Raw genomic sequence first — 52,685 nt, 5'->3', positions numbered from 1 at the left:
AACACCAAAGATAACAAGGTAATCCAGCAATCAGTGTTTACAGTCAACACCAAAAATAACAAGGTAATCCAGCAATCAGTATTAACAGTCAACATCAAAGGTAACAAGGTAATCCAGCAATCGGGGTTTACAGTCAACAACAAAGATAACAAGGTTATCCAGCAGTCAGTGTTTACAGTCAACAACAAAGCTAACAAGGTAATCCAGCGATCAGTGTTTACATTCATCAACAAATACGACATGACATTCCAGCACAAAGTGTTTACATTCAACAACAAATACGACAAGACATTCCAGCACACAGTATTTACAGTCAACAACAAATACGAAAAGACATTCAAGCACACAGTATTTACAGTCAACAACAAAGATAACAAGGTAATCCATTAATCAGTATTTACAGTCAACAACAAAGATAATAAGGTAATCCAGCAATCAGTGTTTACAGTCAACAACAAATACGATAAGACATTCCAGAACACAGTGTTTACATTCAACACCAAAGACGACACGACATTCCAGCACAAAGTGATTACATTCGACACCAAAGACGACAAGACATTCCAGCACAAAGTGTTTACATTCAACACCAAAGATGACAAGACATTCCAGCACACAGTATTTACAGTCCATGAAAAATACAATCAGACAATCCAGCAATCAGTGTTTTCATCCAACACCAAAGATGACAAGACAATCCAGCACAAAGTGTTTACAGTCAACAACACAGAGGACCAGACATTCCAGCACAAAGTGTTTAAATCCAACACCAAAGACGACAAGACAATCCAGCACAAAGTGTTTATAGTCAATAACAAAGACGACCAGACAATCCAGCACATTGTGTTTACAGTCAAACACATGGAAGACAGGAGAATCCTGCAGACATCGTTTACAATAAGTTAAATACCCTTCACGTAAAGCTATGGTCCACTGGTGTTACACTAGGTAGTCACTCTGATATTGAAATGGACTGTTCATGGTTACCTTTTTCGATTTCTGTGTTGTTTACCGGATCGTCCAGGTGGCATTGCTACCAGCTCGACTGATAAATCTCTGCAATAGATCAAACAACAGAACGTCTTATAACTGTAAACATGATATAATCCTACATATAATTGACAAGTTTTTGTTTGTAAACACTATGAAATATATTGATCTACGTGAACACACAGGTTATTAAACTCCAGTCGCTGTTTGTAACATGAACAGGCTAGTTACGCAATCCTTTGTTTTACCATTTCAGTTTACATATTTATAACAAGCCACTTCTTGCAGGAAGAAACAAGATACATCTTCAGAATACTCACAGCTTGCACTCGTCTGGGCGAGTGATAATAGACTTTGTGCCTGCTACCTCAGTGACCGGGAGTTCATCGCATACTACTTTCTGTCCCTGTGTCCTTGATGCTCGCTGTCTGTCCTGTTTTGATTGTCTATGCCTCCTGAATCTCACGGATGTGGTTTCTCCTCTAAAGCATTTAAAACATAAACACACAGATCTTGTCAAACGAGCACAAATGACCGAATTTGAGAGTATGCATATCAATGTGATACATTTCTAATTAAGAATGTTCCCTCCCACAGTTATCTCATTTATGACGTCAAATAAGGTGTTGTTGTCAAGACATTTATGTGATTATGTAAACACACTGACGTAGCATGGACATAGAAAGTACGAGTTATAGAGGATATTTAGCGGTCTCCCATTGAATACAAAATACGCTTCAGGAATATGTGAATGCCTATATACGATATATGTATATCCATACATTTTGTAAACACTAATGAAGTATATTTTGTTTTCAATTGTACAACCATTCATATTTCTGTTTTATACATTATAGAAGTACTTATGACGACAAAATGTCGTTGAATTAGAAAATTAGAGAATTTATAGAATTGACAACAAAGTAAATTGTTTTTTTACTTTACCTACTTAAAACGATTTGTTAGTAAATATATATAATAGGCTTCATCTGAATCTAAACAGGAAAAAAAACTTCGGTTATGAGTGCAGTGAATAGAAAAGTCCGTTCTGATTGGAGAACAACAAATGTCGTCACAGTGTTACTGATATCACGTTACATATATGTCATAATGTGAAAAAAATATCAGTTTTATCACGTTGATCAAATCAATTATCTCCCAATAAAGTGTAATAAAAGATATAAAGTGCAATTTAAGATGACTTGTGAATAGATACATAAAAGCAAAATTAACAACAATAACATGTTAGATTATTATGTATATGAACACTACATTTTCAGAGGAGGTATACGTTCAAAATGTCAACATAAAAGAAATTTGTATAGGGAGCAATGAAACTAGGAAATACTAGAAATGTGACGATCTTTTATCTCCATTTCAATCCAATTTTTGACGTTGTCCGCTAGACATATATTTAGCGATCCTGATACTCTTCATAATTGTTTGTTACAATTTCTATAAAAAAAAATAGTTCGAAAAACTTTACCAGCCTTACTAATATTGACGTTTTCTTCTATATAATTTCGATTGTCTAAAAGATTGCTCACAAATATCATTTTAAATCACGAAGCGAGATGATAATTGATTGTCTACTTTATTCGGGATTGATATCTTTCATTTATTTTCAATATCATCTTAGGATGAATTAATCATCGTCAGTCGATTTAACACGAAACTGTTATAAATATTACGATGAATTAAGTTAGTGGTAGTACTATCACCTATGAATTAAGTCAGTGGTAGTACTTACACCTATGAATTAAGTCAGTGGTAGTACTATCACCTATGTATTAAGTTAGTGGTAGTACTATCATCTATGTATTAAGTCAGTGGTAGTACTTACACCTATATATTAAGTCAGTGGTAGTACTATTACCTATGTATTAAGTCAATGGTAGTACTAACACCTATGAATTAAGTCAGTGGTAGTTTTCACATATATGTATTAAGTCAGTGATAGTACTTACACCTATGTATTAAGTCAGTGATAGTACTATCACCTATGTATTAAGTCAGTGGTAGTACTATCACCTATGTATTAAGTCAATGGTAGTACTAACACCTATGAATTAAGTCAGTGGTAGTACTATCACCTATGTATTAAGTCAATGGTAGTACTTACACCTATGAATTAAGTCAGTGGTAGTACTATCACCTATGTATTAAGTCAGTGGTAGTACTATCATCTATGTATTAAGTCAGTGGTAGTACTTACACCTATGTATTAAGTCAGTGGTAGTACTATCACCTATGTATTAAGTCAGTGGTAGAACTTACACCTATGCATTAAGTCAGTGGTAGTACTATCACCTATGTATTAAGTCAGTGGTAGTACTATCACCTATGTATTAAGTCAGTGGTAGTACTTAAACCTATGTATTAAGTCAGTGGTAGTACTATCACCTATGTATTAAGTCAGTGGTAGTACTATCACCTATGTATTAAGTCAATGGTAGTACTAACACCTATGAATTAAGTCAGTGGTAGTACTTTCACCTATGAATTAAGTCAGTGGTAGTACTTACACCTATGAATTAAGTAAGTGGTATTACTATCACCTATGTATTAAGTCAGTGATAGTACTTACATCTATGTATTAAGTCAATGGTAGTACTTACAGCTATGTATTAAGTCAATGGTAGTACTTATATCTATGAATTAAGTCAGTGATAGTACTTATATCTATGAATTAAGTCAGTGGTAGTATTATCACCTATGAATTAAGTCAGTGGTAGTACTATCACCTATGTATTAAGTCAGTGATAGTACTTACATCTATGAATTAAGTCAATGGTAGTACTTACAGCTATGTATTAAGTCAATGGTAGTACTTACATCTATGTATTAGTAAGTGGTATTACTATCACCTATGTAATTAAGTCAGTGGTAGTACTTTCATCTATGTATTAAGTCAGTGATAGTACTTACACCTATGTATTAAGTCAGTTATAGTACTTACATCTATGTATTAAGTCAATGGTAGTACTTACATCTATGTATTAAGTCAGTGATAGTACTTATATCTATGTATTAAGTCAATGGTAGTACTTACAACTATGTATTACGTCAGTGATAGTACTTATATCTTTTTATTAAGTCAGTGATAGTACTTACATCTATTATTAAGTCAGTGGTAGTACTTACATCTATGCATTAAGTCAGTGGTAGTACTAACACCTATGAATTGAGTCAATGGTAGTACTTACATCTATGAATTGAGTCAATGGTAGTACTGACATCTATGTATTAAGTCAGTGATAGTACTTACACCTATGAATTAAGTAAGTGGTATTACTATCACCTATGTATTAAGTCAGTGATAGTACTTATATCTTTGTATTAAGTCAGTGATCGTACTTACATCAAAGTATTAAGTCAGTGGTAGTACGTACATCTATGTATTAAGTCAGTGGTAGTACTAACACCTATGTATTAAGTAAAAGGTATTACTATCACCTATGTATTAAGTCAGTGATAGTACCTACATCTTTGTATTAAGTCAGTGATCGTACTTACAAAAATGTATTAAGTCAGTGGTAGTACGTACATCTATGTATTAAGTCAGTGGTAGTACTAACACCTATGTATTAAGTCAGTGGTAGTTCTAACACCTATTATTAAGTCAGTGATAGTACTTACACTTATGAATTAAGTAAGTGGTATTACTATCATCTATGTATTAAGTCAGTGATAGTACTTACACCTATGAATTAAGTAAGTGGTATTACTATCACCTATTTATTAAGTCAGTGATAGTACTTATATCTTTGTATTAAGTCAGTGATACTACTGACATCTATGTATTAAGTCAGTGGTAGTACTTACACCTAAGAATTAAGTAAGTGGTATTACTATCACCTATGTATTAAGTCAGTGATAGTACTTATATCTATGTCTTAAATCAGTGGTAGTACTTACATCTATGAATTAAGTCAGTCGTCGTACTTTCATATATGTATTAAGTCAGTGGTAGTACTTACACTTATGAATTAAGTCAATGGTAGTACTTACATCTATGTATTAAGTCAGTGATAGTACTTACATCTATGTATTAAGTCAGTGGTAGTACTTACACCTATGAATTGAGTCAATGGTAGTGCTTACATCTATGACTTAAGTCAATGGTAGTTTTCACATATATGTATTAAGTCAGTGATAGTACTTACACCTATGTATTAAGTCAGTGATAGTACTTATATCTATGTATTAAGTCAGTGATAGTACTTACACCTATATATTAAGTCAGTGATAGTACTTACATCTTTGTATTAAGTCAGTGATCGTACTTACAAAAATGTATTAAGTCAGTGGTAGTACGTACATCTATGTATTACTTCAGTGATAGTACTAACACCTATGTATTAAGTCAGTGATAGTACTTACACCTATGTATTCAGTCAGTGGCAGAACTGACATCTACACATTAAATTAGTGGTAATAACCTATGAATTGTAAGTAAGTAGTTGTGTTTTCAACAATGAATTAAGTCAGAGTAATAAAGTCAGTATAATAACAAAAATAAGTCATTTGTAATTGAGATACGATTTGAAATTTCTATTTGGTATAATACCAAATGTACCTTCAAATTGAATGTTAAAACATCAGATATAGTATTAAACAATGACATCAATTAAGAGCCGGAATCAATGATTAATTACCTTGTTTGTTTATCTCTTCGTAATCGGACCTCCCTGAAAATAGGAAATGTATTATTAGTTAACCATGATTTAGAAAGCGTTCAGACTCGTGTTTAAGAACGGTTTACAGCGCATGCGTTTATACTAAGCAGGTGCTTAAAATACAGGAGACATACTATATAATCTTCGCTTTCTTACATTTCACATCTGTCCTCTTGGTAAAGTAGTATCAACCTGTCTCTCCTGTATAAAGAACGATACTCTGGGCATCTTTTTTCCACAGCTGGGGGTATGGGAATTTGTGCGCCCTTTGGTCCTAATCCCGTATCAAGAGGTGTTTTGACTGGATCCTTGGGTCCTAGTCTCGTATCAGGAGGGTTTGTGACTGGATCATTGGGTTCTAATCCCGTATCAAGAGGTTTTTTGACTTGATTCTTGGGTCCTAATCCCGTATCAAGAGGTTTTGTGACTGGATCCTTGGGTCCTAATCCCGTATCAAGAGGTTTTGTAACTGGATCCTCCGGTCCTAATCCCGTATCAAGAGGTTTTGTGACTGGATCCTTCGGTGCTATTGCCGTATCAAGTGGTTTTTTGACTGGATCCTTAGGTCCGATTACAGGATCTTCAGGTCCAGGTTTATTCACTGCTGGAATGCGATACTTAAATTTTGATAGGTCATTTTGTGAGATGGCTGATAGGACTAAGGGTGCAACAGGTGGTGGAGGTGGTGGTGGGGGTGGAGGGGCTGGAGGGGGAACAGCTGGTGGATTTACAGGGCCAAAACGTTGATTTACTTCGGATAATGGCTGTTTTACAGAACGGGTTAATGAATCGCTCTCTGGGATGCGTTGCTTGTCTCCCGAAAGAGTAGGCCGTGCTTGTTGTTGTTGAAACAGAGGTCTCGTTGTAAAAAATGGATCTGTGTTATGAAGTTGCTGGGTGAAAACGGTATAGCCACCTACAAAAGAGGGAAAATATAGCTTGCTTAATACAAATCCCAGTCGACATAAAACACAATTCGTTAAATTTCTTGGTCATAGGTTCGACATAAATTGTTTTCTTATAAGCGAGAACTCACAATAAGTGTTCTTGTGGTGAACAAGCTTTCTGATATACTGTAAACACGTGCAATAAACGAAAAGATGGCTGGCCAGTAAGTATCAACACCTGTAAGCCGGTTGATAGGTAAACGTAAACCTACCATAGATACTATGTTCATTGTACATGTAACACCTTACTTAAGACGAAAATGTTTATATTCTTATTCAGATAAACAACATTTGTTCGTAGAAAGCAATTTAAATGCATTGCACAAAAGTATATACCTATGTACTTTACGTATAAATGATAGAAAGTCATAACTCACTCACCTATTGCCCATAAACACATACAGATGACAATATCCATTCCTTAAGATAGATTTCAAAACTCTATCCTCCTATCTTATACCATAGACACAGGGCGTGTAAATGATCCCGAAACGTATTCATGTAGTTTTCATATGCCAAATAGTGTCACGAGTTCACAAACAAATCAACGCTGGCGACAGTTAAGACAGGACATGTTTAGAGAAGGAACAGTGCCAGCTTAACTACGTCCAGGCGTACAAAATACAGTGAAATTATTTCTTATAATTCATGTTATGGGAAAACGAAAAAAGAATAAAGAAGCAAATTAACACTATTTCCACACAAAAAAACGCGATTACCAGTGATTAAATAAGAAAACGGGCAGCATACTGATTTAATAATTGACTTTTTTCTGTCGCTAAGCAAACACTAATTTAAAAAAAAAAATGTGGCGCTGTTAAATTATTCATAAGTATGTCAAACCACCGTTCTACGTCATGTGTTAAACGTAAATTGTTCTTCAATCACAACCCGTCGTCTCGCGTCACGATCTAGGGATTGCAACATTAATTAATAGCACTAATAATAACCGTTTTGGTGGTCAGAGGTTTCCATGATGGAATTTCCAGATTCATTTACATATGGTACAAGAGTTAATCATATTATGCTACCTGCACCTACCCTTTGTAATATCAGTCTAGACAATTTTGATTTCCAACTGTTTGCACCTAGCATCACCTATAAGGATAGAACAGTTGTATGATGCTGTGTAATTCAGTTGTGACATGCTGTATCTATTACAAACTTTTAAAGGTTCAATGACCTGTGTCTGTGCTTCGTTCATTCTCAAAAACAGCTCTCTTCAATTCTGTAATTAATTGTCGTTCTAATGAGAAAAGTTACACTGTATCCAATCTAATATCAACGGTGTCTGTAAACCTGTTCACCGACAGTTAGTTATATACATTCATTAACATAGTATAGAAACGTGAATTAGCTTTTTATTACTTGTAACATCATGTAAAACATTGTACGGCATCTGTGTAAAATAAATGAATGTTTTTTTATACTCAAATTAATATCATGTTCACGTTTTGTCCTATGTATAATTTAATGCATAGATACAAGTGTGTTGTATATTATTTTGTTTCCTAACTTCCGGAACAGCTTGCTACAGTATGCGTCTGTAAACTAATAACCTGTGTTTGTCGCAATATATACACTATATATTGTTTCTGTTTTCATAATTTGCCATGGTAACCAATTTGACAGGTCCGTCGTTCTCGCACGTGGCGTATGATTGTTGACAAATGCTTATTTCAGGATTGTACATTTCTCCAACTTATTCGCAAAATGATGATATTTATTCATACGAGCCGTGAGGGCAAACACTTACGACCACAGTATAAACACAAAGAGTTGTACCACAAAGCAAAATTTGTTACAGTATCAGTTATAAAATTAAGTAAATGTGGCACATTGTGTTTGTCATACGTTTATCTTGGCTAATTGTCTATTTTTCAGGCGTTGTCATTCTAATACAATATTATAATGTGTCGCAATGGGCGGATTGGTCGAGTGGTTAACACTCCGGCCTTCCACGTAGGCGGACAACGTTCGATCCCGGAAGTCGTCGCACGCATGGAATATTCATAGAAAGTGTTTTAGCTAGATAGGGCGCTATATCAAATATTGTATATTATTACTAGTACTTATACTGGTATATACAGAAAACTGTAAAGTACTTGGTTAATTTCTGCTATCGTTCATTTATCTCAGGTTCACCCATTATGATCTAGCGACAGATGTATCTATATTGTAAAACATTCACGCATAATGTTGAGGTTTTACAAATATTTTTAACCATGAATTTTATTTACACTTTTTGAATTCGATGGAAAGAGCTTAAATATGACAATTTTGTACATATGTATTAGAAAATATACTAGAATAATAATAGATAAATATGTTATTACACATTTTAAAATTAGTTAGAATAAGAACGCTAAAAAGTACAGAGCATAAGCGTATCGGGGGCTAAATGTTGGTTTCTTTATGAGAGTTTATTTAGTGTTGTAACACAAATCGCAAATATGTAAAAGTACAGTTAGCAACTGTCATTGTTTATTGCTCCTGGGACCATCCTGTTGTTCATGATGAAATATGGATAACAAAGCTTACTGTATCGGGCGTAGCTGCTAACCTGCTGCTTTTACTAAGCAGATATGCCTTGTATCAGGCGCTCGTTACTAGTCTTACACTATGGTTTGTATGTGGTATATGTTTGTGACGTCCATGTAAGTTATACCTCTTAGATCGTGTTATCAGTGTGACATGTGAACACCTTATAAGACATGTCATGTCCATCCATTGGAATTGATTTAAAACGCCATTAATTAATTAGCAGGTGACATTTTTTTAAATAATGGATAAGAATGCACGCTTTGATTTTTCTCTTTACTCTGAATTATTCAATCTGGACATCGACTGAAACTATTCCATGTATATGTAGATAACCAATCACCATTATAACATATCTAATATCGAACATGGTTCCAGTTGTGTTGTAAGTTAGTACGCCTATTCATTAGTATTCACATTTCGTGTTGACATACTGAGTGCAATGACGTGGTCATCATACACGCGCAAGGGGCGATCATCTTAAAGAAAAAAATAAAATTTAAAAACAACTTTAATTTCAATATAAACTCCGATGTTTGGTCATTTTAATCTGTATTATTAAATGCATACTTTCAGACGTTCACAAGTTACATAAACACTGTATGTCATAGTATATAAACACTGTATGTCATAATATATAAACACTGTATGGCAGAGTATATAAACACTGTATGGCAGAGTATATAAACACTGTAAGTCATAGTATATAAACACTGGATGTCATAGTATATAAAGACTGTATGTCATAGTATATAAACCCCGTATGTCATAGTATATAAGCACTGTATGTCATAGTATATAACACTGTATGTCATAGTATATAAGCACTGTATGTCATAGTATATAAAGACTGTATGTCATAGTATTTAAACACTGTATGTCATAGTATATAAACACTGTATGTCATAGTATATAAACACTGTATGTCAAACTTAATAAACATTTTATATGACTGTTTATAAAAATTGAGTATCACATCTTATAAATACTTCATATCACATTTTATGAGCATTACATATAAAACTGTATTAACATTGTATATTACTCTTATACAAAATTGAATATCACATCTTATAAATACTGATTATGACATATTAAACTTTATAAACATTTTATATTACACAATAGAATAGTACATTGCACTACATTTAATCCTTAATAACCTTGTACATTATACTGTACATGTGTAACAATGTTTTTAATCTTCGCCGTAATTAATCAACCTTTTTGAAATGTAAATATTAAATTGAAATTAAAATTAAAGTATATAACATATACTGGTAATTAGTTTTGGCGACATTTATTCACCTGTTACATCTTAGATAGTTAAATAAATTTAAAGCGTGGGATTTTGTATTGCTTATTAAAGTTATTCTTATTTTGAAGTTCAAGAAACGCGAATCATACACATGTACTGTTAAGAGAGAAATTAAATGCTTAACTGAAAAGCTCTCTCACGATTTCCGTGTTTCAATTGTCATTTCATTGTACAGTTAATTGATGTGTTATCCTAATATCACAAGAACAAACATAATGATGGCTGACAAGGAAAACACCGGTACGGTTAATACAATACTTGATATAAAAAGGCTTTGGTTCCTTTCCTTTAAATTATTACCGATTAAAAAAAGAAACAAAAACAACAACATTCAAACAGGGGAAAAAACGAGGAAAAAAAGTGTTTGATTAATATTGTATGTTTAAATATAAGTTCACTAAAATTGAATATGTTTAGAAAAAAGTATATAGTAAATATGTATTTATTAAAACAGTCACTCTGTAAGATCTGGAATGTGTTTGTACAACGACACTTGGGTTTATCGCTCATGTCAATGCCACTTAGGTGGTTTATCGCTCATGTCAATGCCACTTAGGTGGTTTATCGCTCATGTCAATGCCACTTAGGTGGTTTATCGCTCATGTCAATGCCACTTAGGTGGTTTATCGCTCATGTCAATGCCACTTAGGTGGTTTATCGCTCATGTCAATGCCACTTAGGTGGTTTATCGCTCATGTCAATGCCACTTAGGTGGTTTATCGCTCATGTCAATGCCACTTAGGTGGTTTATCGCTCATGTCAATGCCACTTAGGTGGTTTATCGCTCATGTCAATGCCACTTAGGTGGTTTATCGCTCATGTCAATGCCACTTAGGTGGTTTATCGCTCATGTCAATGCCACTTAGGTGGTTTATCGCTCATGTCAATGCCACTTAGGTGGTTTATCGCTCATGTCAGTGCCACTTATATATACTTAGTTGGTTTAGAATATACATACGAATTAACACTGGCGTGAAGAGTTATCCAGTGCAGAAAGTGTATGTAGTTATAGACCACACCAAGTCTTATCTCCTGGAAATGAAGGGGAATTATTTCCAGCATAATGAGGGAAATACTAATAAGCCCTGTTACGTAACTTCGGCAAGTCCTGCTATATTGTACCTCATAACACCTTAATGCAACTTTTCGTCAAACCGCTGGCTTACTATTACTTAGATATCGTTAATATTTGCGTGAGATTTTATTTCACTGATTTTATGGAATCCATTTGTTTATGGAATTTCATAATCAGTAATTTCCGATGAAAATGTATGCATTAACTATGAAAAGCAATATGTCATCGATGCTTCGATTCCATGGTTTATTATATATAAACGCTCATCATCTTTCACATACTGTTCATCAAATAGTCAACAATTCGTCAATTATTATGTTGATATTTCCATGATTAAATTGAAAAATCCAATATTTTGACAAACAATATCAATAAATACAAACCCAAGAACATAGCGATTCTTTTGTTTCTAATTACGAAATTCAAAGACAACAAACAGATAATATAGAAACTTACTTATGCTAAATTGTAAATCTCCATCTATAAGAAAATTGTTCTGAGAGAAAGATTTCTGTATCTTAATGGTGAAAATATACCAGTTTGGTGATTATTATTTATTACACGGCTTTGCCATTACAGATGGAACTTTTGTATTTTAGTATACTTTACATATACAACTTTATATGTGAGGTAGAAGAAAAAATCACGAATAAAGATTGGTTTTAAAGCGTACCCTGTCCGGGCCGTGATATATGTGTCACCGTCTTCTCCAACAGGGGGTTTCGAATTTGCGATGGTTTACAACCAAACACTTTCCATATGGTCATAGTGACACATGGTGTATTGATGGTAAAGGTACCTATATAACGGAAAGGGTTGGTACTGCTAGTGTATTGATGGTATAGGTACCTATATAACGGAAAGGGTTGGTACTGCTAGTGTATTGATGGTATAGGTACCTATATAACGGAAAGGGTTGGTACTGCGAGGTGTTACAAGCATCATGTATTGATGATATAGGTACCTATATAACGGAAAGGGTTGGTACTGCGAAGTGTTACAAGCATCATGCGTTCTTATAAGGGTATTTAACGGATGGGTGTAATTAATCAGTTAATAAATAATGAATAAAGTTTTAAAGTGATTCAGACAACAGTTTTGGTGATCAAACACAAACGTTAAAAATTAGCAAAAGAAAATACAACAGTGAGCTACTTACATGTTTTCTGAATCCTTAAATCATTTAGGACACTTGCCAATCTAATTATATAAACATTGCAAAACTCTAGCAGACGACCAGTATTAGTAAATACCTGCAATGGGAAAGTTCTTGTATATTTACAAGAAAGAACAATAATATATGTAAATGCCCTATTTATAATGAAGCATGCGGCTTTTCAGAAATTAGGACGACTTTTAATATAATGATATAGATTAGAAAATTACATATCCTGTACGGAGAACAGACAAGAATTTTGAAAATACTGTATACCGGGAAACGTTCGCCCCGTTAAACGTTCGCCCTTCACCGAGTCCTTATCCGCCCAGTGTTAAAATCGCCCGACATCGCCAACAGTGGAAATTTCCGTTACGGCCTCTCTGACGAACACTTATCATTCATGTAAATATTTGTGAATAATGATGTCTTTTTGAAATATTAAATAATTAAAAAATAAAACAAGTTGTATATCCATTATTATGAAACATAATGTTGCATCACACTCGATATTTCTTCAGTGCGTTCACATTGAAACCAATTAAAATTGTCTCGCGTGAATCATGCTGATGGCACAGTCATACAATAATAAATGTTTTGTCACAACATAATGATCTATCGTTGACATATGCCGTAGTTTAGGGGATGTACTGGCAGGTAAAAGCTGAAACAGTCCTGAAACATTTTACAAATTCGTCGTTCTAGAGCTTTCAAACAAAACTTAACTGGTTGTTTGATCACCAAGTTCATCAGATTTCCTACCGAATATATCATTTGTTTAGACTCTGTTGAGCTTGTCGTTCCTTTATTGTGTGAGAAGGAAGAAGTTGCCACTAATAAACAGTATGCGTCATCTCCGTTATTGACTTGCTTTGAGACCTGTATAAACTGTTTATGAAACCGATATAATACAATTATGACGATAAAAGCGTACCCTTGTTGATATACTCTCACGATCACTTTGTAAACAGAACCTGTATATTTTCTACGCTGTGGAATACTTATCCTAATTAATGTCATTTATATATACGAGGTGACACATGATTTCATAATCGCTGTGAGACAAATATGCATTAATTATACGCTAATGATTGCCGAGGACTTACCTGGATGACATTGCTAACCCTTACACGTTACCTGACGCTAATGATTGCCGAGGACTTACCTGGATGGCATTGTTAACCCCTACACGTTACCTGACGCTAATGATTGCCGAGGATTTACCTGTATGGCATTGTTAACCCCTACACGTTACCTGACGCTAATGATTGCCGAGGACTTACATGTATGGCATTGTTAAGCCCTACACGTTACCTGACGCTAATGATTGCCGAGGACTTACCTGGATGGCATTGTTAACCCCTACACGTTACCTGACGCTAATGATTGCCGAGGACTTACCTGGATGGCATTGTTAACCCCTACACGTTACCTGACGCTAATGATTGCCGAGGACTTACCTGGATGGCATTGTTAACCCCTACACGTTACCTGACGCTAATGATTGCCGAGGACTTACCTGGATGGCATTGTTAACCCCTACACGTTACCTGACGCTAATGATTGCCGAGGACTTACCTGGATGGCATTGTTAACCCCTACACGTTACCTGACGCTAATGATTGCCGAGGACTTACCTGGATGGCATTGTTAACCCCTACACGTTACCTGACGCTAATGATTGCCGAGGACTTACCTGGATGGCATTGTTAACCCCTACACGTTACCTGACGCTAATGATTGCCGAGGACTTACCTGGATGGCATTGTTAACCCCTACACGTTACCTGACGCTAATGATTGCCGAGGACTTACCTGGATGGCATTGTTAACCCCTACACGTTACCTGACGCTAATGATTGCCGAGGACTTACCTGGATGGCATTGTTAACCCCTACACGTTACCTGACGCTAATGATTGCCGAGGACTTACCTGGATGGCATTGTTAACCCCTACACGTTACCTGACGCTAATGATTGCCGAGGACTTACCTGGATGGCATTGTTAACCCCTACACGTTACCTGACGCTAATGATTGCCGAGGACTTACCTGGATGGCATTGTTAACCCCTACACGTTACCTGACGCTAATGATTGCCGAGGACTTACCTGGATGGCATTGTTAACCCCTACACGTTACCTGACGCTAATGATTGCCGAGGACTTACCTGGATGGCATTGTTAACCCCTACACGTTACCTGACGCTAATGATTGCCGAGGACTTACCTGGATGGCATTGTTAACCCCTACACGTTACCTGACGCTAATGATTGCCGAGGACTTACCTGGATGGCATTGTTAACCCCTACACGTTACCTGACGCTAATGATTGCCGAGGACTTACCTGGATGGCATTGTTAACCCCTACACGTTACCTGACGCTAATGATTGCCGAGGACTTACCTGGATGGCATTGTTAACCCCTACACGTTACCTGACGCTAATGATTGCCGAGGACTTACCTGGATGGCATTGTTAACCCCTACACGTTACCTGACGCTAATGATTGCCGAGGACTTACCTGGATGGCATTGTTAACCCCTACACGTTACCTGACGCTAATGATTGCCGAGGACTTACCTGGATGGCATTGTTAACCCCTACACGTTACCTGACGCTAATGATTGCCGAGGACTTACCTGGATGGCATTGTTAACCCCTACACGTTACCTGACGCTAATGATTGCCGAGGACTTACCTGGATGGCATTGTTAACCCCTACACGTTACCTGACGCTAATGATTGCCGAGGACTTACCTGGATGGCATTGTTAACCCCTACACGTTACCTGACGCTAATGATTGCCGAGGACTTACCTGGATGGCATTGTTAACCCCTACACGTTACCTGACGCTAATGATTGCCGAGGACTTACCTGGATGGCATTGTTAACCCCTACACGTTACCTGACGCTAATGATTGCCGAGGACTTACCTGGATGGCATTGTTAACCCCTACACGTTACCTGACGCTAATGATTGCCGAGGACTTACCTGGATGGCATTGTTAACCCCTACACGTTACCTGACGCTAATGATTGCCGAGGACTTACCTGGATGGCATTGTTAACCCCTACACGTTACCTGACGCTAATGATTGCCGAGGACTTACCTGGATGGCATTGTTAACCCCTACACGTTACCTGACGCTAATGATTGCCGAGGACTTACCTGGATGGCATTGTTAACCCCTACACGTTACCTGACGCTAATGATTGCCGAGGACTTACCTGGATGGCATTGTTAACCCCTACACGTTACCTGACGCTAATGATTGCCGAGGACTTACCTGGATGGCATTGTTAACCCCTACACGTTACCTGTTGCTAATGATTGCCGAGAACTTACCTGGATGGCATTTTTAACCCCTACACGTTACCTGACGCTAATGATTGCCGAGGACTTACCTGGATGGCATTGTTAAGCCCTACACGTTAACTGACGCTAATGATTGCCGAAGACTTACCTGGATGGCATTGTTAACCCACATACATTACCTGACGCTAATGATTGCCAAGGACTTACCTGACGCCAATGATTGCCGAGGACTTACCTGGATGGCATTGTTAACCCATATGCATTACCTGCCGCTAATGATTGCCAAGGACTTACCTGACGCTAATGATTGCCGAGGACTTACCTGACGCTAATGATTGCCGAGGACTTACCTGACGCTAATGATTGCCGAGGACTTACCTGGACGGCATTTTTAACCCCTACACGTTACCTGACGCTAATGATTGCCGAGGACTTACCTGACGCTAATGATTGCCGAGGACTTACCTGGATGGCATTGTTAAGCCCTACACGTTACCTGACGCTAATGTTTGCCGAGGACTTACCTGGATGGCAATGTTAAGCCCTACACGTTACCTGTGGCTAATGATTGCCGAGGACTTACCTGGATGGCATTGTTAACCCCTACACGTTACTTGACGCTAATGATTGCCGAGGACTTACCTGGATGGCATTGTTAAGCCCTACACGTTACCTGACGCTAATGATTGCCGAGGACTTACCTGACGCTAATGATTGCCGAGGACTTACCTGGATGGCATTGTTAAGCCCTACACGTTACCTGACGCTAATGATTGCCGAGGACTTACCTGGATGGCATTGTTAACCCCTACACGTTACCTGACGCTAATGATTGCCGAGGACTTACCTGGATGGCATTGTTAACCCCTACACGTTACCTGACGCTAATGATTGCCGAGGACTTACCTGGATGGCATTGTTAACCCCTACACGTTACCTGACGCTAATGATTGCCGAGGACTTACCTGGATGGCATTGTTAACCCCTACACGTTACCTGACGCTAATGATTGCCGAGGACTTACCTGGATGGCATTGTTAACCCCTACACGTTACCTGACGCTAATGATTGCCGAGGACTTACCTGGATGGCATTGTTAACCCCTACACGTTACCTGACGCTAATGATTGCCGAGGACTTACCTGGATGGCATTGTTAACCCCTACACGTTACCTGACGCTAATGATTGCCGAGGACTTACCTGGATGGCATTGTTAACCCCTACACGTTACCTGACGCTAATGATTGCCGAAGACTTACCTGGATGGCATTGTTAACCCATATTCACTACCTGACGCTAATGATTGCCAAGGACTTACCTGACGCTAATGATTGCCGAGGACTATCCTGGATGGCATTGTTAAGCCCTACACGTTAACTGACGCTTATGATTGCCGAAGGCTTACCTGGATGGCATTGTTAACCCATATGCATTCCCTGACGCTAATGATTGCCAAGGACTTACCTGACGCTAATGATTGCCGAGGACTAACCTGGATGGCATTGTTAACCCCTACACGTTACCTGACGCTAATGATTGCCGAGGACTAACCTGGATGGCATTGTTAAGCCCTACACGTTACCTGTGGCTAATGATTGCCGAGGACTTACCTGGATGGCATTGTTAACCCCTACACGTTACTTGACGCTAATGATTGCCGAGGATTTACATGTATGTCATTGTTAACCCCTACACGTTACTTGACGCTAATGATTGCCGAGGATTTACATGTATGTCATTGTTAACCCCTACACGTTACTTGACGCTAATGATTGCCGAATGGCATTGCTAAGCCCTACACGTTACCTGACGCTAATGATTGCCGAGTACTTACCTGGATGGCATTGCTAAGCCCTACACGTTACCTGACGCTAATGATTGCCAAGGACTTACCTGACGCTAATGATTGCCGAGGACTTACCTGACGCTAATGATTGCCGAGGACTTACCTGGATGTCATTGTTAAGCCCTACACGTTACCTGACGCTAATGACTGCCGAGAACTTACCTGGATGGCATTGTTAACCCCTACACGTTACCTGTTGCTAATGATTGCCGAGAACTTACCTGGATGGCATTGTTAAGCCCTACACGTTAACTGACGCTTATGATTGCCGAAGACTTACCTGGATGGCATTGTTAACCCCTATACATTACCTGACGCTAATGATTGCCAAGGACTTACCTGACGCTAATGATTGCCGAGGACTTACCTGGATGGCATTATTAAGCCCTACACGTTACCTGACGCTAATGACTGCCGAGAACTTACCTGGATGGCATTGTTAACCCCTACACGTTACTTGAGGCTAATGATTGCCGAGGATTTACATGTATGTCATTGTTAACCCCTACACGTTACTTGACGCTAATGATTGCCGAGGATTTACCTATATGTCATTGTTAACCCCTACACGTTACTTGACGCTAATGATTTGTTAACCCCTACACGTTACCTGTTGCTAATGATTGCCGAGAACTTACCTGGATGGCATTGTTAACCCCTACACGTTACTTGAGGCTAATGATTGCCGAGGATTTACATGTATGTCATTGTTAACCCCTACACGTTACTTGACGCTAATGATTTGTTAACCCCTACACGTTACCTGTTGCTAATGATTGCCGAGAACTTACCTGGATGGCATTGTTAACCCCTACACGTTACCTGCGGCACGTCCTTTTGACTACGTAGAACCCAATTATATATGTACTATTTATCTAAAATTGCCGTTTTTGCGTACTTACCTAGACAACACAAGTTTGTTTTATATAACAACCTGTTGACTTATGTTATGTAAACAATTTAATTTATACCAATATAACTGCAATCAAAGTCTGTAAGAAAATGGCGTATAGGCCACTGAATTTGTTCAGAAAAAGGCTGATATAAACTAAACAGATATGATATGTAACTTGGTCGTTGTTCAACAAAAGATCATTTAAGTAAAGTCTTACCAGACCCAATAGCTTCACTTAAACATAAGGAGTAGCACTACCTTGTTCCCTTCAGCGTTGAATACATGTATCGACTGGATAGTATGTTATCATTGTTGATAGTCGTAGTTTTAATAAGTTGACTGAGGTATAACAATGCCAAGTCTAAGGATATAGCCAAGAATAAAATGGAAGGCTGGGTTCTTCTTAACATCCCGAATAAGATAAAATGTGTATCGTTTCATGATTGAAATTGTAAGAAAGGGTATTCGTAAACAGGGCTTTATATATTCTTAAAGCATGTGTCTGATATCATTACAAAACATGCATTTAACCAAGTATTGAAATACTCTGGGTAAACATGTTTTGTTCATGTCTATTTCTTATATTCTCACATGTTCAGGATACGGGCAAGACATTACCAGTTAGGATAGCAATATGTTTTCAATTAAATATGGTATTTGTGTGTTGCCGTTAGTGGTGTGTTTCCGCTAAGGACATTCGTCGACAAACGGATTTTCCACTACATATAAAAACTATAATAACGTAGCATTACAGACAATTTTTTTTTATTTAATTTTTTTAGTTTATAATCAATTACTTTGCAATCCTTCGCAAAATGTTTGTATACATATTGAACGATATGACTGTCAAGGAAATACACACAAGTCTTTAGTTAGTTTTGTAGTTTCATGTATAATGGTAGTAACGTTTCAATGCAGTGGGTTGTATGCAATCACACCGTTAGTCTTCTAACCACACATTAATATTTTATGAGAAAGAAAGAAAAAAATATGTGAAATTGTTAAGTTCATATTACAATGCAAGGATAACGTCTAGTTGTCAGTTACGTATTGTGTCGAAGACAAGACCTAATATACATACACTATCTGTCTCCTGGTATCACGTTGTAATATGTTTCCTGTCGTTTCTTATTCTTCAGAGTCGGGAAGAAGGTATATTGGATTGTTGACTACACTGGGCCAAGTGAACAAGTGTTAAATATTAAAATAAAATAACATGTCATAACTGGAATCAATATCATAAGTCTTACTTAACCACTGAACCGAACAGTGAGCGATCGTTTTTGATAACCGTCTTCAAAATCCATATCTTACCGATAACTTAACTATTAAAACATCAAATGTTCATAAAATATCCCTTGATAAGACCCTTCTCTGAGAAATATTCTTTTATAGTGTAAGTGTGATTGTGTATAAACATCCCAAAGAATCGGCTGCAAGAGTAGCATAGCAAATGATCACATTTTTTTCTTATATTTCACGGTGTTTAATTTATGTCAAATTGTATGATCCTATGTTTTTGATCCTGCTTTTAATCTGAATATAGTAACTGCAATTCGCCGAATAAAAATTATCATTTAAAGCATAGATGTTCGGCTATTTCATTAGATACTTCTCACATGATTATGAAAAGTTAATATAATACAGAACTTGCCTGTTACTATTCTGATGTTGTGACTTTTTGCCTGACAAAAAAAAATATCTAGACGTCACGAATTCCATTAACAAGTTGTCTAGTCACATTTTGAAGTCCGGTTTGCGATAGATGAACTTCCTTAGAGATCCGTTAAAAGTACTTTGTCCTCGAAAACTCGTTGAATAAGCATTCCAGAAACATTCTTTTCTTCACCAACACTCGTAAACATATAGGGTAAATAGTTCAGAAAGAAAGCATTAAGAGTTATCGCCCTTTTCTTTATAGTTTTGAATGTTAACAAGGATTTTTCAACTTGACAAGCACTGAAGCCTTATTGGATCACACAAAAGGATTAATAATATTTTGTTTTTGAGTTTGAGATTTATCAGTATCTTAAAATGTTATTCAACAGTTCAATAAAAGTATATCAAAACTAAAACCACAAATTGACATTATTTCTTTGTTTTATTGAATAATTACAAAACATACAGTATAATCAGCACAGACGTCGGGAACACAGCATGAATCAAAATGTTATTCATCAGGACACCCGTACAGGAACACACCATGGATCGGTAAAGGTATTCGTCAGGACACCCGTACAGGAACACAACATGGATCGGTAAAGGTATTCGTCAGGACACTCGTACAGAAACACACCATGGATCGGTAAAGGAATTCGTCAGGACACCCGTACAGGAACACATCATGGATCGGTAAAGGTATTCGTCAGGACACCCGTACAGGAACACATCATGGATCGGTAAAGGTATTCGTCAGGACACACGTACAGGAACACATCATGGATCAGTAAAGGTATTCGTCAGGACACTCGTACAGTAACACACCATGGATCAGTAAAGGTATTCGTCAGGACACTCGTACAGTAACACACCATGGATCAGTAAAGGTATTCGTCAGGACACTCGTACAGTAACACACCATGGATCAGTAAAGGTATTCGTCAGGACACTCGTACAGTAACACACCATGGATCAGTAAAGGTATTCGTCAGGACACCCGTACAGGAACACATCATGGATCAGTAAAGGTATTCGTCAGGACACTCGTACAGGAACACACCATGGATCGGTAAAGGAATTCGTCAGGACACACGTACAGGAACACATCATGGATCGGTAAAGGTATTCGTCAGGACACTCGTACAGGAACACACCATGGATCCATAAAGGTATTCGTTTGGACACACGTAAAGGAACACACCATGGATCAGTAAAGGTATTCGCTTGAACACACGTACAGGAACACATCATGGATCAGTAAAGGTATTCGTCAGGACACTCGTACTGGAACACACCATGGATCAGTAAAGGAATTCGTCAGGACACCCGTACAGGAACACACCATGGATCAGTAAAGGTATTCGTTTGGACACACGTAAAGGAACACACCATGGATCAGTAAAGGTATTCGTTTGAACACACGTACAGGAACACATCATGGATCAGTAAAGGTATTCGTCAGGACACTCGTACAGGAACACACCATGGATCAATAAAGGTATTCGTCAGGACACTCGTACAGGAACACGCCATGGATCAGTAAAGGTATTCGTCAGGACACGCGTACAGGAACACACCATGGATCAGTAATGGTATTCGTCAGGACACTCGTACAGGAACACACCATGGATAAGTAAATTTATTCGTTTGGACACCCGTACTGGAACACACCATGGATCAGTAAAGGTATTCGTCAGGACACCCGTACAGGAACACACCATGGATCAGTAAAGGTATTTGTCAGGACACTCGTACAGGAACACATCATGGATCAGTAAAGGTATTCGTTTGGACACCCGTACAGGAACACACCATGGATCAGTAAAGGGATTCGTTTGGACACACGTACAGGAACACACCATGGATCAATAAAGGTATTCGTCAGGACACTCGTTCAGGAACACACCATGGATCAGTAAAGGTATTCGTTTTGACACCCGTACAGGAACACACCGTGCATCAGTAAAGGTATTCGTCAGGACACCCGTACAGGAACACACCATGGATCAGTAATGGTATTCGTCAGGACACTCGTTCAGGAACACATCATGGATCAGTAAAGGTATTCGTTTGGACACTCGTACAGGAACACACCATGGATCAGTAAAGGTACTCGTTTGGACACTCGTACAGGAACACACCATGGATCAATAAAGATATTCGTCAGGACACTCGTACAGGAACATATCATGGATCAGTTAAGGTATTCGTTTGGACACCCGTACAGGAACACACCATGGATCAGTAAAGGTATTCGTCAGGACCCCCGTACAGGAACAAACCATGGATCAATAAAGGTATTCGTCAGGACACTCGTTCAGGAACACACCATGGATCAGTAAAGGTATTCGTCAGGACACCCGTACAGGAACAAACCATGGATCAATAAAGGTATTCGTTTGGACACTCGTACAGGAACACATCATGGATCAGTAAAGGTATTCGTCAGGACACCCGTACAGGAACAAACCATGGATCAATAAAGGTATTCGTCAGGACACTAGTACCTGAACACATCATGGATTAATAAAGATATTCGTCAGGACACTCGTACTGGAACACATCATGGATCAGTAAAGGTATTCGTTTGGACACACGTACAGGAACACACCATGGATCAGTAAGGGTATTCGTTTGGACACTCGTACAGGAACACACCATGGATCAATAAAGGTATTCGTCAGGACACTCGTACAGGAACACATCATGGATCAGTAAAGGTATTCTTAAGGACACTCGTACAGGAACACACCATAGATCAGTAAAGGTATTCGTCAGGACACCCGTACAGAAAAACACCATGGATCAGTAAAAGTATTCGTTTGGACACACGTACAGGAACACACCATGGATCAGAAAAGGTATTCGTCAGGACACACGTACAGGAACACACCATGGATCAGTTAAGGTGTTCGTGAGGACATTCGTACAGGAACACACCATGGATCAGTAAAGGTATTCGTTTGGACACCCGTACAAGAACACACCATGGATCAGTAAAGGTATTCGTCAGGACATCCGTACAGGAACACACCATGGATCAGTAAAGGAATTCGTCAATGTATTCGAACGTTGGAATGAAATAATGCCTGCAATATAATATTCAATTTTAACAATTCAGTATGTAAATATTGGGTAACAAAATTTACATAGTGATTTACTGTGCAATATTAAAGCATTAGGTTTCATAGAGGGTTTAATATTATAAGCAGTATTCGTATAGATTTGTCTTATATTTGTCTTTTGAACTCACCTCGGAGTTTTTGTTTTCTTTGCCTTTTTCCCGCCTTCCTTTTTGCCCTTTCTGCGTCCACTTCCTTTTTCTTTTGGCTGTCTCGGTTGCTTCGGCTGCTTCGGCTCAAAGTTAGAATTTTTGGTTTTCTGTATTCTGAAAAGCCTGTAATAAACATATATTGTATAGTTAATGCGTTCAGACATCATTGTAACAATCTTAAACTGAACATGACAAATTTTAATAAATATCTACACATTTGTAAGTTGAGAATTTCTGCAACATTTCCTGAATACAATATTGTTAATATCTATACATGAAGAGGATATCAAAGCAGCTTCATGTGAATTTCGAATTACATCGCTCGATTTGCTTTCAAGTCATGTATTTACATCTAGATAAGTTACTCCGTTTCAATAATTACAATTGCGCATGATACAAACCAAAAATGTATGTATTACGTGTTATTTCACCTGATAACAGCTATATCATTACCCATCAATAAAAGTAGGTTGGGCAGGTGATGAAGATGACAGCGATGATTGCCGGCAGTAATTTAATTAAAGCGAGTATATCTTACACGAAAACATTTATTTGTTGCATTTGAAAGCAAATAAACAATCCACGGATACCCAAGATGTTCTCGACTCCTTCAATATCACCCTCTTGGTCATGTGTTATTGGAAAGTATTCTGAGCATATTTTGTTATAGTAATATATAAATCTGCTTGAACTTAGAGAACTTGAGCAATTGTCCAATACATCGCAAAATCGTATCCACATATATATAGCTACAATGTACTATTCTAATACGGCGTCTTTGATTCTGGTGGCAAAGATGATAAATATCTTAATAAAAACTAAAATAAATGCTGTGAAAACAGATATTTTTACCCCATTTTCTTGGTTTCCCGACGAAACACCATTTCGTGGGTACATGAATACGAATATTACGAGTACCAACTAAAATGAAAACTTGTTTTATATCACATTGGTAATAACTTCGTTAACCTGCGTATTTGTGGATGAAGAATACACATGATATCACGGAAATTAAAAACCCAATGAAGGTTAGTGATTTCACAGTTGATGCGTCTGACAAAATTAGTCCGTAAGAAACATTGATGATATGACAAACTGAGTCCGTAAGAAACATTGATGATATGACAAACTGAGTCCGTATGAAACATTGATGATATGACAAACTGAGTCTGTATGAAACATTAATGATATGACAAACTGAGTCCGTATGAAACATTGATGATATGACAAACTGAGTCCGTATGAAACATTGATGATATGACAAACTGAGTCCGTATTGAACATTGATGACATGACAAAAACATATAAGTTTAATATGTGGGCCTTATGGATAGAACAACCTACATCTGGCACTGGTCCGGTACTGTATTGACAAACGCAAACGGTCCTAAACTGCTATGGATGAGAGGCTTGCACGGCAACTGGCCTTCAAGGTTACTTCTATTTCTGAAACTGACTAATGGCCGTCGGATGGTCCTGTGAAAATAAAATATAGGGTACAGTTTAAACTTGAAGTTTATGCATACGCGTTTTAATACTGTTATCAACAAAAAAGGCTTCACGTAAACATCACATCGGCGTCTTTTGTTCAATCTCAGAAATTGCAATACCGAGCCTTGCATTGTGCCTTAGTCCTCAGTAAAAGTTGAGATTTGCTCGCCGGGGTTAGAACTTAATTTTATGATTAAACTGTCCCATGCCTTGATTTAAGTGTAGTTTTATCTGTGGCCAATTGCACCTGGTTGTTATCATGATAGTGACAAATACTGTGGTCTAAGGCAAAACCTTTTATTGTATGGGTATTTGCTGATTAACTAGATTAAAATAGCTATTGAAATATGTTCATCGAAAGGGAAAAATCCGAATTCGTTCCACAAATATTCAATAAAATAAGAAAGAAGATTTACGTTTTTATAATATTTATAGAGTACAGTACAGTAAAAATGTGTGTCTGTTGGAAAGGCAAAAAAAATAAGCAACATAAAAAAAAAAAAAAAAAAAAAAAAAAAACCCCAATTAATATATACCAGTACATATCACGACGTAAAGAACCACCCGTTAAAAGGCAGATAAAACTAATGCAGCTACAATAAGAAGGATATTTTCCCCATTAGAAGTTATCTCTTTAACGTTAATCAAATGTTTAAATCACAGCCAACTTGCAATGAAGGTGGTATAACCAATAATACATCAGGCGCCTTACTTGTGTTTTTTCTTAAACGCCATAATTTCCGTTGACGGCCGTAGTTGGACAGTTTCTGTTGTTACAACCCTGAAATAAACCAAAAAATATTGTAAAATCGAACATTGGCACTACTACTTGTATGACATGTTGCTTGTTTGTCAAAAATGAAACATGATCTGTTTACGTATTTGTATTATATTTAGTAAATTTGGTAGCAATTTCCTTCTTTTTAAAATAGTTGTACAGTAAAATATCTGTAAGATAATGTAACTCTTTTTCTAGTTATCTATGAAATCATCTATATAGATGAATTATTAAAAGGTACACGCACCAAGTAAAGATAAATCATTTAATAGTCAGAAACAAAGAGAGACAACTCAGAAAAAGTATATTTTAAATGTGTTAAGAAATATTTATCCGATATATTGCAATAGAATCTACATACATTTCACAGTTTTCATTAGAGGCTTGATACTCAACGATGAGAGAACCATTTTCCGTTCTGGTCAGTAACCTTGGACACGTGTTTTCTGCTACAGGCGCGACTGTAGCCCCTGTCGATAGCTGGAAACCTGTTTATCAGATAAACATACAAATATCAACACTGTTATAATGTTTGTACAGAAAGAGCATACATTTTACTACCACGTTTTCAGCTGTTCTTTTTTTTTTATTATATAACGTATAAAGAATAACAATTAAATAGAAGGAAAAAACTAAAAAAAATATATTATTTTTTACATTAAATATTGATTCTTTTTCTTCTTTAGATATTGGGGAAAGGCAATTTCAACAATATTTGCAATATTTGTTGGTCGTTGGAGCACATGTGAATAGATAGATAAAAAATATGACATTTCGATTCTGATGAGTTTCCATGTAGTAAGCGAAGCCGTCCACCACAGAAATAGTCTCCACTATATTGGTTCCACTATATATGTTTTATCACAACTAATTACAAAACGTTAAATGTGGTTCGGTAGTCCTAATCCATCGGTGTGGTTTGTGATTAAATTCGAGTTAGATTAACACGTTGTATATCATAACAAGCAGTAATACAATTATATTCGGTTTATGCTGAAAATAATACTTACTTATTTGTAATACTGTAAGAACTCCAATCGTCACGATGTAAAAGGAGTCCATTTTTCACTGAAAGCTTGTCCGTATGTTATTGTAGTCTACAATATAGCAGGTCTAGTGCCAGTCTGACCCTCACAACTTATATATATCTCACAAAAACACTTTCCATGGACCAGAACGCGTCATCATGTGGTGTGTGTTTGAAATGAATATATGGATATGAATTTATGACCATGAACCTTTGACGTCACCTGAGGAACACTCTGGGTTTAAAGTTCACATCGAGTTAGCTTTCTGAAAACTCAAACCAGACAGTATATAATCAATTAGAGTGCATCTCTGCAATATACAATTAATAACTATACAAAATAATTAATGATTAGAAGACGAAAACTGCATTTATATATCGTGGATATATTTTTTATTTTTTATTTTCGTGTTACCCCTCTGGCGCCTCTGATTTTGTCTTTTGTTTGGCGCTTTCTTTATTGCTGTGATTGTCAGTTCTCGTGAATGATGTCATCAATCACACTGACCTCTTAGTGGACAGTCCCTGTACGATGGTCAATAAATAACTACCTAACATCTTATTGTCAACAAAGAAAGGTCAGCACAGGTACATTTCAATGGAATGACGTAGTTTTTGTATTGTCTGTGCTTGATCATTGACAAACTGGTATGGACTTTGAAGTACAGTAGTTATTTGATGCCTATTGACTAAGAGTTAGTTTGAAGGTAGGAATATGGCGACGATTGACTTCCTGTTTAATGGGGGGATATTTTGGAGTGTGGAGGTATATTTGCAACAGGATACTAAGTAAATGGTTGTAGACAAGCGATGTCTACCTAAATAAGTATATCTTCATATATGTTAAACAATCGTTTGTCTACTTAAAGAAAGTGATGTAATTCTTTGCGTAGAATACATTAGAATAACAGGCAACTGTTAGAATTTCGTTTCCGCATAAACGTTACTACTTTCAACTTTTCCATATGACACAATTTCAAACTTTAACGTAAACTTACTTGGGCGTCTTAACCGATAGTGCTTAAACATCTCAGACACACATAATTATATAAATACTTACAATGTCAGCGCTGGATAATCGTTAGGCTCTGTGCAAAATGTCATCAAAATCGAACAAAATTGAAGTCAGAATATTAGAGAGATTAAATGCGTAACGTAATCGGCCTGTATTCGTCACAGGATATTTAAGAATAAGCAGACGAGGGATTCTACGTTAAATCAATAACGGACAGAACATTTTAATAAAAAGAATATGTTAAAGAAACACCAAGTCAATAAGAATTTGCTACAACAAGACAGACCTATAAATATGCATCACAATAAACTGATAAAATATCTCTCTTTTAATAATTAGAAAATATATCGTAAACAACAGGTTTGTTTATACTTACTACGAGTGCATGTGTGTATGTGAGCCAGATTACCAGGCGGTTTGTACCCGGTATATTTACAGACGTTATGCGGTATTGCTTATAAGATATATAACGATCATGAAGCCTAGTTTGTCATAATACAAAATGTAAATTAAGGTTATTACAACGTTCAATGAGATACCTTCTGAATGCGTCACATCAATAAAGGTTTTATTAATTTTACCTGAATTGATACATCTGAATTCTTTATATGTACATTGCACTCACATTGTTTTGAAGATATGCTTCATATTCTTTTCCTTTATCTATTAAGATAACCATGCTTTCGGTGAAACTGAATACCGGCGTCTTGTAGTATAGACAATATGATCTAGGTTAGATTAGCATAGTATCATACAGACCCGCTATAAGTTATATAAACAAGGCTATTTATAGTTTCAATATATTGTCCTACATATCACTAACAGGAAGTTATAATTTGAGTGCAAGGACCTATACGGAGCGTCCCTCTGTAGTATAGCGCCCTATATAATTTCTAAAATCACTCTAAAGCGCTTTATAACATATAGATAATAATATAAGTCATAATTGTGAAACAAAAACAAAGGCTTACAATCACTTTTATACATTTAAGCAAACAATGTACACATACACACACACAACATGTAATTGAACAAACAAAGGGTGGTATTTACATGACGTCTTTGCAGAGACCCTAAAATGCAGATGTGAAGAGGTGAGTTTTGATGTCCATCTTGAATGTTGCCAGTATTGACTTTCTAATAGCAGATGGTAAGCTATTCCACACCGTTGCCGAAACCCTTATCACAAAGCACCGGTTTCAATGTAAATGTTGTAGTCCACACAATTATGTCGATTAATCAATTTGTTTTGTTCATTGTACTTAACTAAATCTAAAACAATTATTTTCAACAAATTATTTTGCAAACAAATCTATTATAAATCGCAAGTATACATATGCATTTATTTTTCGTCTATAATCAACGCATTGTTGCATTTAATGTGTAGTGAAATACCTTTTGTTGTCATATCTATAATTTTGACGTGATTTCGTTTATGTATTCTCAATATGTTATCAGCTATCGAAGCAATGTCGTTACAAGCGTATAGTAAAAACTGTATTCGGAATCTAGTATCGGGAGGCTATTCTATTAAAATTCTGAAAACACGTATTTACATTGGCTCACACACGGAAACGTATGTGTGTATAAATAACTTCCTAGTTGAAGGTCATAGCAGAGACCCGGTAGTATATTGTAATTGTTTAGAATGTATACATTAAATTAATGAAATGGACTACACCCGGCTTTGCTATGTTTTGATTTCCTTGTCAAGCACAGGTAAGAGTTCACACGTGCTAATTACATTATAAAGTCAAAACGTTTGTATACGACTTGGTTGTAGACTTGCCAACATGTTGTGTAGTATAATCCATGAGAGTAGTATGCATTCAATCATTCGCGTGAGGCTTTCTGCTGATCTCTGATGAAAACGTTTTATTATTTGACATTCTATGCATCATTTTACTCATATCGATCAGTTGTTACATGATCTATAGTGAACTTGATACAATTGGCATGAAATACACAAATGTGACAGCCGAATGTGACTGTAGTTATCGTCTGCTCAATGATATGACCAAGGGGACATAACTTAACTATTGTACCGGTACCACTGATGTGTCATAGAATGGAAGCTAATATATATACTTTTGTTGAGGTAAATATGCGGTAATATGGACACGAGAAAGTCTATACAGCCGGTTTTCACGACAATTAGTCCTTAATTGTTATATAAGATGCTAAATGATTTTAATCGCTCAAAATTTGACATTTGACATCATTTGAGAAGGAACTATCGTTGTTAAAATAAAGCGGATTCATTTCGCGCTTTAGATAGTTGATATACCGTAATATCACTTCCAATGGATGTGTAACAATACCAGCAGTCGATTCTTTTGATGTATTATGCTTGTGAAATGTATTACTGTATGTGTAAATACAGTGTATATCCTAGCGATAGCGCCATTCATCATTCTCATGAACACGGCTATGGTTACTCCTTGTACTCTACTTAATATTCCTCTGAGACGATATAATACAGTGCCGTACAGGGAGTATGAACCAGCCTCTCCAGCAAAGTTTAGATCGTAAAAACGTGAAATTCTATAACTTTGTATGTGTTTGTTGGATATTGAAGATGCATACAAATTTGGATTTTATAGATATTACAAAGCCTGCACAAAGCCCGCACGTTTTATAGATATTACAAAGCCTGCACAAAGCCCGCACGTTTTATAGATATTACAAAGCCTGCACAAAGCCCGCACGTTTTATAGATATTACAAAGCCTGCACAAAGCCCGCACGTTTTATACCTTTTTCGTCATATTGCCCGCTGAATCAGAAACCAGTGGAGGGACTTTTTTAATATAGAAAGTCGTAAAGTATGCGGAATATACACAGGCATTTACCGTAAGAGTCACCCTGCTATTTGTTATGATTACACACTAATGAATGGTTGCATTCATAAGTATGTAACATCACATAAAGCAAGATATGATGTAAATACAATCGTAATTAAAAACACAACTAGATATAGTATGAACGTCTGCGATAGGTCAATTTTGCAGCTTTGTATGGTTATTGTTACAGGTGTAAGTGGATTTTCCGTGGTGGTCAGTCCCAGTCCTACAGCCGTGGTCGTGTCCGGTCTTACCCTCAGTATTTCGTGTCAGTGGTCAGCTGACTATACAGGACCAAACGCTGCTGTTAACTACAGACTGAATGATGGCGGGGGTTATATAGGCACAAAGTTTATAAACTTTGGGACAGCATGTCCATCAACACCACCTTTCACACTAACCTGTAACAGAGACACGAGGACACTGGGGATACAGATTCCCGCCAACAGTTACAGTCACGGGGACAGATGGACGTGTGAGGGGAGAAATAACAACTTCGACAATACAACACCACCTCAGACAGACACGACCACTGTTTATGTTGAAGGTACACCCTGTCAGAAATACTTTTAAAATAACGTGTTAATTAAAAGCAATAAAGTAACGTAATTTCGGTTATCAAATTTAGATGTTTGCTTTGTGGTTAATATTCTGTTTTATCATTTTTCACAAAAAGGCGAAGACAGATTTAAGTCTGTAAAAGTGCATTTGAGTTAAGTTACTTAACAAAACAATTGCATTTTTAAAAAACGAGGACTACTTTTCATCACGTTCTATATTACGTACTTTTTATCGCGTTCTATATTACGTACTTTTTATCGCGTTCTATATTACGTACTTTTTATCGCGTTTTATATTACTTTTTTCGAGTTCTGTTCTATCCAATTTATCGAGTTCTATGTTATCTTTTTCCATCTATTTCTATTTTATCCAGTTTATCGAGTTTTATGTTATTTTTTGATCGAGTTATATGTAACTGTTTGAGTTCTATACTATCCTGTTTATGAGTTATATGCTATCCAGTTTATCGAGTTCTTCGTTATTTTGTTATCGAGTTCTATGTTATTTTCTTAGTAACATCAGTGACTATCAGCCCCTCCACCACTGTGGTTGTAGATAAAGATACCGCACTGATATGTTAGTAACATCCTATGTATATATAACAGTTCCTATGACATCAGTGGCTATATATCAACCCCTCCACCACTGTGAGTGTAGGTACCACACGGACGTCTTATTAACATCCTATGTAAATATTACTGTTCCTGTGACATCAGTGACCAGCACCCCCTCCACCACTGTGACTGTAGGTACTACACTGATGTAGCAGTAACATTATATGTATATGTTACAGTTCCTGTGACATCAGTAACCATCTCCCCCTCCACCACTGTGACTGTAAATACTACACTGATGTAGCAGTAACATTATATGTATATATTACAGTTTCTGTGACATCAGTAACCATCACCCCCTCCACCACTGTGACTGTAGATGAAGGTACCAGCACCACACTGACCTGTACCACGCAGCCATACAGTCGTCCTACGGCCAATGTCACATGGTACCAAATGCAAGTGGTCAGTGGTCAGCTACAGCAGATCACCGTCAACATCAGTGTGTCACATGACACTCAGAACTCCGCCCAGACAACCACCAGTGTTCTGTCCTACCTACCGTCCAAGGACAGCGGACGGACGGTGTACTGTGTATCAGACGGAGGACGGCCAGGAAATAGCAGTCTACAGTCAAACACCGTCGCTGTAAACGTCAGATGTATGTATAATATTATACCTTACAACGAGTTTAATATTCCTTGCTTTTATTTTAATATACAGATTGATGTGATATATTGCCAACATAATTCATTTACTAAACTTGTTATCATATGTTCAACTGAGAACACAGCATACCAAATCAAGAGATAATTAAATCAACAATGTCAATTGCAAAAAATAGACGTTATAAAGTTCAGTTTTTATATCATTTTCCTTGACAAATTTGATGTCTTCATACATATTGCGACAAAAAACTTACAAGCTTCAAGTGGACGAAAGTCTTTTGTATTCATGTTCTCTTTGCTAACAACTCCGGTCAATTAAATTTCAAATCGTTTCAAATATTTTGAAGATCGTCCTGCTATCAGCATCGCACCAGAGGATAATCCATACGTCATCACAGAAGGCCAAACAGGTATATCCCTGGTATGTACAGTTACCTCTGCCAATCCACCAGTCACATCTATAATCTGGACAAGGGAGGTAACCGAAGTATCTAACACTGGTGTGTACAATTTGACCACCATCACACCGCGACATTCTGGGGAGTACACTTGTTCTGCCACCAATGATGTTGGAACAACGATAGAAAGCATAACTTTGTTAGTTATATGTGAGTATTGTAAACAAATTATAAATTATAAATCCACAAAGTATTTGCAGTGAGTCTGAATATTGTTCATTATAAAGTCGTCTTACCTCACCCTATTCTTTTTTCTAATTTGTCATTTTTTTTTTTTATCTAGTTTGTAACTTTAATCGGGTCATAACTGACATCGGGTTATAGATTGTTCATGAATTATATGCGTTTTTGGAAGAAGATAAGCACGTTTCATTACGTTGTATAACATTAAGCTGTGCCCGCGTCCTTAATGCAATTACTTGATATGAACCGGGATGATAGGAGCCCGAAAAATTAACAGTAACAATCGTACAGATAATGAAGTCATTTGTGATTAAAACAGATGTTTAAACTTGACCTAGCTATCCAATGTTACTGAATAACTCACCGTTAAATATGTTATAGCGTCCCCGGCAGAACCAAACATAGTTGGGATCACGAATGTGTCGTCATCCTCACTCACAGTGAAATGGAGTCCAAACGACAAGAGTAGTGCACCAAGTACATTCAATATTAGTCACAGATGTAAACACTGTGAGGTCCCTGATAGCACGTCCATTGGTCGTATTACCAGTAAGGACGTATATTCAACAACATTCACCAATCTACTGCCTGAAACTCTTTACTATGTAAACATCACGGCTATTAACCAAGGCGGTTCCAGTAGTCCACTGGATTTAATTGTGGCCACTTCACCAGGTTTGTTTAACAAGAATTGTGTGTTGATAAGGACCAGTGTTTACCACAACGGTGTTCTGAGGTTCATCTTTAGTAAAGGACACTGCATGAGATGGTTCTATTTTTATGACTCTGCAGGACAAATTATTAACTTTGACAAATTCAAATATTTTCAATATCTAGCAAAACTGTTGATTGTTAAGTTGCAATTTATCAAATGCTAATATGTTGACTAACTTTATCATCATCTTCGAGTACAATGCACATCGTTGATCAGTTAAAAGCAATATATTATCAACGATTTGTTGCAAATATATAACTTACTAATCTTAAAACAAATGTATCTTTTGTTTTGCAGATGAAACTTGTTACTCTTCGTTAAAAGATTCCAGCTCTTCTCCTACGGCCTTGCTAGTGGTTGGTGCGATTTTAATTTTGATATCATTTGGTGTTTTGGGGTTTTCGATCTTTCTGTATAGTAAGTATACTTTTTACCGATATAATTGATGCTTAACCATTAGTTTTAACTTGTGTTGTCATGTCCGTTAAGCATATTCTCTATTCTATAAGTATGTGACAAAATAAAGATCACGTGATAATTCTTAGAATGGTTAAAAATAAGTTACAAAGGTTATCGAATAAATTAATGTATTATAGAGCATGTAAACACATAAGGTTCATTTGATCACTGCTTTGTATAAACTAAAAGTTCTCATCGAAAGAGGAAATAAACACAAGTGCAAAAACGGACCGTGTAAACACAGTGAATCAAGTGATAGACAGGGAAAAGTCTTGGATCTTGGACAGAGAGAATAACAAATAAGTCAGATCAGAAGACAGTTGCCCGCTTTGTACAGAGACCCAGTGGAGACATCGGCTTAGCCAGGTTTACAACACCTTGTTCACCACTACATTAAACAAGGGGACGTAACCCCTGATGCTCAAGCGTCAACAGTTGCTTTGCTTGTGATTTGTCAGTGAATCTGCATGGCAGTGATCAGACGAACCTTATTTATCAGATTCAAAAGTGTATTTTTAAGAAGAAAAAAGTGAAACCGAAGCAATTGAAATTTTATGAAGATACTGGTGTTATAAGGTAATGCCTTGTGTTATTTAGATAAAACATGTCTAGTGAAACGTTCCGTGTATGCTTTGCTCTCTGTCAGATTAACCTGCGAACATTTATACAGTATAATATACAGTTATGTTACTATTATATTCCAGGAAAGTCACGTTCGCCAGCCAGGTAACTTTAAATTGATGATATACTCTCTTACTGTGAAATGTTACGATTACCAATGATAAAGAAATGAAATTTCGTGTATTGTCGATTTGTTGGTAAATCAAAGTTATGTCTGGAATTTGTAACCATCTTATGTTACACATGTACCTATTGAGAGGAAGAGAAGTAATGGTTACACCCCCTGCTGTTATTTTTTGTTTATTTTTGTTTTCATTCTGTACATTTATCCAACAACCATCCTAGGCACCACCTTATTTTCTTTTCACGTTACTACGATAAAACAGCGGTACACAGTCTAAACTGAGCCATGTCACTCCTACAATATAAAGTAATGTAATGATTATACCGACCTCATTCCTAGCAATGGTTTCATTAAACAGTAAACTACACTATCACAGACGATATATATTTTGTGTGTGTAATATTTAAGCCCTATCTGTTTTAATCTCACTCAAATTGTCAGATATTGCAATCTTCAATCCGTTTATTGCATTCTAATTTTCGGGCATTGATTAATGTTAAGATGATATGTAACGACTAATGCTTTTCAGTCTGGTATGAATTTAAGTCTGTCAGCCGTAGGTGATCAGGGGACCGTACATTGATATATCATGGTATTATAGACCTCAACAGTCCAGTGTTTATAGACTTATATGTCTTTAATGGTTTGATGGGGTGTCTCATTCATTACACCAGTACAACTAATGCGTAGTATCTTTCATTGAATGCTCTGCATAAATAAAACACAAAAAGCGCGTGTTTTCAATTAACAGTTTAAAGCTATTCAGTATTGTCTGATATTGATAATTTGAAAGCCAATTAATGTCAGAATCATGCATAATGATTTGTTTTCATCAAATAGTCAATCTAATATAAGTGTACTTTTCAGACCTGTCGACCAACAAGAAGGCTCTCCGAAGTCGGTTGTATTCAGCAGTGTTCTGCGTTCAGACAAAGGTACACGTATTACATTAAAATTAGCTAATACCCTTATCTGCCTAATTTAAATTATAAACATATTCATACAATACAATTGGTCATATACATATATATTTTGTTTGTTGAACGACAGTTCTTTTTATATATACATTTTTAAAAATTGTTATATGCCTGGCATTCGGTTGAAATATGTCGTTACAAAACAGTAATACACTATATCTAGAATGTTTGACCTTTTCAGAAAGGGAGCAGGTGACCGCAGAAGAAAAGTATGTATGCTTTTTAAAGCAGAGTCCTTATATCATTTCATATGGTAACGTCGTAAATTATAATTGTTTTGCAATGTATAGGAACACTGTGAAATTCAAAGGTAATTCTCAATCATCATTAAAGTTTATAGGTTTTGTGAAACACAATATCAACATGTAATTTGAATGACAGATTATTTTTAACAAAAATACATCACGAGGATACTGGGACACGTTCTAGAGCTGTACATACATACATAGCCATTTATACCAAAGTAACATAAATACACGTTTATGTTTGTTCATATCTTCATAGTAAATCCCACTACCAGGAGCTGGATCCACGTGACATACAACCTCCGTCACCGTATGAGAGTCTCCCAGAAGGTACGTTGAAATATTTGATTTTATATAATGCATTCCATCTTAATCTGTATCAACTGTATCCTTTACGAAACAGATTTTCTTTATTTCATTGTTTTCACTTTTTATCCAGATATACCTGTTTTATAAATATATTAACTATTTTTAATTGTAATTCATTAAACTGACACAGATAGCATAAAAGTATAGAGGGACAGTCACCCCACAATTATATATATATATATATATTGTTTGTACAGGTGACGATGATGCTAGGATCGAATGTGAAAGGTAAGTACTCTGTTCACCTCAGAATGAATCTAACTTTAGCTTTACCTTGAATGCGGAATTTAAGTTATATTCATTTTCGCTGGCAATGTGAAATTTCCTTCGTTTGTTTTGAAAAGTATGCATGATTTTGATAGTATTTAAACTGTTTTATTTTCGAGCTTCTAATGCAGATATGGAAAAAACTTGAAATGATAATCAGTTATTAAAACCTGTTATTAAAATCATGGTGTATTAAACTGCATAGGCCACGACACTTTTCTAACAGATCAATTGTTTACATTCAATAGGTAGTTTAACTTTAAGATAAACACATGTTTGAATGTTTCCATTGCAGGAACAATTACGAATCCCTCAAAGGAGATCCAGTCAAACAGGATTACGAACAACTCCGGGAAGGTGATGGTTGGTAGTCCTTCATATACAAATATTTATCCAGTATACCTACAAAATGTATATGGTGCCTATTAGGAAAGTCGCATAATTTGAACAATGCATAGAAATACGTTATATGATCAGTCGAACTGAATACAAATAATCACAATTGCAGATGTAATTTATATGTACCTAATTCGTCCTGAAACTGAATAAGATATACATTTTAAAGCATATTTTTATGTTCGTAACATTGTTTTAAGTATAAAATGTAAAATCCACAAAAACATTTTTTCTCAATGTAAGCAAAACTTTTTTGAACGGTCACTTATAATTTAGACTTCATGAAACGCAATGTACTTATTATTTTACGCTTATGGTGAATGGTTCATTCCAATCGCAATTCGTATTTTGGAAAGGATTTTTTTTTTTTATTCATTTCAGGATCCAAACATTACGTAAATACCTGACGAAGAGCTCGACGAATGCAATACCAGATGACGTCATCATGTGAATACTATGATATTCTGAAACACACAGCACTACAAACAGTTTAACACAATTGTTATGGGATTATCAATTCCAGTATATTTGCTGACGTCCTCTGCCATTGATATCGTTTTTATACCGAGTTTCCTGACGGTCACAGTACAACGACAACACAGAACGGATACAACGACAACACGGGACTGTTGACTGATAAGGCATGAAACAACTGTATAATAGCATCTAGAACATACCTGCCGGGACCTAACAACATCTAAAACACACAGCACTACAAACAGTTTATCAAGCCGAGTCATCTCAGCGGACTCACTAGAGGTGTTTAAGAAGAGGCTGCAGATAGACAGTGATCACGTGTTGTGGGTTGTATTTTATGACGACGGGTATTGTTTGAAACTAATCCAGTATTACAAATAAACATTGATCATTGTAGTAAAATCACTTTATTATACATAACTCATTACCAATCGTCACGTGACTGATACATTTGATTAACCATGGAAACCGTAAATGGAAACAACCAAACAGTAACTACTCACATATACATCTGTATGATTACGCGTGATCGGCATTATATAAAATGCATTTTCGGTTGACCACGAAGATCAATGTAACAGTAAATATCAAAACGTTCTGCCAGTAAGTGAATTGATTTAAATATCAACAGGTTTTTATTACATTACAGACGACTGTGAATAGGGTCCAAACGAGTTGATAATTCCTCTGTGTCAAAACGATAAAAATATTGCTGAAACGTAATAGCAGTTTATTTTTAAAGCTTCTGGTTTAATAACAAGGCTCTGTATTTCGTAAATAAAGTTCTTCTGCTATTATATAAGGGTGTGCCGCTGTATTTCCATATATCCAATTCTGGTTAATATATACATGGTATCTGTAGGGTGATAGTGGAATCATTAACGCACGGGACAGTATTGTTAACAGGGGACAGTGCATAACTGATCCTTTGTTATTGTTTGATACGTCATTGATCATCTCTTCAACTGATACTTCAAGTTACATCTGGACATTGCGAAACGTTATTTCTTTTACAACAATTATGAAGCAAGTTAATTTAACTTTTATTAGAAATATAAGTCTTGTGTAATGATAGTCCAACAAGCATCGTGCCTATTTATTGATAATAAGTGCAGAAATGTTCCGATTTATAGAGCTATGCCTTCGATATGCACGTTCTTCTATTCGTATTTGTCTGACCAGTTCCCAATTGTTTGAAATTAGCCTGATTATACCCGTATTGGTTCAGTTTTACAGATATATCAGTGACAGTATTACCATATTTGTATCTGCAAGTAGTTAATAAATTATTACAATTATCCCTGTGACATACAGTTCTATTTTTAATTGAAACGTAAAGTTTTCAAATTTTATTTTATTATATTCAATTGTATAACTGTGTTAACCTATCGTTTTATAAAAAGCAAGACCTCCATTATTTGCAATATAAAGGAAATGTAGGTAATTAAAAGATATTGAAAAATTGACAAGGTGGCTCAAACAATATTGTCTAAATGCGCTGCTATAATACAAATTCTACAATCTAAATTATAGCTTTCTGTCAATACATCGATTCCGACTTTTGAAATTCAGGAATCCCATAGATATCGAATCACCATGCAACATGTCAACATCCTGGTTTTTGGAAGTAGGGGTGTTGCTATCAGTAAACACAAAGTTAACAATTGGAAAATTGTCATGTGTATTATACAGCTTAATAGTAACACATCTCTGTTGGTCATGTTAAAGTTAAGATCGAGTTAACTGGTTGATGAGGACGGTAATAGATCATTCGGTTTCAATATCAGGGGGTTTGTACCATCGACTTGGTCAATACATGTCATAAACTAATTAGAGAAGTTACCTTATCTTTCAAATATCTGAAAGTAAAATCAAAGGACTTAGCAATGTACCCTGATAAGGTCTTAATGACTGATTGAAGGTCTTAATAAATGATTTCTTGCATTAAAACAAAACAAAATATGGTAAGAGAGGGACACCGCGCTTACAGTTTGCTGATATTGCAAAAGACTAACATATTTGTTTTCACGATTTTCCCCCTATTGTTTTCAACAAAATAATCCCAAAATTAGTCGACAGCTATATATTGTTTATCGACGTTTGCCTTGCGTGGATAAGATGGCTGTTATGATAATAGAATATGATAGATTCCTTTAGTTTTGTATAAGGTTTTGTAAAGAGTAGCCATGTCAAATGTGCTAGAGGATGAAATATGAAATATTTTCAATGAAAGTATGATAATTAAGGAAAAATAACTGGAAAATATCAAAGTTGCAATAAAACCATAATTCAAACTAAAAATGGATAAAAATAGTGCAAACAGTACAAAGGAAAGCATTGTATGGAGTATGGACACCCTCGGTGTTATCAAAGCATTGTATGGAGTATGGACACCCTCGGTGTTATCAAATCATTGTATGGAGTATGGACACCTTCGGTGTTATCAAATCATTGTATGGAGTATAGACACCATCGGTGTTATCAAAGCATTGTATGGAGTATGGACACCCTCGGTGTTATCAAATCATTGTATGGAGTACGGACACCCTCGGTGTTATCAAATCGTGAATATGTTTCCGGTTATCTTGATGATTGCGTGGTATTGTGTATTCGGTTTGCACAATCGGGAGACTACCGGTTTGGGCACTAGATCTTCCGACGTGAAAATCCTGATAATCCTCGTTCCCAATATACAAAAAGAAACTGGTTATGATATCACACAAAAATACAACTATATCGATGATAACGAAACAATTAAAATAACACAAGTGTCAATATAATTCACTTACAATTGTTTTATTTTAAGATAAGAAATTGTACAGGTGAAATAAACAATCGATTATAGGCAGGTATAAAGTCAATGAGATAATTATGGAATGCTTTAGAATAAAAATATAATGTTAACGCGCAATAACTATTTTTTGGGGATAGTGTGATCCAAATAACTACGTCATTTTTTGTTCTTTGTTTTTATATCGGAATTAATTGTACAGCTGCAGTGAACGGCTATACCAAAGTTGAACGCAGCCATATTTTTTTTAAATCAGAAAAGAAAAATATTAATAACGCATAGCATTCATTTTACAACGGATATATGTGTATGAAATCACTTACCTGATAATACAAAATCAAACCTTAATGTTAGCATAAGGAAACAATATTCATACAACATTTAAACATAACAATACAATATTCATATCATATGCAAATATTATACAATGGTTATCGAATATATAGATATAACGATAAAATGATTAAACATGCCAGTATAACGGTGTAATAATAAAACAACATGTAAATATAACTATACAGTATTCATATAACCTATATATCAGTCGTATCATGATCATTTCTACCACGTCTGTAATGTAACGATACTTTACATTGGCTAATAACCTTGTGTTATTTTCCGACAGATCATGTTCATTGTACGTGCTACCCTGTTATAAATAAAACTCCCGAATAATTGCAAACATACACAACTCATGCAGACTTTGAACCCGCGACCCAGTGGGGGAGGGGAGCGCTAGATGTAGCAGAATGTCATAGGCCTTAACCAATGGGCTTCTCCGGTTCCTCAGTAGTTATATAATATATAAATATAATGATACAATTATTATACAATATATCAATATTTTTATACAAAAGTCATATGCTATAACAATATAATGATACCATAGGCATATAACATTAATATACTTAAACCTTCATCACATATCAATATATTGACACAATAACCATGAAATATGTTAATACAAAGATTAATGAGTCATACAATACGTTAACCTAATGATAAAATAACCATAAACATATTCATATTATTATTCAATAGTCATATAATATTTAATGATACCACAGTCGTATAATGTATCAATATACCGGTACAATAGTCCTACAATATATCAATATAATGATACCATAGTCGTATAATGTATCAATATACCGCTACAATAGTCCTATAATATATCAATATAATGATACAATAGTCGTATAATGTATCAATATACCGGTACAATAGTCCTACAATATATCAATATAATGATACCATAGTCGTATAATGTATCAATATACTGGTACAATAGGATAATTATATATCAATACAATGATACCACAGTCGTATACCGTATCAATATACCGGTACAAAAGTCCTATACTTTATCAGTATAATGATACCATAGTCGTATAATATATCAATATACCGGTACAAAAGTCTTATAATATGTCAATACAATTATACCACATTCGAATAATGTATCAATATACCGGTACAATAGTCCTATAATATATCAATATAATGATACCATAGTCGTATAATGTATCAATATACTGGTACAATAGTCCTATAATATATCAACATAATGATACCACAGTCGTATAATGTATCAATATCCTGGTACAATAGTCCTATAATATATCAATTTACTGATACAATAGTCGTATAATGTATCAATAAACCGGTAAAATAATCCTATAATATATCAATATAATGATACAATAGTCGTATAATGTATCAATAAACCGGTAAAATAGTCCTATAATATATCAATATAATGATACCATAGTCGTATGATATATCAATATAACGGTACAAAAGTCCTATATTTATCAATATAATGATAACATAGTCGTATAATGTAACAATATACCGGTACAATGGGATTTAGTCGTATAATGTATCAATATCCCGGTAAAATAGTCCTATAATATATCAGTATAATGATACCATAGTCGTATGATATATCAATATAACGGTACAAAAGTCCTATATTTATCAATATAATGATACCATATTCGTATAATATATCAATATAACGATACAATAGTCGTATATTGTATCAATAAACCGGTAAAATAATCCTATAATATATCAATATAATGATACCATAGTCGTATAATATATCAATATAACGGTACAAAAGTCCTATATTTTATCAATATAATGATACCATAGTCGTATAATGTATCAATATACCGGTACAATAGGATTATAATATATCAATATACCGGTACAATAGTCCTAAAATGTATCAATATACCGGTACAATAGTCGTATAATATATCAATACAATGATACCATAGTCGCATAATGTATCAATATACCGTTACAATAGTCCTATAATATATCAATAAAATGATACCATAGTCGTATAAGGTATCATTATACCAGTACAATAGTCCTATAATATATATTAATACAATGATACCATAGTAGTATAAGGTATCATTATACCGGTACAATAGGATTATAATATATCAATATAATGATACGACTATAATATTATTGTATTGATATATTGTATGACTATGGTACCGGTATATTAATACATTATACTGGTACAATAGGATTATTATATATCAATACAATGATACCACAGTCGTATAATGTATCAATATACCGGTTCAATAGGATTATAAAATATCAATATAATGATATCATAGTCGTATAATATATCAATATACCGGTACAAAAGTCTTATAATATGTGAATACAATTATACCACATTCGAATAATGTATCAATATACCGGTACAATATATCAATATAATGATACAATAGTCGTATAATGTATCAATATACCGGTACAATATATCAATATAATGATACAATAGTCGTATAATGTATCAATAAACCGGTAAAATAATCCTATAATATATCAATATAATGATACCTTAGTCGTATACTGTATCAATATACCGGTACAATGGGATTATAAAATATCAATATAATGATACCATAGTCGTATAATATATCAATACACCGGTACAATAGTCCTAAATATATATCAATATAATGATACAAAAGTCGAATAATGTATCAATATACTGGTACAATAGTCCTATAATAAATAGTCGGATAATGTATCAATATACCGGTACAATAGTCCTATAATATATCATTATAATGATACAATAGTGGTATAATGTATCAATATACCGGTACAATGGGATTATAAAATATCAATATAATGATACCATAGTCGTATAATATATCAATATACCGGTACAAAAGTCTTATAATATGTCAATACAATTATACCACATTCGAATAATGTATCAATATACCGGTACAATAGCCCTATAATATATCAATTTACTGATACAATAGTCGTATAATGTATCAATATACCGGTGCAATAGTCCTATAATATATCAATATAATGATACAATAGTCGAATAATATATCAATATACTGGTACAATAGTCCTATAATAAATAGTCGGATAATGTATCAATATACCGGTACAATAGCCCTATAATATATCAATATAATGATACAATAGTCGAATAATATATCAATATACTGGTACAATAGTCCTATAATAAATAGTCGGATAATGTATCAATATACCGGTACAATAGGATTATAAAATATCAATACAATGATACCATAGTCGTCTAATGTATCAATATACCGGTACAATAGGATTATCCATAGTCGTATAATGTATCAATATACTGGTACAATAGTCCTATAATATATCAATATAATGATACCTTAGTCGTATAATGTATCAATATACCGGTACAATGGGATTATAATTAATCAAAACAATGATATCATAGTCGTATAATGTATCAATATACCGGTACAATAGTCCTATAATATATCAATATAATGATACAATAGTGGTATAATGTATCAATATACCGGTACAATGGGATTATAAAATATCAATATAATGATACCTTAGTCGTATAATGTATCAATATACCGGTACAATGGGATTATAATTAATCAATACAATGATATCATAGTCGTATAATGTATCAATATACCGGTACAATAGCCCTATAATATATCAATACAATGATATCATAGTCGTATAATGTATCAATAAACCGGTAAAATAATCCTATAATATATCAATATAATGATACAATAGTGGTATAATGTATCAATATGCCGGTAAAGTAGTCCTATAATATATCAATAAAATGATACCATAGTCGTATAAGGTATCATTATACCGGTACAATAGTCATAATATATATTAATACAGTGATACCATAGTCGTATAATATATCAATATACCGGTACAATAGTTCTATAATATATTAAGATAATGATACCATTGTCGTTTAATGTATTAATATAATGATAAAATTGTAATACGATATACCAATGTTCTGATACAATAGTCATAATATTTACATGTCGCAACATACAGTTTCGTCAAATCGTTGTACAGGTATAATAAACACAAAGGGACCGGTCTGTCTTGAAACGTTGCGACACGTTTAATACGTACATTGTTTGTGTAGAAAGTAAAACTTTGATGTAAGTCATATAATATATCAAAATTATGATACAATATTCATATGATATATCAATATAATTATACAATAGTTTTATAATACATCAATGTAATTTTAGAAAAATCTTATAATATATCAATTTAATGATAATAATATAAGATGTTAATATGCTAATAGGATAGTCATGAAACACTGAAATGTACATATACTGATACGATCATCATATATGTTATTTAGGGACAAGGCTACCTTCTTTGAAGGATTGAATGAGGTTAGAACTTCATTGACTTTCCATGTAATGTTAATATATAAATATGATGTCGACTACCATTAAATATTCTGATTTGTTTTAAATGTGTTTAAAAGATACAGGACGCATGTTGCTGTATCAAATAAACGCAGGAACACGTAGCATACTATTTGACGTTAGCTTGACCACAGCGTTATGGCAGATCGCAATTTTGAATGACTTACTCAACGCAATTCTCCTGTTTACTGCTATTATCTGGTTTGTGTATTTATGTTGATATCATACTGTATGTTGAAAAGATGAACCAAAACAGACACTAATTCTGCTGTCTTTCCATCTTAACTTTAAACTGAAAATCCACTCAATGAATGGAAAGAACAGTTTTGTTTGACAATAACAAAAGTCATATCTTCACATGTGGACATACCGTACTGTGTATGTTTTCACAACAGTGACAATATAAGTTTGTATGAAATGGACAATTTCTGATATAACACTGGTGAAAAAGTAATACAAATCAATTAAATGATACAAAAGCCATGTCTGTCAATATCATGCTTCAATAGTCAATTGGAATAAAATGCCATGAATCAGTAACTATACCTCAGGTGAATATTAACCATATTATGAACTTCATTAATGGTATAAAACCTTTTTTTTTGAATTCCAAATAAGTATAACGTTAACTAAAGAATTGTTGATATGACTTAAATTTACAGAATATACTGTAAATTGCTATCTTTTCGCGTTTATTCGTGGAGAGAATCGTGCATTTTTAACCAATGTTGCGGTGATTGGTGCCAGATATCATTACAATCCATATCAAAACAACATGTTTTAAATCGCAACATCAATTACTCGCAAATACAACATGCATGAATAGTTTACCAAATAAAGTTACCGCGAAAATAGAGTATGGTAATTAATGTGTTTTAAATCTGAATAAATGAAAGTTCAAAAGCAAAATCAGTCAAATGACATATACTGCAAACAGCTTAATGTTTGAATTATATTAAATAACATAACAAAATAACAAAGTTATACTTTTTACACAAAAACAGTACGTATTAAACGTGTCGCAACGTTTAAAGACCGACTAGTCCCTTTGTCAAGCTATGATTGTGTGAGCGATTTGTATGTTTTACAAAGATATGACGAAATTGTTAACACAGGAAAATACATAATGTTAAGTTATAGATTGCTATTTATTGTTAATATTAGTTATTCTTTAGTTATTATTCATTTTACAACGAAACGCAACGTTTCAAGACCGACAAGTCCCTTTGTCCATATTAAATGGAACGCAACGTTTCAAGACCGACTAGTTCCTTTGTCAAGGTGTGATTGTGTGAGCGATTTGTATGTTTTACCTGTACAACGATGTGATGAGATTGTTAACATCGGAAAATACATTATGTTAATTTATAGATTGCTATTTATTGGTATTATCACTTATTATTTAGTTTATGGTCGGTGATGGTAAACACCAAATCAAATCGCGATCACTTTCCGTAACAATATATACAAAGACATAGCAGAAGAAATCATTAGATTCTCCACATGATCTCGTCTTTAACGGCCATCTGGTATGATTCGACAGGACAAGTATTACTCAGTCTGATTGACATACGTATTAGTTTTTGTGTATTGCAGTCTTAAATCGTCAAGTACTCAAGCTATGAAAATGACAATGGAAGGGAATTAGGAAATCTAAGTGTTGTCCTCATTCTGTCTAGCACAGTCCTTGTAAAACGTTCTTACACGATTTGTGCCAATTGTGGTAATAAACGTTCCCTGCAAGTTTGGTAGAATTTAAAAAATTAAAATCAGAATATCAGAATGAGACAGGATTGCAACAATTCCGTTAATCCAAATAAACCCCATAAATTTTGATATTTTCATCAATACAATCACGTTGGACTTATTTGTGCTGGTCAAGAGAAATGTGGAGGATATATAATGAATAATGCAGATGAATACAACGACGTTTCCACACAAATTCAACAATACTGGGACGACCAAAGCTACAAATAGAACGACTATTTGTGAAATAAAACATACAGGACCGCCATACCATTTATCCGTTGATTTTATTAGTAAGTTAGTTATTTTTGTACAGAAAACGACAACTAACACTGAGAAACACTTAAGAACGAAAAAATCAATTCTACGACTTAATCTACCTTATTATACCAGTAAACTTCAATTAGCATTGAATTTTACAAAACACAATCTAAATCATAAATTCATGACCCAACTTAATGACGTACCAGCTAAATAATCTATGCATGGCTAACTTAATGATGTACAATCTAAATCATATTTGCATGGCCCAAATTACGGAAACACTCTCCAAATTAGCGGAGCACCATTTAAATTTAAAAACCATATCCAAGTTATCGGGACATGGACCAGTTTTCAGGAACAACAACCAATTTTCAGGGACAACAACCAATTTTCAGGAACATAACAATTCAATAAGATTGTGCCTTTGTTCCCGAAAACTGGTCGTTGGCCCCCGAAAATTAAGTCGTTGTCCCGCTCACTCGCACAGCGGTATTCCCTTTGATGTAGCCGCGCTCCGGCGAAGCCCGTACAGGTGAGGCAGTCTATAGTCCCTGCCTTGCTGGCCGTGTTGTCGGTATAGCTATGCAACGACGGTTGCTCTAATTCCGTAATCAAAACGATATAATAACACAGGTCGATAGTACACTTATATTTACTTCGAATGAAATAAATAAAGACCAAGGAAATAATGCTTATTTTGTACTACGGCCAGGGTTAGGATCGAAATGAACGACCATTTGAGAATAATGCATAACTTTTACCGTATTGCTGAACTGGTGCTTTGATACATCACTCCAGGGACACATGAAGCCAGTATATACGTCTCTGATCACTCATATAATAATCAAAGACACAATATGAACTCTCAATATTAACGATATTTAATGACGAATGATAAGTACGTCCCGATGTCGTATACAACTTATATTACGTAAACTATATCCCCCGGCTCCGTTCGGTCCGAGGTAAATGTTCATAAACGAACCACTGTATATATATATATATGTTAAGACAGTTTACGTTCCTATTTTGCTTCATATACCTTTCAATCGTTTTTTATGTTGTTAATAGTTTTGTGATTTATATAATCCTCTTAGTAAGGAGATTCCCGATCACCTGTCCTCTCAGCTTTTAATTTCTATTGTATTTGACATAAATGTATTTTATTCATATTTGGTGTTTTTTTAATCATTACTTATATAATTGTAATTAAATGGAACTTTATCTTTCCTGTACTGTCGTAAGAATATCCCTTCTGATTAAATGTTTCATGTTATAATATTTAAGGTTGAACTTTCTATTTAGTTTAGGTTATCGGGTGATAAAGAAAAAATAATTTACTCGGGTTCCATTGTAGTTATCACCCGATAACCTAAATTGAATAGAAAGTTAATCCTTATATTTATAGACCTTTTCTTTACATAAAACGCGTCCTTTTATTTCATCAAAGTAAACGTATGTAAATGAACACACAATCCAGCCGTCCTGTCAGGCAACAACGTGACGTCATCGGAATGTATGAATTTCAACAATGTATATTTACATTTCAACAATGTATCTTTTGCATGAATACACTAATGAGTTACACATCTGGTATCCGAGGTACTCCTGTTAACTTCCTAAAACAGCAATGTAAGCTCCCGGGTTGTTGAAACTTCGAGTGATAATGACAATGATCTCCACAAAGGCTTTCATTAGAAAAAAATACCATTTAAGTTACGTACACTTATGTGTTTAAAGTGAACGAAATTTTCGAAATAACTTGTTTCTTTATTCATTTAAAACGAACTTAACCGTTTCAGAAAGATAATGTGCATCCGTATGTCAGTTATCAAAACTGTATAAAGTAAAATGAGAAGAAAAATAGAGCATTATTCTTAACCAGAGACGTTAAATTACAATATATACGACTTTGGTGTATAGTCTAAACAGTTGCTCTCGTCTAACGAACCTGTGATTACTAAAATTTAGAACCTATGAAACTTCTTATATAAAAGGCTAAGCGTGATCCGGTTGTTAAATATATGAATTATCAGAATTAATATTGAATATTGTATTACCTGTCTTCAGACAGAGACATATAAAGCCGTAAGTAGTATATACGTTTCCGCTTCAGGTCAACCATGACAATGAGAATAATATATAAACTAAAGGTATTTTGTTTTGGTTTCCTTTATATCATAACCAGAGACCTTCTCTGTATTAACGTAATATGTTAGGTATCAGTACATTTTACTCATAGTTCCAGTAGTATTAGTAATCATTATCATATACATATATAGATAAAATATATTGCCGTGTGAATGATGTAATTGATATACAGTAGGTGTTAAGATAAGTTCTGTGCACTGATCTTACACGAAAATGGCACCGTTTCATTGGTTGATATACCTGTCAATCACGCGCGGTAGAGAGGTGGGCCCTCGCGATGATTGGTTGATGTTCTTGTCGATGCTCCGCTGTTGTTTGATTGACAAGAATATCACGGGCCGTAATTCTCGTCACACTCTGGTGCATGTACTCGCAGTGACATTTGGTATTTCTTTTTCTGTTTCCTGTTGTACAATATATTTAAACTTGAAAGTGACATTCGTTCTGAATTCTTTTTTAATTGGTGCAAGCATCCCATGCATACAATTTTATTATGAGAAAGTAGGTTTACTTTGTTTGTAATGTATAATCGTGCACAGAAACCTTACATGTGGATGTACATTGTATTGGACATGTATGTTGAAATTGTAGGTGTATAAATATAGCTGTTGGTCTGTATGAACTTTCTAACTAAGCATTGAAGGATAATTAAATGTAATCACTATGTGTAAGCGTCAAGGAAAAATCATTAAACTAAGGAACTGTGACAATGTATTATGAGAATTATCGGTGTTCATGTTAAAATATAATAGACAAAAGCAAATATTTATTTATAGGACTGTTTTGCTATTGCTAATACTGAAATACTTTTTTCCTGCTAACACAATGTTCAAATACTAAAGTGACATTTGTACTGAATTCGTTTTACTTAGCGCAGGCAGCCTGGTCCTCGCATAAAATGTTAGTGAAAAAGTGGGTTGACTTGGTATGTAATGTATAAAAAGCTGTATTTGACAAGAGGGTATAATTGTACAAGTATGTGCAAAATGTTGTTGAATGTATAGGTAAGTGGTTGTTATGAAAAAAACATGTTGATATGATTGATTGTACATACGTGTGCATGTTTATATATTTGCAGGTAGGTTGGCCCAGTTAATTATTTCTTTAACAAAGGAAAAATCTTGTTATTTCATTATCTGATTAAGTAACCAGCATCCGACCGTGGAGAAGTTGATTTGTACTTTAATTTTTAAATCATAGTATACTGTAAAAGCATATATTTTCGTTGGGGGTTAAATTTCGTTGTTTTGGATTTGGGACAAGTTCGTGGGTAATATATTTCGTGAAATCAATATTTTCAAACCCAGTTATTTTATGTTTGACACCTGGACAATAACACTTACCGTACATTGCCCGAGGCGATCACCCATCCACTCCAGGTGAAATTTTCACACCTCGCTTCACCCTAGTCAGTTGAAAACAATAGATCGACCATCGCTCGATGGTCACCGTACTGCTTGCGAGGGACAGGTAAGACCCGGCGAGATAAACTCACACTCTGGGTATCGGTCAAATCCGTCATGCTCTATAATTTACATACAAAGAGCAATGTAGCAAACGCTTGATTGACACGCTATAATTATAAGTGTTTAACTCTGTGTCTGTGACGATAATTACACCGTTTATCATGACCTGTGTCTAAATGTAAATACAGCATTGTTTGTTATTAAAGTAATAGTTTATTTCATATTTTCGCTTAGTTTCTATTTCGTGCGATTAATATTTCGTTGGGATTAAATTTCATGGTTTTCTTTAAACCACGAATTAAACGAAATTAAATCCCCAACGAAATATTATGCTTTTACAGTAATCTGTATTTAACGTTGAAATAGTGTCTCATAGGTCAACTTGGCCGGATATTAATTCTATCAATTTTGTTTCAACTAGAAACTTTCAATTGTGAATGGATATGTGACTCTTTAATAAAATAAATTATTATTATAAGGGTTAATATATATCACAAGACATCCAATCGACACTAGCCTATAATTAAATATTTTGTTGTTTATTTGAATTTTCGACCTAACATAAGGACGACACAGTGTCGTCGATTTGTCATTAAACGGTAATACCGAAAATATGCTATACGTTTTATTGACATTCAAACATAGAAGACACCAACGTTGAAGTTATTTTGTAAATATTTTTACTGATCCATTTCCGTATATTTGGACCGTAGCGGTACAGTAACTTTGCAATATATATAATCCGGCACAGAAACTGATCACGTAGTAGTGCTGTTCAACGACGACATGACTGGCGGTTGTGTACACAGCATAACCAACGGTAATAACGTGTTGTCATCCAATTATTGGCTACAGACGATTGGATGTCTTGTAATATATATTAACCATTAGTCACATATCCATTCACAATTTAAAGTTTCTAGTTAAAACAAAATTAATAGAATTAATATCGGGCCAAGTTGACCTATGAGACACTATTTCAACGTTAAATATAGATTACTGAAAAGCATAATATCTCGTTGGGGATTTAATTTCGTTTATTTTGTGATTTTAAGAAAACCACGAAATATAATCCCAACGAAATTTTAAGCACACGAAATAGAAACTAAGCGAAAATATGAAATACACATTTCGACACAAGTCATGATAAACGGTGTAATTATCGTCACAGGCACAGTCTCAAACACTTATAACAATAGCGTGTTGTTACATCGCTCTTTGTATGTAAATTATAGAGCATGACGGATTTGACCGATACCCAGGGGGTGAGTTTATCTCGCCGGGTCTTACTTGTACCACGGAATAAGATTATCTAAGTCCGTGCTTGCACCTCGCAAGCCGTACGGTGAAATCAACTTGTAAAGAAACGAAATCAAAAACACACTAAATATTCCCTTTTTAAAAATATTCAAATATTCTTTTCAACGAAAAGGGTATATAGTGTTAATAAATCAGTCGTCGTCAGTTGTTTACGACAATAACGTTAACTTTGGATCGATTTCCGGCACCATGCTGTCAGGACGGCATGCCCCGATTTTAAAACTCTTTCAACGGAGACACGGGGTAATA

At 35.1% G+C, this 52,685-nt stretch overlaps 3 protein-coding genes and 1 long non-coding RNA gene across 5 annotated transcripts; 2 read left to right on the top strand and 2 right to left on the bottom strand.

Annotated features, from left to right (window-relative positions):
• Positions 1-959: 959 nt before the first annotated feature.
• Positions 960-7,230, bottom strand: LOC110465546 (protein enabled homolog). Its single transcript, XM_021521452.1, has 5 exons — positions 6,998-7,230; positions 5,826-6,585; positions 5,649-5,681; positions 1,311-1,472; positions 960-1,056 (listed from the first exon to the last, which is right to left on the bottom strand). Exons 1-5 carry the CDS (start codon positions 7,032-7,034, stop codon positions 984-986), a joined length of 1,065 nt encoding a protein of 354 aa, XP_021377127.1. The 5' UTR covers positions 7,035-7,230; the 3' UTR covers positions 960-983.
• Positions 7,231-20,854: 13,624 nt separating this feature from the next.
• LOC110465541 lies at positions 20,855-23,045 on the top strand. The gene is made up of 2 exons (XR_002464622.1): positions 20,855-22,346; positions 22,394-23,045. It is a non-coding gene; the product is annotated as an uncharacterized LOC110465541 (long non-coding RNA).
• Positions 23,046-23,144: 99 nt separating this feature from the next.
• On the bottom strand, positions 23,145-27,133 carry LOC110465540. Its single transcript, XM_021521445.1, has 6 exons — positions 26,979-27,133; positions 26,330-26,456; positions 25,903-25,971; positions 25,044-25,175; positions 23,679-23,822; positions 23,145-23,514 (listed from the first exon to the last, which is right to left on the bottom strand). The coding sequence occupies exons 1-6, from the start codon at positions 27,028-27,030 to the stop codon at positions 23,466-23,468; spliced, it is 573 nt and encodes a 190-aa protein (XP_021377120.1). The 5' UTR covers positions 27,031-27,133; the 3' UTR covers positions 23,145-23,465.
• Positions 27,134-29,610: 2,477 nt separating this feature from the next.
• LOC110465544 (nectin-3-like protein) lies at positions 29,611-39,227 on the top strand. Of its 2 annotated transcripts, none has more exons than XM_021521449.1 (13): positions 29,611-29,729; positions 31,043-31,399; positions 32,299-32,628; positions 32,983-33,243; positions 33,658-33,951; positions 34,289-34,408; positions 35,155-35,176; positions 36,063-36,130; positions 36,354-36,381; positions 36,677-36,747; positions 36,984-37,014; positions 37,349-37,410; positions 37,831-39,227. In XM_021521449.1, exons 1-13 carry the CDS (start codon positions 29,681-29,683, stop codon positions 37,854-37,856), a joined length of 1,719 nt encoding a protein of 572 aa, XP_021377124.1. In that variant the 5' UTR covers positions 29,611-29,680; the 3' UTR covers positions 37,857-39,227. The 2 variants fall into 2 exon arrangements, with proteins under 2 accessions (XP_021377124.1, XP_021377123.1); XM_021521448.1 differs by having other exon boundaries at positions 37,349-37,416.
• Positions 39,228-52,685: the final 13,458 nt, after the last annotated feature.

The sequence above is a fragment of the Mizuhopecten yessoensis genome, unplaced genomic scaffold (assembly GCF_002113885.1).
Source record: "Mizuhopecten yessoensis strain PY_sf001 unplaced genomic scaffold, ASM211388v2 scaffold11089, whole genome shotgun sequence".
Lineage (NCBI taxonomy): Eukaryota > Metazoa > Mollusca > Bivalvia > Pectinida > Pectinidae > Mizuhopecten > Mizuhopecten yessoensis.
The sequence above is the reverse complement of the archived record's forward strand: the minus strand, read 5'-3'. Positions and strand labels throughout refer to the sequence as shown.

Bases quoted from the DNA above. Each gene is read 5' to 3' on its own strand.
- LOC110465546 (XM_021521452.1), bottom strand. From the start codon at position 7,034: ATGGATATTGTCATCTGTATGTGTTTATGGGCAATAG. The intron at 6,586-6,997 runs GTGAGTGAGTTA...CCTCTTTTGTAG, and splicing joins TATGTGTTTATGGGCAATAG to GTGGCTATACCGTTTTCACC. The intron at 1,057-1,310 runs GTGAGTATTCTG...GATCTATTGCAG, and splicing joins CGCCCAGACGAGTGCAAGCT to AGATTTATCAGTCGAGCTGG.
- LOC110465540 (XM_021521445.1), bottom strand. From the start codon at position 27,030: ATGGACTCCTTTTACATCGTGACGATTGGAGTTCTTACAGTATTACAA. The intron at 23,823-25,043 runs GTAGGTTGTTCT...TGTTTATTACAG, and splicing joins GTACCGGACCAGTGCCAGAT to GCTTTTCAGAATACAGAAAA. The intron at 23,515-23,678 runs GTGAGTTCAAAA...ATTATATTGCAG, and splicing joins AAGAAAACAAAAACTCCGAG to GCATTATTTCATTCCAACGT.
- LOC110465544 (XM_021521448.1), top strand. From the start codon at position 29,681: ATGGACTACACCCGGCTTTGCTATGTTTTGATTTCCTTGTCAAGCACA. The intron at 33,952-34,288 runs GTTTGTTTAACA...TTTGTTTTGCAG, and splicing joins AATTGTGGCCACTTCACCAG to ATGAAACTTGTTACTCTTCG. The intron at 37,015-37,348 runs GTAAGTACTCTG...TTTCCATTGCAG, and splicing joins GCTAGGATCGAATGTGAAAG to GAACAATTACGAATCCCTCA.